The sequence below is a fragment of the Schistocerca americana genome, chromosome 8, assembly GCF_021461395.2.
Source record: "Schistocerca americana isolate TAMUIC-IGC-003095 chromosome 8, iqSchAmer2.1, whole genome shotgun sequence".
NCBI lineage: Eukaryota > Metazoa > Arthropoda > Insecta > Orthoptera > Acrididae > Schistocerca > Schistocerca americana.
The window spans coordinates 251,901,357-251,973,445 of NC_060126.1; the positions used below are offsets into that span (position 1 = coordinate 251,901,357).

General features: G+C 43.5%; 1 protein-coding gene across 1 annotated transcript; it reads right to left on the reverse strand.

Moving 5' to 3' along the window:
* Window positions 1-23,741: 23,741 nt before the first annotated feature.
* On the reverse strand, window positions 23,742-59,648 carry LOC124545741. The gene is given in 4 exon segments (XM_047124684.1): window positions 23,742-23,867; window positions 47,569-47,877; window positions 57,045-58,495; window positions 59,525-59,648. Coding segments are annotated over 4 exon segments (2,010 nt in total).
* Between the last annotated feature and the right edge of the window lie 12,441 nt (window positions 59,649-72,089).

A 72,089-nucleotide genomic window follows, 5' to 3' on the forward strand; every position in this document is an offset into this window, starting at 1 on the left:
CGCTACAGGTTCCAGAGGCGCCATTCGTGTCTGATGACCAAATGTCGCAGGCAGCAGCATGAAACTTGTAGACCGTGGCCAACACAGCTTCCAGCTGTGTACTGACAGTGGCCAGTACCCCCAGCATCCATTCATAGGCGCAGTACATACCTAGCTTTAATCAAGAATTTTCTGAACCATTGGTAATGTCACTAACACATAAATTTAACTTAATGGACACAAACAGAGCTGCATTACGTTCCTTGGTTAGGATACATGGCACAAACAGAGTTGGTCTCACATATTCTCGACTGCGCTTTAATCTTGTGAGGTTGGTCGCCAGGGGAGTATGGTAAACCCATCATGGTTCGAACCATGGAAATGCATTGCGATCTGTGCGACACGTTGCATTGTCTTGCTAGTAGATGCTGTTGCGCTGAGGGAAAACAAACTGCGTGTAGAGGTGAACAAGAACCCCAAAGACAGAGGAACGCTTGTGTTCATTCATTGTGATTTATAGAACGACAAGACGCAGACCGCAACGCCGTCTCCCCTGTTCTGGACCTTTCTGTCGATTGATGAAGGGTGTCAACCATCTGTCCAATGGGATATAAAACGTTACTCATCTGAAAAGGCCACCTGTCGCCACCCAGTGACCGTGCAGCTGCAGTACGGGTGTGTTAATTGCAGCCTTGTTCACCGCTGAACAGCAGTCAACATCCGTGCATAACCAGACTCCTGCCGTGGACGCCCACATGCAGTAGCGCGTGCTGAACGGTCATGAGGATAAATTGTTGGTAGCCCCTTGCTTCATCTAGGCGTTCAAATGCTCAACACTTGCAGTCCATGCGCCCAAACACTTGTCCGCAACCGTCGTTTACTTCTGTCATCTATGGTGCGTCGCAGTTGTCTTGGCGCCAGTTTTCGGTAGCGTCATCTTTCCATGCACGGTATACCTTAACCATAGCGGAATACGAAAAGTATACAAACTTCGACGTTTCGTGAATACTTCTACCTTGGGCCGAAAGCCAGTGATCATGCCCCTTTGGACGATAGATAAATCGCTTCATTTCCGCATTACGACATCGACTGTACTGTTTCACGCATGCCGCGTACAATACTTTTTATACCCTTCATTGCTTGTGCTGCCACCTGCTATCTGAGAATAGTTATTGCACGTTGATGTTGAACGTAGACGGTGGTGCCTTTAATGTGACTGGACCGTATACTACAGGGTGTCCGAAAAGTATTTCCCTGATTACATAAATTGATTACTCAGGCTAGAAGTAAGATACAAATATGAAACTGGTGTCTAATTCTTTACAAACTATCAAAGTTTTTTTCACACATCAGTTAACTTCCACATGAGCACCCTTGGTAGCAAGTAGCACATCTACGCGATATTCAATTTCCGTCCACACATTAGCCAACATCACTGGAGGGATCGATTCAACGACTGTGGTTATCCGTTGCCGCAGGGTTTCAAGAACTGGTACACGTGTTCGGTAGACCTCGTCCTTGACATAACCCCTTAAAAAGAAGTCTAATGGGGTTAGGTCAGGAGAGCGTGGAGGCCAAACCGTTGGCCCATCACGACCAATCCATCGCCCAGGAAAGATCATATCGAGATAGGCACGGACGTCCAAACCCCAATGAGGCGGTGCACCATCTTTCTGAAACAAGACATCGGGGAGATACTGAAGCAGCTGAGGAACAGCATACAGTTGCAGCATGTCCAGATACACTGCAGATGTGATGGTAGCCTCAGCGAAGAAGAATGGCCCGATAATTCGATCGTGCAATAGCGCGCACCAAACATTCACCTTTGGACTGTCTCTGGTGCACTCCATGACTTCGACAGGGGGTTGTGAACCCCAAATACGCACATTATGGCGATTCACTACTCCACTGACAATAAAGGTCGCTTCGTCGGAAAAGGCAATTCGTCTGAGATAACCATCATCCTCCTCAATACGTGATAGCATTTCGACCGCAAAGTCATATCGGCATGTGCTGTCATTGGGCAACAAGGCCTGAACGATTTGCACTTTGTATGCAGGAAACAATAAAAGTTTGTATAAAATGTCATGGAGAAAGCTTTTTGTCACCTGTAATTCACGTGAGGCTCTGCGCATCGATTTCTTCGGACTTTGCAGAAAAGACTGCCTTACAGCTTCCACCCTGTCTGCTGAGGTTCTTGGTCGACCAGAGCTCGGAAGGTCAGCAACCGATCCTGTATTCTTGAACCTCTCATACCAGGCTTTAATGCTCTTGACATCAGGTGGATTCCTTCCAAAAGTTGTCTGGAAGCGTCTCTGCACTTTGGTTGGTGATCGTGTCTCATGGTACCACAGGACACACTGTGCCTTCTCCTGATTGGTTAACATGGCTTCTTGGGCACTGCACCTTATCCACTACTTACGTACTGCGAACCTAAAACAGAAAAAAGAACTTTGATAGTTGTCAACAATTCGACACAAGTTTCATATTTGTATCTTACTTCTAGCCTGGGTTATCAATTTATGTAATCAGGGAAAGGCTTTTCGGACACCCTGTATTTCGTCACTAGGTCATATAGACGTCACGTCGTCTTCATTGTAAGCAATATGCATACATACACACTGCTAGTCATTAATATTCGAGCATCGTGAAGGTGACAAGCAAAATCATCAAATCCACATGACTTGTACTCTATGCTTCGATATTGAAATAAGTAGCATTTCAGCATAGCTTCAGCAGACAGGCAGGAGGAATACCATCAGTATAATGTGTAAAAGTGGGTTCCTCATTCAGGAGTCGCATTTGAATGCTGGTCGTTTTACGCCTCGTGTATGAAGGAGTAAGGTCTTCCCACACGTGTCGGAATCAGCGGCAATATCATGGTCTATGAAGGCAGAGTTTGTTGCTCCAAGACGTTGCTGTTCGTGTTGGTCGAAATCACACAACTGGTATGTGAAAACGGAATCGTTGGTTTTGGAAGGGGCCATGTGGGTTCACAACAGCCAGACGTGAGTGGCGCCCAAGAGGACAGACATATTGTTTATCGGCTATTCAGAATGATACACCAATGAAATGTACCTTGAATCAAGAAATGATCTTGTCTCAAGCAAGAGAAGTATCCGCAAAGACAGCACGACCAACTTTAGAGCCGGACCGGCTGCCAGCACAGCGACCGCTGTTGCTTCTTCTGTTGACGCAACAGCAGGGAGTGGCACATTGACAGTGGTGTTCACCGGATGTAGCAGTGGCACCACATCTTCTTTCTAAACAAGTTTCGGTTCTGTATACAGCTTGAAAATGGGCGGATCCCTGTGTGGATGCTTCGAGTACAGCTAATGTTGCTCTAATGCAGTCATTATAATCATATGGCTCGGTAACTGGCGTGATAGTATGTGGTGTCATTGGGTGTACAAGGTGACCAAGTCTGTCTCCCGTAACTGGCGTTTGGGATAGCAGTCTTTACAATTCGGACACGTAAAGACCAGTCGTCATGTCTTAACACAGACTTTTCCATGCTGCACTTCAGCAACATGAAACCGTATGTTTCGCGTACTATCATACCCTAGATCGATTCAGACGGTACTCGGGTTGTTGCCCAGGCCAGCATGTTGATATAAAGGTGAAGCAGCGTGGAGAGATGTAGCCATATCTGTCATCCCAGTTCAGTTAGATCTGATGCCTAGCCAAGTTGTAGTTTCTGTCAGTGGTCTCTATGTATTAATTTTCACACCCTGTATACCTCCAAAGCACTGATGAGTGCTGATGGGGCCCTGTAGAAACACGGATGACCGAGAAACAGTACTTACTTTATTACTTTCAGATACTCAGTACGTCGATAGCAGCGTAAGGCAGATGCGGACCACTCTCGCAACCCAGGCTGGTGAAGGCTCGTAGTTGGAGTTTCCACTCTGGAGGGAAGGAACAATCTGTGCTGTGCTATGATGACGTCGGGCACAGTGTCGGCCTATGGCCTGACAGCGGACCACAGCCTTGATGTCAGTGGCGTTCCATGTTGCTCTGTGACGGCGTTCTGCATTGGCTGATGCTCGCACCTTCGTGTGTCAGGCAAGGCGACGTCCACCGCGAAGGCAAATCAGACTGCTGGCAGGAGTCGGCTGGCGGTAGACGCAGATGGCAGGTTAGTGATGCTGCGGCGCCAAGTCCCACAATGAAGCTCAGCGGAGGGAACCATTGGCCGGTCGCTGTCTCCAGCCTACGGCTGCAGCTGACGATGCCCAGTCTAGTATGGCACTGGTCTTGTGCAGCTGCTGCTGGACTCTAAATGCCTCTGCCTGAAAATCAGCCATTATTTACATGAATCTGTGCACATCTGTTATATTAAAACGCTGCACCCAGTCACGCGGCTCATAACACGAGATTTGCGCTGGTGTGGTGACACCACCCTTCCTGCTCTGACTATTACTGCTATGCGCTGCAGTTTCCCGCTGAGTATAGCTAGCCCGCCTTAAAGTCCTTTTGTAGACGTGTTGATATGACCCATGTGATGCCACAGGAAGCTTACTGTCCAGCGGTAGCCTGTCGCAGTGCTGCACCACGACACTGCACAAATTATTCAGAGATCTACTAGAAGTACAGCACCAACAAATTTAATCACATTGATTTCTTCTGTACTCTATACGGACAATAGAAAATAGGTCGTTACTTGCTCTCCTTTGTAATGTTGCTACTTTTGTGGCCATAAGTGTAGCAACGTTTCATTAGGTTATCTACAGTTGTTACCTTTGTTTTAGACTTGTGTGGAACTCATTTATTTTGCAACTACGGCGAAGTTTTTGAAAATCTGCACTCGTGCCCGAACCAGATATATACGCTGTGAGCCACTCTTCACGAGACAGCGACACTCTCCATGAGTCCTAACATATTTGTGATAAAAGATAACGGGGTCTTGGTTTCGAAATCAAAATTCATATCTACAATATTTTTGCTGTGTAAACCGAGATTCAATTGACAGATCTGTCTTCCAATGACCTCCTTTAAAAAATACGGTGCAAGGAAGGGCAGAATTTAGCTTATCATAGGCATCGAGTTCATCTGTAACGAAGCTATGTCAGAGGATAAGGATAGGGAAAGAAATCGGTTGTGGATTGGTTGAGAAAATTAACCAGGCATTCGCCTAAAGCGATTCACAGAAACTGCAGACGAATAAAATATAGTCTGATGGGAATTTGAAACCGTCTCTATAAAATGACGAGTCCAGCCCTGTGGGTGGTGCATAGTTGGCTGGCTGCCCACCTGCATAGCTCCATCCTGATGTGGTCCTCTACGATGCGGCCTTCCTGGCGGCCATAGCAAGGCCAGTCCACAGGTGGGACGACGTCGTGGTGGATTTCATAGTGCAGAAACAAACGACAGTATTTAGCGATCGTCGTCAGTCAAGCCACTCCGTTGCTGTACCTACGTCATGTCGAACGAGTGGTTCGGACGATTATCACTATATGTGAGACAGAAGCAAAATTAAGGTTTAAGACGCCGCCTATTACGAGCTCATTACAGACGGGTCACAAGCTTCCTCTGGGGAAGTATAGGGAAGAAAATTGTCGAAGCCTTTTCAAAGCATCTATCCTGGTACCTGCCTTAAGAGGCTTAGGGACAAAATTTAAATGTGGATAGCAAGCTGGGGGTTTGAACCGACATCCTCCTCCGCATGAATCCAGTGTGTCAGCTCTTCGCCAACTCGTTCAGTACTCTCTGTGAAAATCTTAGCCGGCCGCGGTGGCCGAGAGGTTCTAGGCGCTACTGTCTGGAACCGCTCTACCGCTACGGTCGCAGGTTCGAATCCTGGGTGTCTGTGATGTCTTTAGGTTAGTTAGGTTTAAGTAGTTGCAAGTTCTAGAGGACTGATGACCTCCGATCTTAAGTCCCATAGTGCTCAGAGCCATTTGAACCACTTTTTTTTTAAATCTTACATTTAACCACCTGCCTTGTCTGAGTGTCACCTCCCTCCGATCTGCCAATGCCTTTCCAGTGCTATAAGTGGGGTTAATGCATTGTAAAAAACGCCTTAGACTAGTATGTGACAAACGATGTGGTCAGGAATGGGAAAGATCCGCCTTGTTTCCACACCCATGTTAGGAGAGAGCTTCACCACAGATGTAAGCGACCTAAACGCCTTTTTGGCAAACAATTTCTAAACGAGAAAAAAATGAGTGTGAAGGTCTTAATGCGTAGTTACCTGAAATCGTGGAGAAAAAGTAAACGGAAAAGTCAGACGACCAAATTTTGTTACACCTTAAAAGGGCACAAGAAACCGAAGCAATGTTGACAGACACAAAGAAAGTTCATGCAGTTGTTATACGAGTATAAAGAAGCGAAAGATTATTCTTCAGCGTCCCATCCACGGGCTAAAGCTCAGAATCAGCTGTGACCCGTACCAAGGAGTCATCCCAACCTATGTCTCAGGCGAGTAAGCGAACCAACGAAACAAGGAGATCAGTGACGTCAAACCGACATCCTCCTGAAAGTGCATTCAGTGCATTAATCTTTGTACAACTTCAGTCGTTACTGCACTCCAGAAGAACTGGAGGTAAAACCAAAAGTGACAGCAGGAACGCAATTTGTAATAAAACACCCTTAGAGAGCACGGAGCCTAAGCTGAAGGAGAGGATCGATCATACAAACACAGACCTGTGGCGCTGCATCAGACTACTTCATAAAGCAGTAGGCGAGGTCAAAGCGTACATCTGCTTCTACATCTACATGATTACTCTGCAATTCTCATTTAAATGTCTCTCAGAAGGTTCATCGAACCATCTTCAAGCTATTTCTCTACCGTTCCACTCTCGAACGGCGCGCGAGAAAAACGAGCACATAAATCTTTCTCTGCGAGCTCCGATTTCTCTTATTTTTTAATGACGATAATTTCTCACTATGAGTGGATTCGAACACAATATTTTCGCAATCACAGGAGAAAATTGGTGATTAAAATTCCAGGAAAAGATCGTGCCGCAATGGAAAACGTCTTCATTCTAATGATTGCCGTCCCGATTCATGACTGTCGCACTCTGCCTCCCCTACTTACGATAATACAAAACGAGCTACCCTTCTTTGGACTTGTCCTCTCTCATTCACATCTGAGGCGGAACCCATACACCGCACACCTATATTCCAGAGGAGGGCGGACAAGTTTGTTGTAAGCGGGTAGGAGTAAGGAAGCTGTTTTCCGTCGAGGTGAATCGGCGTCCAGGGGACTTCCCAGCCTGAGGTGATATGCGACGATTCGAGCGAGAAGCCAAGATATAGGCGCAGAATGACCTCTGCGTGTCTTCTACATCATGTATTAGTGTAGCGGTTGTACATTGCGCAGCATTGTGACTATCACGTTGCAGCAAGAAGGTGAAAATGTGTTGTAACGAAAACAAAAGTTAAGTTTATTTTCCCGTGGTATTTCAGCTATGTCTGCATGTATGGGTTGTGGAGAAACTACACAGATTTAGCGGCATACTAGTATTTTCTTGGATCCATTTAGATCTAGTTCGTCTTTGGTAGAACGTTGAAGTGAAAGACGCTGTCGTAAGCATAACTATATTCCAAACCGCCGACGAAAGGAGAAACAGCACAGTGACAAACGTTACAATTAACTTAAAGTCCACCTGCTGATAGAATAACACACATGTAAAAAGCTGGCTACTTATTCCATGTCACTTCTTCTGTAAATATTTGAGTGTGGAAGTATTGTGAGTAAAAAGATAGTAAGGTGTAATAACTCCAGTTATTTTCAGATCTATTTCAGTTATTATGTGCCGAATTTTGCTCAAAGTTTTCCGCCGTAACAAGAAATGAAACAAAACACGATAATCTACACTTTCTATTAATAGTACTTTTTTTTAATTTATCATGAAAACCAGTAACATTTAATTAAGTATTCCGTTGATCTGTGATTCATTTTAGCTGTGGAAGAAATATTTGAATTCATTTTTTTAGCTCTCACTTTATGTCCTTTCCTTCGTCCTCCCCTCCATACTCGTATGTTCGACCAGGCTTGCTAGCAGCTCATCAGCATATAGCTTTAAATTCATCAGACTTGTGCCGGCCGGTGTGGCCGAGAGATTCTAGACGCTTCACTCTGGAACCGCGCGACCGCTACTGTCGCAGGTTCGAATCCTGCCTTGGGCATGGATGTGTGTGATGTCCTTAGGTTAGTTAGGTTTAAGTAGTTCTAAGTTATAGGGGACTGATGACCTCAGATGCTAAGTCCCATAGTGCTCAGAGCCATTTGAACCATCATCAAACTTGTGACTGTCTGAAATTCAGATACATTAAAATAAAATAAGAAAAACTCCGTCCAAACATTCTTCGTAAGGTTCAACGGTACCGAACAGCCACAGTGTCATTTACTTCCGACAGCCCCTCCCATGAATCATGGACCTTGCCGTTGGTGGGGAGGCTTGCGTACCTCAACGATACAGATAGCCCTACCGTAGGCGCAACTACAACGGAGGGGTATCTGTTGGGAGGCCAGACGAACGTGTGGTTCCTGAAGAGGGGCAGCAGCCTTTTCAGTGGTTGCAGGGACAAAGTCTGGATGATTGACTGATCTGGCCTTGTAACACTAACCAAAACGGCCTTGCTGTGCTGGTACTGCGAACGGCAGAAAGCAAGGGGAAACTACAGCCGTAATTTTTCCCGAGGGCATGCAGCTTTACTGTATGGTTAAATGATGATGGCGTCCTCCTGGATAAAATATTTCGGAGGTAAAATAGTCCCCCATTCGTATCTCCGGGCGGGGACTACTCAGGAGGATGTAGTTATCAGGAGTTCAGAAGGTTGTAGGTTGCAGTAGTTACTGGGAGATGAAGAAGCTTGCACAGGATAAGGTAGCATGGAGAGCTGCATCAAACCAGTCTCTGGACTCAAGACCACAACAACAACAGCCCTCACTGGATGCGAGTATGGAGGGTCACCTCTCTCCTGGCTGTTGTCTGTTTTCCTGACCACAGCCACTACTCCTCCATCAAACAGCTTCCGGATTGACTTCACGAGGACTGAGTGCACCCTGCTTGCCAACAGCGCTGGGCAGACCCGAACGGTGACCAGTCCAACTGCTAGCCAAGCCCAACAGCGATCCGACTGGAACCGGTGTTACTACCATGGCAAGGTCGTTGGCATTAAAAGGGAATAGCATGCAACGATAACTCGAGCAGAAATAACGAGACATTACTGTATTTAGCAGTGCCAAGATGACCATCTGTTGGTTTCTGGTTTCGACAATGAAGAGATAATGATAACTAATGATAATGATGGTGATGTGTTGTTCCATGACCTAACGATGGTAGTAACTGATAAACAACTCATAGCACATGTACAAGAGCGAGATGAGAGTTACGTACTGCTCACCTAACTACCATGGGAGTTAGCTTTTTTGGATCACAATAGAATACGAGTAAAATTAAGGGAAGCTCGCGTTGTAGATCCGGTGATACGGAAGAAATTTTAACGGTTTCCGATTTCTCAATTGCACTTCCTGAAGATTGGATCGTACGGCAGTTTCAGGATTGGATAGTAACGTTATCCGCTTTAGAGTGTCACTGCGGCAGCGCTATGGGCACCTACTGCATGTCGTGATCCATGTCGTTCGTGATAGTGATGTAAGGATAAGGATGGAGCCTTTTACATTAGTCACCATGTCCAGTAGACCGCCGTCCTGTATTCCACTGGTGTTGGTCGCAAATCAGCAGCTTGTTCTGAATAACGCAATTATAATTCGGTAAATGCTACCAGGTTCTGTGCCACAACCAACAGTTCACATATCTGTATATTCTGTACAGCCGGAAAGAGATTGTTTCAATCCCACATTTAGCCAACTGTTCTCAGGTGCTATCGATAACTTTGTTATTGAAAAGGAGGAAAAAATTCGCAGTTGTTTCTCGCTAGTTCTGATCTTCTCTCCTCTTGCACTGAGAATTCGATCCACTTCCTTATTGGAGTAACCATTTTTGTTGAGAGCTCACCATAAGTTAGAAATAAACCACCTCGCAAATTTTATTAGTACTTCGACACAAAAGCTTTCTGGGTATGGTACCGCGTGATATTTTATAAAACTCCTGCTGGAGGAAACCAACGTCTACTGGACAATATGACGCGGTACCATACCCAGAAAACTTTTATATCGATTGACTCTGGCCGCGGAACCCTACGCAATTGTATTTATTTGTCCTGTTCAACAAGGTTCTAATGTTTTCTTTTTGTTTTGTCTTCGATGTTCGTTGAGGTTCGTATGGAGGTACCGATCAGGAAACATAGCTTTCTGCACACATTATAGACCATAATTCCATTCACGCATTTGATTATTAATACATCCAAAAAATTAAGTTTCCCATTGGTCGCTTTCTCCATCGTAAACTGAGTTTTTCGGGTGATACTACTGAGGTGCACTGAGAAGATATCCAACTTCACTACAAACGTATCATGCACGTAACCGAGCCACTTCACTGGTCTTTTATTGGTTGTCTGTAGTGCCTGTTGTTCAAAATTCTTCATAAAAAAGTTAGCAACAACCGCACGAAGAGGACTGTTCACGGCCATATCTCAATGTGCCTGTAAAATTGATTGCTGAACTGGAAATAAGTTATGATGGGATATTATTTATATAAATCTATTATATCTGTTAGAAAAAATCTTACAAAGTAACTTCGTCTTCAGAAATCATTGTGTATAAAGGAAACCATATCAAACGCGATCTATCTTTTAGTTTTCCTATAAATGACGCTGAGAACTTTCAGTTCTATTAACGAAGAATTGCAGCAATGAGGAAATGATGTAACTGAGCACTTTGTGGGTGGAGACCGTATAACACAATAGGTCTCAAAGGAACCTGGTTTGTGCACTTTTGGCAAACGATACAGTCTGGGTAAATAAACTTCTGTCCTGCAATGTTGTTTCCCATCGGCCGGAGAGAAAGATGACACTTTTACCAGTCAGTTGATAAATCTTAAAACTTTCATTTGAACATTCAGAGTATGTCTGTAAGTAACCGGATCCAAATGATTGTATACGTTCTTATTAGCCAACACTTCATCAAGATTGCGGCTAAGGATAATTATGTTATCCGCATTAATATTCCTCAGCGCCTTCCGGTTCTGAATAACTACTATCTTAGGTTTTCGTAATAGTCTTATCTTTTCTGTCCTAATTTTTTTACATATATATATTGACTACAGAATCTCAGTCTAGAAGATTTAAATGAAGAATTTGTGTCGTCTTTGTAATATAAACATCTCTATTCATGCTCGGTATACACATTACTGGCTAAAGGAACTTGCGGAATCAAGTGTATAGTACTATACAGAAAAATACAGAACTATTTCTAACAGAAGCTGTGTAGTCGACATATCTACTCATGATCTAGTACATTGTAATTTGAGCCAATGAAAAGAATCTGAACGGAATATTTCTACCACAGGTGCTTATGACTTAACAGTTTCTGGATAATAATTATAGATGATAGCGCATAATAGCTTTTCATCACTTACATGAAGGAATTTTCATCAGAAGGCGCTGAGGAGTAGATGAGAAATTTAGCAGCCTACCAACAACTCCTCAAAATACAGCATCCAGGAATGATATTCTTTGTATGAATCATTGAGTTTAGATGTATCATGGACGATTCAGAAAAGAAGTATAAAAGTACGTAGCGTACTGTGAGGTTAATTCATACCGCTCCTTTGTTTTCTTCTTATTGCCTGACATTGTGTAATTCTCTCCTGTCGATCCCTACTCATAAAATGTTTTTACGACGGTCGTAAACTTAATTAAATCAGTCCGTGTACCAGAGGCCGCTGTAAGTTCTTTCTCTTTATTTTTCAAGTATTTTCCGAAGAGGAAGTAGCTACGCGCTTCGAGTGAAAGCCAAGATTAGAAGTATTTAACTGCCAATGCCTTTTTTCTCCGTCAATCAACTACTTTTGTCTGCAGTTTCTGACAATGTACTGACATTTGTGAGATGAAGCCACAAGTTTCGTACGAGGATTAATTAGAAAGTAAGTTTCTGAAGGCCTGTAAACGAAAGCAAGCACATCCGTTTGGAAACCTTTCTGGAACAAACGGAGCTAACATCAAGGACAGACGTAAGTTTGGCGTATAACGTCCCATCACCTGTACCATCTTTACACACGGAGCACAAGTTTTGAGAGGAAGGAACGCGACTGGGTCCTTCCCAAACAAACGACCTCGGCATTCACCTGTAGCCATGTACGGAAACTTCGGGAAACCTAATAAGGCCAGCTGGTTAGCTGGAGATCTTTACGAGTCCATTGTGTTAACCACTGCACGCCGTCGCTCGATAAACTGCCTCTCAGTAGACTGGACTCCGGAAATAAGACAACTCTCACTCTGTGGGGTCCACCTCTCTATTCTTCTGTCACATAATTCTATCGCCGGGAAACGAAATACACTCGTGTTTGCGGAACATCTTAGCCGGACACTTTTTCCTGATTCTGGCGCCGCTACTGACTACGTCAGTCACACTCGACTTCGAAATCGAATGCATGTTTATTACTGAGACGGGTGTTACGATTAATCAAGGAAAACCCCCAGTTGGGAAACAGGGCCAAATTAGTTGGTTACTGTCGAGTCGCAATTTACAATTTCTTTATTGATTACTTCAACCATTGCCCGCATCTCGTGGTCGTGCGGTAGCGTTCTCGCTTCCCACGCCCGGATTCCCGGGTTCGATTCCCGGCGGGGTCAGAGATTTTCTCTGCCTCGTGATGGCTGGGTGTTGTGTGCTGTCCTTAGGTTAGTTAGGTTTAAGTAGTTCTAAGTTCTAGGGGACTTATGACCACGGCAGTTGAGTCCCATAGTGCTCAGAGCCATTTGAACCATTTTGAACTTCAACCATTAAAAGTAATTTCTTAATCATTTGACCAGGAACAGATCCAAAAAGCTAGTAGGCATAAGTGCCTGTTCAAAACAATTTACTTTACAGTTAACGGCCAAGCCATTTTACTTAAAACCGTCTTTGATAAAACATTTGATAACAAATCAAAATTTTCCAAGTAACGAAATTAAAAACTTTACCTTTAATAGACAAGCCATTTTACTTAAAACAGACTTTGATAAAGCATTTAATAACAAAATTAAAACTTTCCAAGTAATAAAACACAAAAAAAACACCAATTTGCATACAATTTCGCTACCGAACATGTAGGGAGCTAACGTCTTCTAAACTTTGGCACAACAAGATGTTAACAGGGAAGCAGAACTAGCATTTTCAAAGGATGCCATGTAGATTAAAACAATCAAAGTAAAGATACAGTCATTCACCTTTTACAATCATTAACAATTTTAAAGCCACGTAATATTAAAAACCCACCAATGAAAGGCAAACTTAACCTTTTTAAACAGTGGCCAAAAATCAATCAGAGTAAAATACAACCATTTAACATTTTACAATAACTCACAACTTTAATACAATGTCCTGCCACCAAAATGTCCTGGAATAGAAATAATTAACCGACCGGGTGTAAGGGCGGCCACAATTGTCTCCCGAAGGATGCTCAGGCTAGAAGCGGACTAACAGACCCACAACGCCTCACATTCGGCAATCACATCGACCTCACGCGAGGCCAGGGGAGGAGGAGGAATCAGATCAGGAACCATAATCTTGCCAAAAAGCACACTTCCTACCAGGCAGTACTAAGAAGGAGCCAAAAGATCACTGTCTATAATTACACCGGCGACAGGGACAGGAAACCCGAACGCAGGAGGCCACAAGGCAGAAAAGACGCTGGTTGCTCAAACCAAAATTCTTCAATTAGCATCTAAACCTTTAACCAACTTAACTTGCAGTTTATCAGAGAAACAGCAGGTGAACTCCGATGCAAAGGTTCCTCACACCGCACCGTGTCCACGTCGCCAGCGTAGCAACCTGGGCACAGTCACGCAGCCACGCGCTCTGTCACCGGAGCCCTCGACTTCTCTGCACCCACGGCGGCGAAATACCACTCCTCAGGTTAGGCGAGATACTAGTCCATCATTCCCGCCTCCAGACGGAAAATTTAAAGACATCCGTTGCCGCTCACACCAAGTAGTGACTCGGAACCACAGCCGTGGCCCCCGGGTGTTCACAGCAAAAGCTTACAGCTTTGTCCCGTCAACTCGTCCCACACGTCTCGCACCGCCAGGATAGACCACGCGGATTCTCGGAACAACAGCTAACTCTCCACCGCCACGCCACGCCGCGGTCTCCTCGTACGACATTCTCACATTCCCGATTTTAAAAACCGACCGACCGACTCGGCACCGCTAGGCAACCAACCGGCCATCCCCCCAAAGATCATATCCCTTTACACAAGGCTGACAGGAAGCAACGACTCGAAGATCGATAAGACCAGACACGCCGCCAGAGGGGAATCTCAACAGAATCGTACGCAGCATAACGATAAATATGAAAGAATCAATTAACGATGGAATGGAAGGACTCAGAACAATCTTTACAGTGCGATATATGTTGAGAGCCGACACACGGCTCAGTTATTTTAACAACAGTATTGTACTTTGAAGTTATAATGAAATCTAGGCCTTTCGCTGCTTACAGGCATTGATAAATATCAACGGGGACAGTTCAAAAATGTGTGCCCCGATTTCATTACAACTTTGTTCTTCGCGAGCTGCAAGATCGTCAATGATATCTGTACAGATACCAGGTTCGAATTGCGCTTTCTCCAGCAGGAGATGAGGTAGTGATGTCTGTACGATGAAGAAAGGATAAGCGTCAGGTCCTACCAAAGTAATCCAGAAACAAGTTGTATTGGTTAGATACCATATTTTGCAACTGTCATTAAAGTCTTACTAAGACCAAACGCGTTTCGTTTACTCCAAAGCACCTTCGATGGTCACTATAACTATATTACTTTTGAATGCATTACGGGAACAGCAGTGATCAATGTCTTATAAATAATTACTATTAAAAACAGTCTTGATCACGATTTATTTAACAAGGTGACCGGTTTCGACCACTACTGTGGTCATCTTCAGACCATTGAGTAGGAACCTCTTTCTGTTGGAGAATCACTACTCTCCAGTGATTCTCCAACAGAAAGAGGTTCCTACTCAATGGTCTGAAGATGACCACAGTAGTGGTCGAAACCGGTCACCTTGTTAAATAAATCGTGATCAAGACTGTTTTTAATAGTAATTAACTATAACTATATGCTTCTTTCTGTTACAATTTTGTTTACTTTCGTATGCTTTAACTTTCTGCTATAAATAGTATTAATTCTTACCATTAGTCGCAGTTTTTTGTTATTTACGTCGTTCTTCGTGTTTTTTCACGTAATGTGTGTCAAGACGGAGCACACGGCATTTTCACTTAAACCAAACATATTTACCATTTTCATTCGTGAAGAATCGCTACCATCTCGCCATTTCGTGTGTTTTGTTTTGCTGTTTCGGGATGCGTTCATCTTTTCCTTGTTTTGGCAGTGGTGGGAGAGTCTGCTATTGCTCTGTTTGTGTAAGTGTTTACATTTTCCGACTAGTGTGTGTGTGTGTGTGTGTGTGTGTGTGTGTGTATCTGTATTTTGTAAAGGGAGGTAACATATATTAAACACTGTGTGTGTAAATTATTGCTTTATTATAGTGCAGTGATATTATTTTGTGGTGTCTAGAGGGTTGTTCTTTCTCTACAGTATGATTTATTAATTTAAATAACGTGTAGTGGTTGATGTTTGCTTGCTCATTTATTATGTGTTTCTCCTCTATTATAGCTTTTTGAATTTGGAGGTTCTCTTGCGCTACAGGAGATGTTTGTTGTTAGTGAATCTGACTATTTTACGTCCTTTTCTATTGTGGTAGGGTGGTGCTTTTCATGCTGGAAGTGTTCCACAAATGTTGAATGTCTGGTGCCATATTTCTACGCTCTCTTGCGTTCTTTGTATCTTAATTCAAAAGTTCTGCTTGTCTGCCCTAAGTATAGAGCATCACACTGGAGTAGGTAAATGCCACATTTTTGGTGTAGGTCAGTGTGATTCTTCTTTATTAGTCATTTCGGTATAAGGTTACTTTTTAGTATCTTTTTTTATCCTATGTTTCTTGAAGAGGTTTCCAATTCTGTATGTTACTTTGTTTCAATATATAAGTGCCCAATAGCTTGACTGTTGAATTTATGGTTCAAATGGTTCAAATGGCTCTGAGCACTATGGGACTCAACTGCTGTGGTCATAAGTCCCCTAGAACTTAGAACTACTTAAACCTAACTAACCTAAGGACAGCACACAACACCCAGCCATCACGAGGCAGAGAAAATCCCTGACCCCGCCGGGAATCGAACCCGGGAACCCGGGCGTGGGAAGCGAGAACGCTACCGCACGACCACGAGATGCGGGCTTGAATTTATGTGTTATGCCCTTGCTGTTTAGTAGTGGTGATGATGGTGTGTGAAGCGAAAAGGCGTTTGTAAAACCGAAATTACAGAAAATACATTTAATATGTGCGTGCAGTGCCCTCTGAACGAGAAATAAGAAATATCAGTCACAACAAAACGTGAGTAATCAGAAAATATATACGCAAAAATTTTGCCACACCAAAACAACGTCTTTAAAATTCAAGGGATGTGTTAACTCAGTCATAAAATTCACATTTACATCGTTTGGCTTGCATATGACAAACTATCAGTGCAGGACACCATACAAATGGCCCTGCAAAACCATATAATGTAAAATCAAGGTAAGAAGAAAAACGAACTAAAACTGTCTTGAGGCCTCATTTTGTTAGATCAGTTACAACCTAAAATATTCCACTTTTTACAGTTGTTCAACAAACCAAACCCACTGATGACGATACAGAGGTGCCGAAACATGTTTGGGTAACAAGAAAGAACAGTGTTTTGCATAAAAGGCGGAACCCCTATCCAGTAAGTGGCTGTAACATTGATAATCGAAGGCGCCTTTGATAATCGTTAGTGGTCTGGGAGTTCTATCCGGCTAAGTGATCTCCAAACGCCGAAATACCTCTATTGCGGGTCTTGCTGACTGTTCTAGAGCACAAACAGTTCAGTGGCAAGCTGTACAGACAAAAGTAATCAAACGAATTGCCAAAGGCTGACACAGCGTACTATCTGCAGCTTCGTTTGTTAGAATTAAGCCATTGAATTCTTGCTAATTGCGTGGGGAAGAGGGTGTAGACGAAGTCGTCGGATACTCAGAAGACAATTAGGTAATTATGTGAGAAGATGATGATATCCCATACTCCGAGGAGCGTAGGGGACGATGCGGGAGACCCGCACCGCCGTACTAGGCCAGGTCCTAGCGGAGGTGGTTTGCCATTGCCTTCCTCCGACCGTAATGAGAATGAATGACGATGAAGACGACATAATAACACCCACTCATCTCGAGGGAATCGAACCCGGGGCCCCGTGCTCGGAAAGCGAGAACGCTTCCGCAAGACCACGAGCGGACTGTCGGGAGAAGATTCTAGGATAAATCTAGAGACAAAAGCAAAAAGTAATCCATTTTTGATGGAACAATTCCTCGTACACAGAAAAAACGTAATAGGTGACCATTAGACAATTTTTGTACTAAAGAAAAGGAAAATTATTCCTAATTAGAAATCCTTCCCTCAGATTGGGAGGAATTACCATTCTCAGGAGCCATATGCGTAGGTATTTACGATTTACTGAGATGAAAAAATTTGTTTTTTCGTTTCTCGTGAGCAAAATCACTGAGACAGCTTGAAAAATTATGGGCAAACTAACTCGAGTTGCTTCTGTGACTTATAAATTACCATTTCTAGTTGTGAGGCTACCGTAGTGCCATCTCCGTTTCCAATGCATTGCCAAAGTGCGATGCCTATGTAGCGATTTGTTCTTGTAAGAATAATAGGAGTATTTAGTACAACACCTGTAGAAGTGCTGTTACGAGGTCGTGCTGAAAAGTAATGCCTCAGAATTTTTTAATTCTGTTCTCAATATCGATTGAGGTATTACAAGTCATGTTTATTACTTGATCGACTTCTCTGCTTCGCTGGCACAAGTTGTAACCCACTGCCACTGGTGGGTTCCGAATTGGAACGTGTTGGTGAGTAAGATAAATACGTCGATGCGTGAGAGACCGTCAGAAAGATGAAAGCACGAATTCGAAGAGTTCATCCTCATATGGAGCACCCTCTCCCTCAGAAAGGCGATGTCACGCCACACACAAGCGCTGCGATATCTACTACAATTCGGCTCCTTGGCTTTGCTGTCATCGATCATCCTCAATACAGTCCAGATTTGGCCACATCCGACTTAAATCTGTTTCCAAACCTTGAAGAACACCTTCGAGGACTTCACTTTGATAGTGATGAAGCCTTGCAAACAGAGGCGAGATTATGACTCAGTCAACAAAGTCCAACATTCTGCAGTGGTGGTAGAAATGAACTGGACTCTCGTTAGGAGAAATGTGTGTCCTCAGGTTGACTATGTCGAGAAACAGATATTTGTACAAGAAGAATAAAGATGAAGAATGTGAAAACAGTCTTTCTTAATTAAAAAGGTTTCGGAAGCACTCGCAGTAGTTTTAGAACTGTATACTGCTGATGTAATCATCTGGTACAGGGATGGAAGCTGATTGATGCGGAAATGGGACATTTCGCTGGAGACCAACTTCAGTTTGAAAGTCCCAGAGAGCCGACAGCTGTCGAAGAAACTCGGACAAGAGGGGCAGTGGTCGTGATATTTACTAATTATTCTGAGGCAAAGAGCATGGAAGGGAACTTCTGTACATGAATCCAAGAAGAGATACCATTACAGGACACGGATGTGCACTGTATATCCGTATATGTAGGAAAAAAATAATCAGATAGATGTGAATGTGGTGAAGTCGATACGGCAAGACACGCTGCGTTGTTGTGTCTCTAAGGCGCTGCAGCCATGGAGTGTGCGGCTGGTCCCGGCGGAGGTTCGAGTCCTCCCTCGGGCATGGGTGTGTGTGTTTGTCCTTAGGATAATTTAGGTTAAGTAGTGTGTAAGCCTAGGGACTGGTGATCTTAGCAGTTAAGTCCCAAAAGATTTCACACACGTTTGAAGCTTTTTTTTTTTTTTTTTTTTTTTTTTTTGCAGTGTCTTGTAAACTTTGATATCATTCGTAACAACGCTATAGAAATAGCTACCATGTTTCCTGTACAAGTGCATGTACCATTGCCAATCATATACCGCATAGGATAATGCTAAGCTTCATGGAGCAAAGAAAGCAAATAATTGAACCGTCAAGCGCTTCTCAGTTTGCCTCAGTTTACATATTCATACATATAATACAACTGTTCCTGCCTAATACATTTAAAATGTACATGTTGCATAACAGCTGTCGTACGGTTCATAATATGTGTTCAAATATCACACCGTCAACTTCAGCAAATTTCTGCTCTCTTGGGAGAACATGTCGTGTTGCTTGTCTGAGTCCCTCTGCACATTCCCTAACTAGGATGGCACGTCCCTGATGCGACCAAGCAATTCATCTCGTATATTTAGCTTTACTTTGTACACCTCAGGGTTTATCCACACCCATAAATTGAAATTTATTGTCACATTCGTGCGCGCCACTAGCCCAAAAACAAATATGCATTAAATGCATTCTTCCTCGGAAACCATTCGGAATGAGGAATATATCCATATGAAGCTATTCATTTCGAATGAGAGTTCCTGTCTTCTCCCTATGTCTGGGGAGGCCCCAGACGGCGGTGGGATACGAACCTGAGTGTCACCCGTCATGCCGTCCGACAATCAGGAGTATTGGCCTGGGGTGCCATTTCATCTTGTCGAAGGAGCCCTTTGGGTGTTATCTGCGGCACCATTACAGTACTGCGGTACATCGACGATATTTTACGCCGCGTTTTGTTGACCGTCACGGCAAACTATCCTGGGCTTACATTTCAGCAAGATAATGCCCGTCCACGCATGGCGAGAGTTGCTACTGCTTGTCTTCACGCTTGCCAGAACCTATCTTGGCCAGCAATGTCTCTGGATCTAACCCCTACTGAGGAGGCTATAGCGTTATGGGCAGGACCCTGCAACCTACTAGGGATTTTGACGTTATAGCGTGGCAGTTTTACAGAATGTGGCACTATATCCCTCAGGAGGATATTCATCAACTGCGTTAGTCAGGGCTTTTGGGCGGAATATTTATGCCGCTAATAAGAATGACGAGGAACCGCCGTCTCACTCCGTCAGGTTACCGTTCGTTTCTGGGGTCACTGACCGCATAAGCAGAATTTTAAAGAAAAATTGGTATTCAGACACCTTTCTATACTCAAAACAAAATAAAAGACTTTTTCCGACGGAAAACGGATGCACCTTATTACCTCCACGATGCAGGCGTCTATCAAGTGTCATGTGGCTGCTGCAAAGTGTATATAGGCGAAAGGGGAAGAACTGTTAAAGAACGCATTAAGGAACACGAATGGCACACGCGGCTAAAACAAAGTGCAAAATCGGCAGTAGCGGAACAACACGAGAACTGTGGCTCTGACATCGGTTTTAATAACGTATTTGTACTGGCTAATGAAACAAACATTTATAGAAGAAAGGTCCGAGAAGTGGTTGAAATTTCTAAGAATGCATCTAATTTCAATAGACAGGACGGCTATAGACTTCCGGCATCGTGGCTCCCCGCCATCAAGGAAGTAACTACGGGGCCGCGGTGTGTGAGCGGCATAAACAACGGGCTGCAAGTCACCTCGGCGGACGGACGGCCGCCGTGGCCGTGCGGTTCTAGACGCTTCAGGCCGGAACCGTGAGACTGCTACGATCGCAGGTTTGAATCCTGCCTCGGGCGTGGATGTGTGTGATGTCCTTAGCTTAGTTAGGTTTAAGTAGTTTAAAGTTCTAGGGGACTGATGACCTCAGATGCTAAGTCCCATAGTGCTCAGAGCCATTTTTTTGAACCTCGGCGGACAATAATATGTTTCGTAAACATTCCTCCTCTCTTGCTCTGTCCGTTCGAATCTAGCCACTGATGACCAACCAATAGCGGTAGCAGGCATTTCAACCAATAAGCCTTCTCCAGCATAAGTGTGGAATATTGCCTTTCTGTCCAATGACGATGACCGCCAATGGTATCCACAGGAGACGAGCTACCAACGCCCCTTCTGCATTAGCCTATGACTATGGCCCACCAAAGGTAGCCATATGAATTTTAACCAATACTATCACAACTCCAGCACGAACGCCAGAAATCTCCCCCTTTATAAGTGGACGCGACACCCGTCTCTGACAGTGTTCTAGCAGCAGTGGACACCAAAAGATCCTGAGGAAGATCCCAGCAGAGGGGTCGAAACGTCAAACATTCTACAAGAAACAATATCCCAGAATTTTTTAACTTCAGTGACAATTGCCACGAAAGCCTGCAGACTTACATAATCCGTCAGTCAAGCCGGATAACTACATCCCAAATGGTCAGAGGTGGACCAACGAGTTATTGAACTGCACAATCTATGATGCGCTTTCTCTTGATTATTTGTTTGTCTGTACATGTAACATCACATCTGCTGATTACCATTCCATTCGGGTATATCCTACGTCGTTCGTCTTCTTTTATTTTCTTTTTTTTAATTTATTTCTTTTCGTTGTAGAGTGTATTTATAATATGTTTCTATTTTTCTTTTATATTTTGTATAATCGTTAGTAATGCGACTTCATGTGCTAATTACTGTTGACTACTGTGTTATGTAAAACTTAACAACAAAGGGCACATACGAGACACGGCGACTTGAGGTCTACCGTGTCCTACAAAACCATTGCACATTATTTTGAAGATGAAAATGCTACTCACGTAGCATCGGTGCTACGACTTGCGTTTCAGCAAAGCCGGCACTGAAATGGTAGGCCGTAGAGTGTTAGTTAGGAACTAATTTGAGATCGGGTAGCCGCGGCCAGGTCTCTCGTTCCTTTTCCTGTACTTACTTACCTGAGCGTGCTCCTCTTAACCATTGCCTACCCTGAAGCGAGGTATAATACGGTTCAGCCTGGAAATGGTGTTTAAAACAGGCTGCACTATACATGTCAGCAAAGTTACAGTCTCAAAAACAAAAAGAGCGAACTAATAAACGAAGTTATTGGTTAAAATTTCCTTGCTGAATATCACTTTTGCAGTACACATGTTGCTACGAAGTCTGCCCTAGCGCACAGTTCCTAATGTAAAAGCAAATACTTGATCAAAATTTGTGCTATTCCGTTGATTCAAAAAGCATGTTTTGTCAGTAGTAACCAGCGTAAACAAATTCTCATGGTACCAAATCTGAATCCAGAGTCTTAACAACTACCTAGCTTAAATCTGTCCCACTTCCACAATGCGCAGAAAACATCAGCTCTGGCTAGATAGAACATACTGCAGCCAATAAACTTCACAGCTCGGACAATACAGCAGCTTTCCTCTTTGACCAATCTTCAACTCCGAATTTAATTTAATCAGTATGTCAAAATGTGTACTTTCCGGAAACCAAACAAACCCCAAAACAACCCCTCTTTTATTTGCCTTAAGACTATAAATAAGAATTTCGTATCTAGAATACCTAACCTGGCTGTATAACAATAAGCATTTCGTGCGCTGTATGTTATTCTGCACGATTACACAATGTGATACACATGCTCATTCAGAATTAATTATTAACAAATTCCAAGATTTTTACATCACTTGAACGCTTAATTCAACCCCTTGCTCACTCTGATAGAAAAAAAGTGAAAAATACACTGTCAAACAGTTGAAAATAATAATTACTGTCAGAAACCGAACCACGGTATAAAATACACACGTATAAACAAACTAATGTTTCATTAACTATTTGGCAACAAAGAGTATAGTTAAAGTACGTCTCTGACGTATACAAAAATACATATCAACGTGTCAGGCGGTCGTTGGGGGCGAAAAGTTATAAAATCTAGGTTTAGATAATTTCAAATATATGATACATTGTTTTATGTATAGAACTAAGACTCTTACGACAGATAGCTCCTTTCATGCTGCAAGGTTACATCAAATGTGACGGAGATTGTTGTACAATAAATGACTATGTATTCACAGGTTTTGTGTGATTTTTACAATCTGAAACACAATGTGAGATCCAGAGCCTGCCTGCATAACGAGAAAAAGAGCCAGAGATTACACTCTCTCGACGTGCGACTGCGTTCTTTAGGACACAGGGCCGCTGAGAGCATCAAGAAGAAACTTACAGCTTTCTAATCATCAATGCACATCGCTGCGCTGTATGGTGAAGTCTTATATACACTTGACAGTTGACTGGTATAGTAAAATTTCTTCTCAATATATTTTAACTTTATTTGTATTAATTAAACATTGTTATCACTATTACTTCATTAAGCCGCAAAAACATCTTCAGTTCCTACACTTATTATCGGGTCGTATAATGTAAAATTTGTTCACATGAACTATTTTCAATAGCTGGGAAACATGTCATGTAAAATTTATAACATCAACAAAATTTTCAAGAGTAGTGGGACAGGCACTGGTAATTTCTTTTCCCTCCCGAAATGATGGATACTTAGGAATATTTCTGAACTAAGAATAGACTGTAATAGACCGCAGCAAAATCATTGTACAGGATGATTTCGCTGAATGGAGAGATACTGCAGGAAAGTATTGTTGAGAGGATAACGAGTAAAAAACGCCATGTGGTCATCTGGCCGGGAAAGCGTTCCAAGGAAGGCATACCCTCTTGAAAACAGACATGACAGTGTAGGTTTCAATTAAATTCCATGAGAGAATACACTAGGCAAGTGGTAATTTATGTCTGTAAATAGCGTTTTAGCTGTACACTCAAGTGGCCAGCAGTGTTGTCCACGACCAAACTGAGTCAGCGACAATAATGAAGCAGATGCCAGCCAGTACCAATGTGTGTGTGCCGTCACTCTGGGCAGCATTACCACGATATCCAGCGTGGAGCTTTAAAAGAAAAAAAAGTCCACACAGGTCATTCTCATTTGCGTGATATGGTCTCATATGCTCTTTCTGTCATTGATATCTACACTGTCAAAGATCTTTTATCTACACCTTCATGTGAGTGTACCTCCCTTGGAATACATACGACATAAAAATTTCCATACGACATATAAATTTCCATACGACCTCTTTAGCTTCTTATATTCACGGGGATCGTTTCCTGCAGTTTGTCCTGTTCCAGTAAAATCACCCTGTACACGTTGAATGGCAAAACATCTTTCATAGTAACGCAAGTAAGGCATACCCTGCCCGACAAAATTAGTAAAGCACTCAGAAGGGGAGGAGAAAATGAAACGAGAATTTGTTGGGTAATAGTGCATGTAACGTCATTTCAATGATTGCAAAATTGAGTCAAATTTACAAAAATCTTGGCCATACGAGCCCATTCAGTTTGCCGTTGCGCCTCCTCTGGCCTCCACACGCCGGAACATGGTATGACCCGTTGGCACCTTCTCCGCCTCTCTCCTCTTAACAACCCCCCGACCGATCTCCCAAGCGTCCTGCAATGTTGACACTTGGCACCAGTACGAACACTCTCGAGGTGATGGATGGATCACATTGGTGACACAATCGTCTATTGGGGTATTCAGAGGTATGTTCCCACTGGGTTGCTTGCCGCCTAACAGAACACCATTAAGAGAACGGAGGACCTTCCGTGCGACACTGCTTCCGCGTTACGAGGCTGATGCCGAAATTTTTTTGTCGAACGTCATCACAGGCTATGAAATATGGCTTCATAATTTCGAACCGGAAACAACACGGTAATCTATGGAGTGGTATCATATTGCCTCTTTTCCGAAAACCGGAACTGGAACTCTGGAACTCTGAAGGTGTTATTCTGTTCGACGGCCTGCCTCAGGTGTAACGATCAACTCTGAAGTATATTGTGCTATCCTCGCTGGAAACTGAATAGATGACTTCAATCTGATCGTCGCCACAAAAATGCAAACGAATTTCTTCTTCACCATGACAACGTAGTCGACACACAGGTGTGCGCGTCCGACTGGAGCTCACAAAACTTTATTGGACTGTTCTTCCTTCCTCATCTACCACACGTCCCGGATATCGCACCTCCCGCCTTCCATCTGTTTCAACCAGTAAAGAATGTACTCCATGGGAAGCAGTACGTGGATCGTGAAGAAGTTACTGACGCAGCAAGACGTTGCCTCCGACGTCAACCAGTAGAGTGCTATACAGCGGGCGTACAGGCGCTCCCAGTAAGGTGGCGTAAGGTCGTCACATTGAACTGTGACTGTGTTGAAAAATAGGATTTTGTAACCAAAAGACTACGGAATAAAATGGTGTGTTGGAATCCCGAATAAAACAAACTTGCTTTCGGAAAAAAAGTGTTGCATTACTCACCAAACGCCCCTCGTAGAAACAGTGTGGAACACGCTGAATTAAAAAAGTATTACAGTGGAAAGCTGGAATGAGAAAACATTGATAACACTAAGCATAGGAATAAGAAATATCAGAAACTCCTGTTTCTCTCATATGCAATCTGCTGAAGTGGTAGAGAGCGACATGACTAGCTACAGAAAAATGGGGACAAAATCAGTGCAAAATCCATAAATTTTTGAACAGTTCAAAAGCTGAAACAAAAAGACAGACATGTTATGATGAAAATTATGACATAATGGGAGCAGACGCTAATGTTAGGTGAAGTGTATGAAACAGTTTGAGGTATGAAGAACGGAAATGCCACTGGAGACGGTGTTTAGATGCAAATGGCCAAATATGGGGGTAACGTAATGCAGAACTGTTTCAAGTTTGTCTGCAGAGGAAAACAGTTCCCGAAAATTTGAGTAAATTGTTCTATTTCACACGAAAGGAGGGACGACAGATATTACAAAACCTTATCCCTAACATCGTCCTTTTCGAAATTTGTAGGAAATTCACTATAGTTATTACCAGTTGCATAGAAGAGGAGAATGTTTTGATGAGGCAGGAACAAGCCCGCTTTAGGGTTGGGAACGACTCGACGGATCGTTTACAAGTTGTGGACGAGATTGCAGAACAAAACAATGAAAGTGTGGGTGTTATCACATTATTCGAAATTGTTAACGCAGTTTCACCCAAATATGTACTAACTGTAGCCCGCATCTCGTGGTCGTGCGGTAGCGTTCTCGCTTCCCACGCTTAGTTAGGTTTAAGTAGTTCTAAGTTCTAGGGGACTTATGACCACAGCAGTTGAGTCCCATAGTGCTCAGAGCCATTTTTTGTACTAACTGTCCATGAACTATAAGAAATTGATATAAACTGTGTTAATATACTTGAGAATATATACGTCGATGCTATGGTTTCCATTACACTTCATCAGCATAGGAATTCCAGTTTTAATGAGGAATCATGTAAGGAGATTTACCTAATTGCTGATAAACTTCAACAACGAACGGAGAAATTTAATCACGTATAAAAGTACGTCTAAAAGTCAATCCTAAAGACGAAAATATTGTATAAATAACACATTAAAAATGATAAAAATTAAGAATCTAGTTCTAGAGGTAGTTGATGAGTATTTGTATTTAGTGGAACTGATAACACAGACTGGATGGACAATAAAAGAAATGAACAGATGAATGAAAAACTGCCTCCAATATTTCTGGTAAACTAAATACGGTTTTCAAAACTAAGCTTGTGATGTACCTGATTGTAAGCATCCATTTCCAATGTATTACCAGTTTTTATTCATAGTAGAGCATGGACTTTTAATGTGAAAACCATTCAGGAATTGAGGGTTACGTTGTGAGTTCGGGAGAGTTATAGGTTGGGAACGGAAAACTCAAGAAATTAATCAGAGAACAGACTGAAGGAAATACAGGTGAACGAGACATGCAGCCAAGTGAATGGATAGCAGATCGTGTAAGGAAGTTCTTAGCTCGATTGTAAGAGATAAGAAAGGGATGAGAGGAATTACATACGAAAATGTCCAGGGACCGCATGTATGTGTATAGATGTAAAACCTCATACAGTGATAAATCTGGAGGAGGTCTTTATCTAACAGCGTATGACGAAAGAGACTGGCCGAAGATGATGGTGGTGGTGATGATGATTCTGAGAAGAACTTTTTCTACAGTTAAAGCTGTGCACCAGATGGACGCGAATCCTGAGTCCTGGATTTCCTGCGAAGTGCACTACAACTTTTTCCATTTGTGTACGCCTCACAATTTTATCTTATCACTTGGTAGGAAAGGAGAGAAGCAATTGGCAAGTTGAGACTCTGAGACGGACCATCAATTCTTCACGACCGCTGACAATAGCTAGCTCGCTTTGCTCTCCATAGGAAACATGCGGAGGCTCTGCACTGAATTTTCGCACATACCTATGCCTAACTGGCTCGTTCATGTCTCGGCCACGTAGGCCTCACTGCTCTCACGGTGAACAGCTACAGGTGCCGTGTTTCGCGAGTTAAAAAAAAAAAAAAAGTTCTACTCCTGGCTGAATTTCAACGCTGAGGGAATTTCCATTCTTTTCATCTCCGTAAACATCAGTTAGCATAGTAACAAAAATTTTTCAAATATATCTGAATTCCTAAGAGACCAAACTGATGAGGTCATAGGTCTCTAAACTTACACACTACTTAAACTGACTTATGCTTAAGAACAACACACATAACCATTCCCGAGGGAGGACTCAAACCTCCAGAGGGGGTGGGGGTGGGGGAGCGCAATCCGTGACATGGTGCCTTAGATCGTGCAGCCGGTTTAGCATAGAAACAGCTCACAGTAGAATGTTAATGCCGAGTGTTGCTAGGCACATACAATCTGTGCGTTGTCGATGCTAAAAAGCAGTCGTGGCGACGTGTCACTAGGATCAATGAACAGAACTTGATCTAACAATTACCATTAATATGTTGCGATTTGTGGAGAAGGCAGGGATACTCCCACACCAGGAAGGCCGGGGCTGGCTGTGTGGTTGGTCCATCGCTCTCTCGCACACAACGGATGAACATACTGTGCTGTCTAGACAAACAAGCACCCGCCGCTGTGACCGAGGTAGCTAACTCTCACATCTGCAGAGGCACTACTTTCAGAGGTACCCGGAGCGGTGGAAAAGATACACATCTAAAAATGTTTTACATCACCTCGTTTCCGAGAGTTCCGGAACCTGTACAAAAAATTGGAATAGAGATGAACATAAACATCAATTCCGCCCTTTTTACTGCTCATGATAACCAAACACTGCATGTTGTACCACCATACAGCGAGACCTTCAGAGGTGATGGTCCAGATTGCTATACACACCAGTACCTCTAATACCCAGGCATATCCTCTTGCATTCATGCATGCCTGTATTCGTCGTGGAATACTATCTACGTCAAGGCACTGTTGGTCCAGATTTTCCTCAACTGCGATTCGGTGTAGATCCCTCAGAGTGGTTCGTGGGTCACGTAGCCCATAAACAGCCCTTTTCAATCCATCCCAGGCATGTTCGATAGGGTTCATGTCTGCAGAACATGCTGGCCACTCCAGTCGAGCGGTATCGTTATCCTGAAGGAAGTAAATCACAATATGAATGCCTCGCCAATATGTTGCCGATATGGTTGCACTATAGGTCGGAGGATGGCATTCACAGCCGTTACGGCGCGTTCCATGATCACCAGGGGCGTACGTCGGCCCCACATAATGCCACCCCAAAACAGCAGCAATCCTCCATTTTGTTGCAGTCGCTGGACAGTGTGCCCAGGCGTTCACCCTGGCCGGGTTGCCTCCAAACACGTCTCTGAGGATTGTCTGGTTGAAGGCATATGTGATACTCATCGGTGAAGAGAACGTGATGCCAATACTGAGCGGTCCATTCGGCATGTTGTTGGGCCCATCTGTGCCGCGCTGCATGGTGTCGTGGTTTCGAAGATGGACCGCGGGTATTGCGGATGGGGTTTACTAGCAATCACATAAAATCAGAGGAAGAAATCACCCGAGAGTTTCAGAGCGCTGTAAGCGGCCCACCTAGCACAATAATTGCGCGCAAGGAGTTAAGAACCGTGGGGTGCAATGGTCGAACAACTGTTCGTAAGTCACACATTTATGTATGAGTAGCTAGAGTTAATCGACGCTTGAGATGGTATCAAAAGCGACGCCACTGGACAGTGGACAAGTGATTTAGAGCTATAGTCTAAGGATTTGGGTCTGGCGAATGCCTACAGAACGTTACCTTTCATCATATGTTGTGCCAGTAGTGAAATACGGAGGAAGTGGTTTTATGGTATGATAGTGTTTTTCATTCTCAGGATTTAGTCCCCTTATTGTGCTTAAGAAAAATGTAAATGCAGAAGTATAAGAGCACGTTTTACGGCCTTGTGTACCGCGTGAAGTAGAGGAACGGTTCAGAGGCGATGATAGTTTATGTCAACATGACAATGCACCTGTCATAAAGCAGCGCCTGCGAGGTAGTTGGCCGTGGACGATGCCGTTCGTGAAGTGGTGTAGCCTGCCCAGAGTTTCGAAATGAACATAGTTGGGATGAGTTAGAACGTCGACCTCACTCCAGACACCAGCGTCCAAAATCGCTTCCGTCTCTGGTTTCATCTTTTGAGGAATAATGGACAGACATTCCTCTATAGATGTTCAGGCATCTCATGGAAAGTGTTCCAAGCAGAGTCCAATCCATAATGGAGATGACGGGTGGACAATACTAATATTACTGTCCACTAGTAGTCTGTATATTTTGATCAGATAGTGTACACAGTATGTCGGAGTGTGCTGCACATTTAACAGCAGTGAAGGAAGACATGGAAAAGTAAAGATAGTTCTTTCGTTTACTTTTATCGAATGTCTGGTGGTGATACTGTTAAACAGTTCATTATGTAGTCTTTCTTATAAGGGTATAGATTAAGTGCAAAGATAGGGGAAGAATCTCTCGATTGTTATCTGAAGATTTACACGATCTCGGTGAAGTAAGACTTCATACGACTCGCTTTCGGGCTTAAAACATTCATTTTTGTGAACTGAGTTCAGTTTAACTATTATCCCGTGTAACACCAAGGGAGGAAATTTTGACGTAACATCGATGGTGACAACGGACAATATTCTACTCGTATAAGTAGCTGAACTCCAGTTCAGTAGGGTACCGTGAATATATGCCTTCCTGAAGTTATAGCCAGTTAATATTTTGCTTGCCACCCCACAGCCCACAAAATGGCAGCATTCCGGTACATCATCAATAGAGCTATCCAACTACCACTCTCTGAAGACAAATGTAATCAAGAAATTGAAATAATAAAACAAACAGCTATTGCAAATGGTTATAACAGCTCCATAGTAGACACCTTAAAACACTCAATGATGGCAAAGCAATCACAACACAGAAAACAAAAAGAAAATAACATCTTCCATACAATCGCCATTCTAGGTAACATTTCATATCAGATTGCCATTGACTTCAAACGAAAAGGCATAAGCATATCCTTTACTACAGACAACAAGATTGGACAGAAGTTACCGCATAACATTAGCACACGAAACCCTCTTCGACACACAGGTGTGTACAAAATTGAATGTTTGGGCTGCGACTGCTTCTAGATAGGCCAGACAGGCAGATCATATGAGATTAGATTCCAAGAACACATGGCAGCTCTAAAAAACAAAAAATACCACACATCAGTAATAGCCACCCACTTGCATGAAACAAAACATCATGTTGACAACACAAGTATCAGCATCCTACACATCCAGCCAAAGGGCAGGAAACTAGACATCCTTGAAACACTCCAAATATACACTCCTGGAAATTGAAATAAGAACACCGTGAATTCATTGTCCCAGGAAGGGGAAACTTTATTGACACATTCCTGGGGTCGGATACATCACATGATCACACTGACAGAACCACAGGCACATAGACACAGGCAACAGAGCATGCACAATGTCGGCACTAGTACAGTGTATATCCACCTTTCGCAGCAATGCAGGCTGCTATTCTCCCATGGAGACGATCGTAGAGATGCTGGATGTAGTCCTGTGGAACGGCTTGCCATGCCATTTCCACCTGGCGCCTCAGTTGGACCAGCGTTCGTGCTGGACGTGCAGACCGCGTGAGACGACGCTTCATCCAGTCCCAAACATGCTCAATGGGGGACAGATCCGGAGATCTTGCTGGCCAGGGTAGTTGACTTACACCTTCTAGAGCACGTTGGGTGGCACGGGATACATGCGGACGTGCATTGTCCTGTTGGAACAGCAAGCTCCCTTGCCGGTCTAGGAACGGTAGAACGATGGGTTCGATGACGGTTTGGATGTACCGTGCACTATTCAGTGTCCCCTCGACGATCACCAGTGGTGTACGGCCAGTGTAGGAGATCGCTCCCCACACCATGATGCCGGGTGTTGGCCCTGTGTGCCTCGGTCGTATGCAGTCCTGATTGTGGCGCTCACCTGCACGGCGCCAAACACGCATACGACCATCATTGGCACCAAGGCAGAAGCGACTCTCATCGCTGAAGACGACACGTCTCCATTCGTCCCTCCATTCACGCCTGTCGCGACACCACTGGAGGCGGGCTGCACGATGTTGGGGCGTGAGCGGAAGACGGCCTAACGGTGTGCGGGACCGTAGCCCAGCTTCATGGAGACGGTTGCGAATGGTCCTCTCCGATACCCCAGGAGCAACAGTGTCCCTAATTTGCTGGGAAGTGGCGGTGCGGTCCCCTACGGCACTGTGTAGGATCCTACGGTCTTGGCGTGCATCCGTGCGTCGCTGCGGTCCGGTCCCAGGTCGACGGGCACGTGCACCTTCCGCCGACCACTGGCGACAACATCGATGTACTGTGGAGGCCTCACGCCCCACGTGTTGAGCAATTCGGCGGTACGTCCACCCGGCCTCCCGCATGCCCACTGTACGCCCTCGCTCAAAGTCCGTCAACTGCACATACGGTTCACGTCCACGCTGTCGCGGCATGCTACCAGTGTTAAAGACTGCGATGGAGCTCCGTATGCCACGGCAAACTGGCTGACACTGACGGCGGCGGTGAACAAATGCTGCGCAGCTAGCGCCATTCGACGGCCAACACCGCGGTTCCTGGTGTGTCCGCTGTGCCGTGCGTGTGATCATTGCTTGTACAGCCCTCTCGCAGTGTCCGGAGCAAGTATGGTGGGTCTGACACACCGGTGTCAATGTGTTCTTTTTTCCATTTCCAGGAGTGTACAAAAACCAAACCAAACGACCTGAATCCATCTTAAATGATAAAAATGATAATATTTACAACAGTATCATCTCTGTTTTCAGCAAGTGCCTACGTCACACACACACACACACACACACACACACACACACACACACACACACGCACACACAGACCTTAATATTTACCATAAGTATTTAGTTATGTTACCACAGCAGCCCCCAGGTGGACAATAGATTGACCTCATTCAAGATATATTGTCACACCAACAGCTTGTACCCCTTGTCAGCTTGAAACTATATGTACAACTACAGGCACAAAATGTCACATCCATCTGCGTAGTTTTAAGCATTAACCAGTGCATTACCGCAACCTTTAGGCAGTTATTACATATAACAGATAAAATCATAAGACCCCTTGCCTTGTAAAGTTTGCTCTCATACAATCACTCTTTCCACCCTTTCCCTCCGTCTCACTTTCTCTTTCTCTTCCTCCCCCTCTGCCTCCAGTCTTTCATATCTATCTATGAATCCCAACCAAAATTGTTATTTGTGTATAATTTTACCACTGTAACCAATATGATTATTCCAGAATGAGATTTTCACCCTGCAGCGGAGTGTGCGCTGATATGAAATTTCCTGGCAGATTAAAACTGTGTGCCGGACCGAGACTCGAACTCGGTCCGGCACACAGTTTTAATCTGCCGGGAAGTTTAATATGATTATTGTACTTGAAGTTTGTAACACTCCACCTGAGTATGAAGTTTAAGCTATTTTAACTTGTCAAAATCGGATTTATATATCCTATTTATTCCAACAAATGTATTCAACACCTCATACAACACCTCCAAATCGTTTAACAAATTTATTCTATAATAATGTTGTTAGGACGTATATTCTTTGGTCTTTGTGACAATGTGTTCACTTCTGCTATACGATCCATGCACCCAATACATTCCGACGCCATATTTGTTTACAAAGTATGACAGTAACCATGTGATGTGGTACGACTGTGAAAGGAACTTGTGACCACTAGAGGTACTTTATTTTACTGGTGGTGGTGGTGTGTTGGGGCTTATGGGCGCTCAACATCGAGGTCATCAGCGCCCTGACACACATTAAAAAGAACGAATGTGGACAGACCTAAAAAAACTAAAGCACACACTCAAACAAAGCAGGAAAAGAAGGAAAATGCTACATAAGAAAGTAAAACCTAAGAAAGGGGAAACTTAGCAACAAGAATGTCACAGGAAATTGTTATTGGCTGGCCACTTACATAAAATATGGGCGAGCTTGTCACACAGTGAGCAAATTAAAATCCTCTCCCTAAAATCTTTGTAAAAACATTTGACAGGGCACAGAACTTTAAAACTTTAACCACATTCGTCCGAGTGTTGCATAAAAGAGATGGCAGGTCCGCTGGCAAGTCAGCCGCGACCCGCTGGTCAGGAAATAAAACGCAATCCAATAAAACGTGGCGCACAGTGACCTGGACGCCGCAAGCACCACAAATTGGAGGGTCCTCTCGCCGGAGAAGGAAGCCATGCGTCATAGGGCTGTGGCCTATTCGAAGCCGAGTGAGGAGAACCTCTTACTTATTTTATGTTTACCGTTAGATACAAGTTTAATTTTTGTCAAAAGAAACCCAAAGCCTTGTTCTGAAATAGTGTTTTGTTTCTCCACTAGACAGTGCCACAAGTTCCTCCAAAATATCGTAACACAACACACACACAAATGACATATTAACAAAGTAAATCAACATGATGATGCAGGTTTAAACCTTTGAAACGCGTCGTCGAGATAAATAAACAGTAACTGGTAACAGTAAACTTGTTATTTCATTTAATGTCAATAACAGTATCGGTAAAGCCTAACCTACAATGTTCGCATTTAAAGGCAACACAACGTAATTAAGATAACGAAGGAAACATTCCTAGCTACTTGACAGGGTTGCTTATCTCTTCTGCTTTCCCAAACAGACAGCTATTTGCGCAGTAAACAGCCTTTTAGACACAGAGATGTAGTTCAAAAGATCTTTCCATCGATTGCTCTAGAAGACGCCTGTACGAAGCACTTACTTCGTTACGTTGTCACCTTGGCGTATAGTGACGTAGGAAGTCAGTACATGGCTTTACATATACAAAGATCATAGGATGCATTTCCCACCACGTTCAGTTCAGGAATCGAACCTGCGAACTCTTGGATAAAGTCAGCTGACATTGGGCAGAATTTAATGCCACTAGTCAAGGCTACATGTTAATAATCAAATAAAATCTGTAGTAATAAAGTACACTATACTCGAGTCTGAAGTATGTCCACTAACAATAAGCTGCACACACAGCGCACGTCTTAGGTCGGCGAGGAATTCCGGCTGTATTTGGCAGCTGTTAAGAGCCCCCGTTGTCAAACGCTACTTATCGTGTCCAGACCTCTCTCCCACGATACAAGACTGCGACCGCTCTCCGCGACCCCTGAGTTGACCTCTCTTAGCGCTGACTTCTTGCTCCTAAGCGCTTCGCTTATTTGTAAGAGATGCGCCTACTGGGAAAAACCCAATGTGTTTTCCTGTGTCAAAACGCATTCACCTTCACGCAGCCGACGCAGCACGCCGTACCAGCCCATGGAAGAAGCAAATGCGATTACCACCAGCAGTTGTCGCTAGCGTTCCGTTTACACGTAGGTAAATACACTGTTACTCCGTCAGGCCTACGGTTAGAACTAGTGGGTATTTGATGAGAAAAATAATATATTAATACATTTGTTCCTCAAAGTTAACTTTATTTCAGCTAAATGGATTTCGTTTAGGAAGATTCCAATGCTTTCTTCAGAAAGGAAACATGTTGCCAGATCTCATTTTCAGCAGAGATAAACTTGCAACCTGTCGAAAATTTATGCCCGGCACTGGATTAGCAAAAACAGACAAGCTCCAATTGTACCTAATCTGGCGAGTAAGAGGGAAGGGTGAGGCGGGTGAAGAACTCAGCCGTGAATATTTGGTATCACATCGTCCAACGAGAGAGTGGGCCCACTGCCCTGGCATATTAATTTTTTTTTTTTCACGGCAGACTACACTACGGTTTCAGCGCACTATCCAATGTCTATGGCAAATATCATGGTGATTCCGCGTGAATACAAATCAACAAAATTCAGCATCACGTTTTCCGTCGACAAAACTAATTCTCGCAATGCCCCAGCAAGATAGATGGACCTCTTGACCGTATTTCGTGTACGATGTCACACGTGTTTCAGATGCATTGATTCATTGTGTTTTGATGGTCCGTCTTGTGCTCTTTCAGGCTAAATTCAGATCAGAATAATTAACAGGAAAGCATAATTAACACGAAAACTGATACATTAACAAAAAGAAAATGGCGTTGCATCATTTACATTACAATGAGGCGACAGAAGTCATGGGGCAGCGGTGTGCACATGTACAGATGGCGGCAATATCGCGTACGCAAGTATAAAAGCGCAGTTCATTGCCGAAGCTGTCATTTGTTCTCAAGTCGTAAATGTGAAAAGGTCTCCCCCGTGGTTATGGCCACACGACGGAAACTAACAGACTTTGAACGCAGAATGGTAGTTGGAGGTAGACGTACAGGACATTCCATTTCGCAAATTGTTAGAGAGTGCATTATTGCAAGATCCACAGTGTCAAGAACACCAAATTTCAGGCATTACCCCTCACCACGATCATCGCAGTGGCTAATGGCCTTCACTCCATGACCGAGAGCTGCGGCATTTGTGTAGAGTTGTCTGTGCTAACAGACAAGCAACACTGCGGCGCAATTTGGCTTTAATGGGCAATGGCAGCAGACGACCGTCTCATTTGTCTCTGCTAACACCGCGACATCGCCTACAGCGCCTGTTCTAGGCTCGTTACCATGTCGGTTGGACCATAGACGACTGGAAAACTGTGCCTTGGTCAGTTGAGTTCTGATTTCTGTTAGTAAGAGCTTATGGTAGGGATCGAGTGTGGCGCAGAGGCAGTGAAGCCATGGACCCACGTTGTCAACAAGGTGCTGCGCAAGCTGATGGTGGCTCCATCACGGTACGGGCAGTGTTTACGTGGTATGAACTGGGTGCTCCGGTACAACTGAACCGATCATTGAGTGGAAACGGTTATGTTCGGCTACCTGATGACCATTTGCAGCCATTCATGGATTCATTTTCCCAAACAACTATGGAATTGTTATGGATGACAATGCGCCATGTCACCGGACCACAGTTGTTCGCGATTGGTTTGAAGAACTTTCTGAACAATTCGAGCGAATGATTTGGTCACTCAGATCGCCCGACATAAATCCTATCGAACATAACGTCATAGGATGAGTTCCTACACAAAACCCAGCACCGGCAATACTTTAGCAATTATGAACGGCTGCCGGGGACTTCCAGTGACTTCTTGAGTCCGTGCCATGTCGAGCTGCTGCACTACACAGGGCAAAAGAAGGTCCAACACGAGATTAGGAGGCATATCACGGCTTTTTTCACCTCACTGTAAACATCTTCGCTCCCGTGCAAAACGATTGTTTTTCTAAATATTAATATTTTAACACTTACTGACGAATCAATAAAGTCTTTGCATTGTCAAGGTTTGTGATTGTTGTTGTTATGTTGTTCCTCTTGACGTTCAGTGTAATTAGGATATTATGCTAAGCTGTCAGTAAGTCGTTAAGAAAACTGTTTTGGTTCAAAATGGAAGCCACAATGAATTTTCCATCGTTAATATTACATGTTGATGCCAGTAAATTTCTCTTTGTGATTCAAAATTTCGTCTGTGAATTCCTCGTTCTCAGAGTATATTGCTTCTTAATTCTTTTTTGTGTAAGTTAAGCCGTGTATTGGTATACTAGAGCCACCTGTCGACATTTTCTTGAAGTGCACGCTCCGCCCTGAGGTGCGCGTCTGCTCAGTTGATGTTGCCGGTCTACGATGTTCCATTTTACATCTACGCCATTTCACTTCAGCCAATACATTTGGCACTACGTGCATTCTGTATTTTCATCATATTATTACTGACAAACGAATTTACGCTTAATTTATGATGAGTGGAATGTGTTTCTGTTGTGTGACTGATACATATGCACTTTCAATTTCCGAAGGTAAGTAGTTTATTTGCCATACATTCTCAACGTCTAGAAAACTGTTCTTTTACGACATTAGAAATTTTCCTTTTAATGGCGGCTATCCTTTGCTACGATTGTTGGTGGTGCAGCAAGCTCCTGTCAAAACGAGTCATAAGCGATCTTGATTTCAGAAGGAATTTCTTCTCATTAATTAGTTTTAGCACTGTTTGATCCTCATCTTTATAACTTGAAGGAAACCTCACAATCCTCATTCATAAATGCCTCCAAACAAGCATCCATTATTTCTGTATGGTACTTCCTTCATTTTTGTTCTTAAATTTCTCCTCTGATACCTGGTACTGCTCAGAATAAAACACCCCACCAAGGCACATTCGTCTCGCTCCATGCTGCATTCTAGTGAACAATATGCCCTCAACAACGGATGGTGAATTTTGTCTGAAATTGCTATATCTTAGTTGCTTGCATTATTGATAATAATTACCGTTCTAAATCATTGCGGGTAAGAGAACCAATCTAACTTGGTGGGGTAAGATACTTCACATGGTAAGTTGTTGTTCTTCTCAAGGATTTTATTAAATGTCCAGCATCAGACGGAGATCTGCTGGTAGATATGTCAAACATTACGGAGTGACATCAAGCTTGTTTATGTATGAAGCTGATTACGCTGGGACATGACTGTATCTGGCTCCCTGCTGGTGAGGTTTGCAGGAAATGAAGTACATGATAATTAATCTTCCTTGACAGGCTTAACAGCTGTCATATATTAATCTGCCAGCTAAAATGATGCAACAGCGCTGTAACAGTCGTAAACTAGTAGAAAAGACGCAATACCTCTATTTGATACTACGAGAAATCAAAGTCCTGCCCTTATTCCTGACCTTCGTTACTTCGATTGACTTTATTACATTACTTGTCCTTAATCAAAACTGAACAAGTTGTCGGCCTCAAATGAATTACTAGTTACCAATAGGTAAGCGATAAAAAATGCAGCAACGACCAGTCAGATCTTGACAAAATGTGATGCAGAAACTGACAGATTTCTTTAAACAGACATGAATGTTATAATCTAGTAGACTGGACTCATTCAGATCATACACTATGTGATCAAAAGTATCAAGACACCCCCAAAGCAAATGTTTTTCACATTAGGTGCATTGTGCTGCCACCTACTGACAGGTACTCCATATCAGCGACCTCAGTAGTCATTAGACAACGTGAGACAGCAGAATGGGACGCTCCGCGAAACTCACGGACTTCGAACGTGGTCAGGTGCTTGGGTGTCGCTTGTCATACGTCTGTACGCGATATTTCCACCCTCCTAATCGTCCCTAGATCCACTGTTTGCGATGTAATAGTGAAGTGGAAACGTGAAGGGACACGTACAGCACAAAAGTGTACAGGCCGACCTCGTCTGTTGACTGACAGAGACCGCCGACAGTTGAAGAGGGTCTTAATGTGTAATAGGCAGATATCAATCCAGACCATCACACAGGAATCCCAAACTGCACCAGGATCCACTGCAAGTACTATGACAGTTAGGCGGGAGGTGAGAAAACTTGGATTTCGCGGTCGAGCGGCTGCTCATAAGCCACACATCACGCCAGTGAATGCCAAACGACGCCTCAATTTGTAAGAAGTGTAAACACTGGCCGATTGAACAGTCGTAAAACATTGGGTGGAGTGACGAATCACGGTATACAATTTGGCGATCCGATGGCAGAGTGTGGGTATGGCGAATTCCCGGTGAACGTCATCTTGTCAGCGTGCGTAGTGCCAACAGTAAAATTCGGAGGCGGTGGTGTTACGTTGTGGTCGTGTTTTTCATGGAAGAGGCTTGCACCCCTTGTTGTTTTGCATGGCACTATCACAGCACAGACCTAGACTGACGTTTTAAGCACCATCTTGCTTCCCACTGCTGAAGAACAATTCGGGGGATGGCGATTGTATCGTTCAACACGATCGGCCACCTGTTCATAACGCACGGCCTGTGGTGGAGTGGTTACAAGACAATAATATTTCTGTAATGGACTGGTCTGCACATAGTCCTGACCTGAATTCTATAGAAAACATGTTTTGGAACGCCGACTTAGTACTTGCGAAGGCCAACATAATATATTTTTGACTGTCAGTATGATGAAAATACATGAAACAGTGTGATGTGTCTGCAGTATTAATAATGGGAGCTGTTGCCAATTGAAAGTTAGCTACAAGCTGAGCAGCATGTAGCTGCTTCATGGAAAGGTGAAAGTGCAACCAAGATTTTCTTCCCTCCGCACACAAGGAATGGTGAAGTTTTCTACTTCAGGACATGTGAATGGAATGAATAAACACCGTAGGTAAATTGTATGCCGAACTGATCAAACAAACTGTTTCAATGCGTACACAGTAAAATAGAGAAACAGAACGACGAGTGACACTGCTTTACAAATAAAACTGAAACGCGTTTAGTGAAAAACACTTAATTTGAATTACCTCAACTCAGCCATTGGTCGAAATAATTCTAAAGAATGTAAGGTTACATGGTGGAAAAGACGAATGACACAAGTACATCGGATTCGGGGGTAAAACGTGAGCTAAAAGCTTTTAATGTCCTTGCAGAATAGTAACATTTTCAGTATTTTGAATTCCATAGTGATCCGATGGTAGGATATGATCTCGGGCTTCAGAAGTAATAAAAATACATGGGTCTTTTAATAACTAGTGCAATTTCTACAGGAAAAATACGAAAGTTGTTGTGACAAATCGCCGAATATTTCCGCTTCTGCCCCTGCAGTTCCATAAAGTTCCGATAGATGACGGCCCTAAGCGTAGTCTTCAAGCTGGACTTTGTGACGGAGGTGTTTTGCTAACAGAGAACTGTAACTGAGCTTCTTTTGAGGGAAAACCAGAGCACCGCAGCAATTCATAGGCGCTTGCAGAATGTGTAATGAGAGCTGGTAGTGAACAAAAGCACGATGAGTCGTTGGGCGAGGCGTCTGTCATCATCGCAACAAGGTCGCACAAACTTATCCGATCTTCCGCGTGCCGGCCGGCTGTACACAGCTGTGGCTCCAGCAACGTTGGAACGTCCAGACACTCCCATTTCAAGTTATTCACAGATCGCAAGCAAACCTCTCACGGCTCAACTGAACGTCTTTATGATAGTGCACCCCAGAGGAGATCACAAAACTCCATTGGACTGTTCTTCCTCATCAACCCCCCAGATTGTCAACTTCCGACTTCCATTCCTTTGGTCCAATGAAGGATGCACCCCGCGGGAAGCAGTACGTTGATGATGGGGAGATTATTGTTGCGGAAGACATCAGTTCCGTCGTCGGCCAGTAAGTGGTAGTTTGTGGGCATAGGGGCCCTTCCAGTAAGTTGATGTAATGCCGTCACATTGAGCGGAGATTATGTTGAAAAATAAAGTCTCGTAGTCAAAGATGTGGGAAATGATATGGGGTATTGGAAGCCTGAATAAAAGCAACCTGCTTAAAATAATGTGTTGCATTACTTATTGAACGCCCCTCATAGTATGAGCAGCTGGAACAACTTAACATTTAGATGAGTCAAATTGTAGAGCTGTATTCTTTGCCCATTTCACTTAAGAGACTTAAGAAAGCATGGTTATCTTCCGTTTCAGAAATCTTACATTTAGATGAAACTCCAGTTCATCACCATGTCGATGATACGTCCGGAGTGACAAAAACTGACGTCTGTAAAACTAGAAGATCAATATCAATGGACCTACTATTGTTCCTCGACACTATCCGTACAGTACGGACAAGGCAGTAGCGAAGTCACTGTTAGGCGCGCAAAAAAAAAAAAAAAAAAAAAAAAAAGAAAGTGTAAATTAGAATGTCAGTAGCGTTAATTGCAAGATTCCAGTGTGGGTCCTTTACGAGTTGCTGTATTTTGAAAATTTTCCATACCGACACTGGTTTGTACCAGTCAACCTGCAAGTGGACGATGGGATTTGCCAAAGCAGAAAATGCCGACATGCTCATGGTGTATGTAGAGTTTATGAAGAATGCAGTTCGTTCTTGGACGGTGTACGTGGCAAGATTTGCGAATAAAAGTCAACAACCTAGGCAACTGTTTATCAGCTTCGTCAGCCAGTTACCTGAAAGTGTTAGTATGACATCTAGACAACGTAACAGAAGGAAAGAAGTGACGACAGAAGAGAGGAAGATTGATGTTCTTGATCCGCACGTTAGCTCCTGCGCAATCGCACGAGGGAGGAGCATGAATCAGGCGTATCCCTATCCCATCTTTCTCCGTCAAGAGCTGCTTGGAAACGATTATGAGAATCGTGTTAACTTCTGTGTATTGGTATTAACACAGGACACTTTAGCTGTATCATATATCTTGTTTAGTAATGATGTCACATTCACTAGTCATGGCCAGGTACGCCGCCGAAGTATGCACAGTTTGTCTGTTGACAATGCCCCGCTGGCTTCGTCAGGGGGAACGTTAGCGCCCATTGAGTGCAAACGTCTGCAGCTGTTGTTCAATAACAGACTGGAAGCGTCTATTGCCGCTGCCGGTAATCATTTTGAACACAACCTGTGGTGGTCAGTTGTCTCGTTACTCGCCAGAACCCTCGCAACTAGTGTATGCACTTATGTTGTTCTTTAGTATGTGCTACCACATGAGTCGGTGTGGGCACCGCTCGTAAAACGATATATGGTTCAAATGGCTCTGAGCACTATGAGACTTAACATCTCAGGTCATCAGTCCCCTAGACTTAGAACTACTTAAACGTAACTAACCTAAGGACATCACACACATCCATGCCCGACGCAGGTTTCGAATCTGCGACCGTTGCAGCAGCATGGTTCCGGACTGAAGCGCCTAGAACCGCTCGGTCACAGAGGCCGGCTTAAAACGATATATCCTAAACAATTCGCACTAGAGTCTTATACAAAAACGCCACTGCCATTCGATTTGCCCTGATTTCGTCAATAGGCATTGTTCCATTTAAAAAAGTATGTGTGGACAGAAATACACTTTCTGAGTGTTATAACAATTTTTTGAGGGGCTAACAACACGAGCTTCTGACTACCAATCCATTCTGTAAAAACTGCACGTCAGTAGCACCTTCCATTTCCGAAATATTTTCGGCACCAATTTTAGTTGATTTGCATTGAATATTATATGAAGTAAATATTGATTTAATGTCGTGACGTACACACACCAGAAACACATACACATATACCGGGTGATTATTATTAAACTTTCCCTATTTAACACGTTATAACACGGAAATAATCAATGTACGAGTACCAAAATTGGTAGCCTTAATATCCAGAGAATGCGGTGCATTATTTCCATGCGTCACAGCGCCATCATCCATTTCCAAATGGGGCCACCAGTTGCCGTGGGCTGTCATCGTGCTTCATAGCCTCACGCACTTGACTAGACTCAACGCTCTTGTTGATGTGTCAACACCAGCTTGGACAAAAGGAGCAGCGCATTATTGGTGAAGTTCTATTATCAAAACAGCTGTAATGCTGCAGCTGCACTTCGAGAATATCTCCGGCTGAAAGGATTACGGTAGGGTTCTTTTTCTCCACCTGTTGTGCGGAGCATGATGAAGAATTTCGAATCAACAGGATAACTGGGAGTTGCTCCGGAAAGAAGTCGACGACCGCTTGCACCACAGGTGGTTGATGAAATCGCTGTTGCTGTGGCAGATAACGGTGCGCGCAATTCCCGATCGTTAGGCAGTGCGCGTTCTGTGTCACGACAGTTGAACATCCCGTGGTCCACTGCACGGAAAGTGCTTCGAACCATTCTCAAATGGTATACGTAAGATCCATGTCGTACATCAGCTTGCACCACAGGACTCACAACGACGTGTTGACTTCACTCTCCACATTCTCGCAAGGATTGACGTTGAAGAGGGCCGTCCCATCCTGAACCATCCTGTGGACAGCCTACGCTCATTCTTCTCTGACGGTTGATGTAAACACACAGAATTGCCGAGTGTGGGGATCTTCACCTCCGGTCACTGTGCATGAGGCTCCTCTGTATGGTGAATGTGTCACTGTATATCGTGGCTTCACGGCTATGTTCATCATTGGCCTATTCTTGGCGCTCAGGGACCAAAGAAGTGCTGTGTGACTGGCGAGCGTAACTGTGATACGCTTCGCGAGCATGTTATAACCGTCCTACAGGAGAGAGACGCATTGAACTCAACAGTTTTTATGCAAGATGGAGCCCCACCGCACATCGCTCCCAAACACAATTGTAAACGATCGAATTATCAGCAGATGGTTTGCAAATGCTTAGCCGTCACGATCACCTCATCTTACTCCCAGTGATTTCTGGTTGTGGGGCTACCTGAAGGACAGGGTTTACCAGGGCAACATTCACACATATGTGATCTGAAGCGCAGCATATCAGGAGAGGTAGCCAGGATACCTACGCGTAGCTTCGTTCTGCTGTTCAGAATACAATCCTGCGCTTTCACACTCATCTGGACACTCATGGACGCCGTGTTGAGCCCCTTTTATAGCAGTAATGGTACTGGTATGTAATGGTATGATGTACAGCAGCAGCACATTAAAAGTGTTTCAATTAAGTTGAATCTGCATCTTTTTTTCTTCCGCATGTCCTTGACATTAATGCTACCAAGTTTGGTCCTCATACGGTAATTATTTTCCGTGTTTTAACGTGTTAAATAGGGAAAGATTAATTATAATCACCCGGTATATACACTACTGGCAATCAAAATTGCTACACCACGAAGATGACGTGCTACAAATGCGAAATTTAACCGACAGGAAGGGGATACTGTGATATGCAAATCATTAGCTTTTCAGAACATTCACACAAGGTTGGCGCCGGTGGCGACACCTACAACGTGCTGACATGAGGAAAGTTTCCAACCGATTTTTCATACACAAACAGCAGTTGACCGGCATTGCCTGGTGAACCGTTGTTGTATGCCTCGTGTAAGGAGACGAAATGCGTACCATCACGTTTCCGACTTTGATAAAGGTCGGATTGGAGCCTATCGCGATTGCGGGTTCTCGCATCGCGACATTTCAGTTCGCGTTGGTCGAGATCCAATGACTGTTAGCAGAATATGGAATCGGTGGATTCAGGAGGCCAATACGGAACGCCGTGCTGGATCCCAACGTCCTCGTATCACTAGCAGTCGAGATGACAGGCATCTTATGAGCATGGCTGTAACGAATCGTGCAGCCACGTCTCGATCCCTGTGTCAACAGATGGGGACGTTTGCAAGACAACAACCATCTGCACGAACAGTTCGACGACGTTTGCAGCAACGTGGACTATCAGCTCGGAGACCGTGGCTGCGGTTACCCCTGACGCTGCATCACAGGCAGGAGCGCCTGCGATGGTGTACTCAACGGCTAACCTTGGTGCACGAATCGCAAAACGTCAGTTTTTCGGATGAATCCAGGTTCTGTTTACAGCATCATGATGGCCGTGACCGTGTTTGGCGACATCGCGGTGAACGCACATTGGAAGCGTGTATTCGTCATCGCCATACTGGCGTCTCACCCGGCGTGATGGTATGATGTGCCATTGCTTACACGTCTCGGTCACCTCTCGTTCCCATTGACGGCACTTTGAACAGTGGACGTTACATTTCAGATGTGTTAGTACCCGTGGCTCTACCCTTGATTCTATCACTGCGAAACCCAACATTTCAGCAGGATAATGCACGATAGCATGTTGCAGGTCCTGTATGGGCCTTTCTGGATACAGATAATGTTCGACTGCTGCCCTGGCCACCACATTCTCCAGATCTCCCACCAACTGGAAACGACTGGTCAATGGTGTCCGAGCAACTGGCTCGTCACAATACGCCAGTCACTACTCTTGATGAACTGTGGTATCGTGTTGAAGTTGCATGAGCAGCTGTACCTGTACACGCCATCCAAGCTCTGATTGACTCAATGCCCGTGTGTATAAAGGCCGTTATTACGGCCAGAGGTGGTTGCTCTGGGTACTGATTTCTCAGGATCTATGCACCCAAATTGCGTGAAAATGTAATCACATGTCAGTTCAAGTATAATATATTTGTCCAATGAATGCCCGTTTATCATTTGCATTTCGTCTTGGTGTAGCAATTTTAATTGCCAGTAGTGTATATATTAGGGTGTAACAGGTATTTCTGTGACTGAGTGATGACTATGGGCTGAACACATCGGTATTTACGTAATTTGCATACTAATAATTACAGTTGTTACAAGTCCTTTGTTTTTAGGTTGGTTCCTACCCCCAAGAAGTAAACGTGGAAAGAGAAACCCATTAACGCTTATTTTTGCGTGGGCGGCAGGTCAGGTGTTGAAGTGCGGACGCAAAACTGTTAACCTATACTGACAGGCACGGTCCACTTACTGGTGCAATTACGGCCATGAAGTTAGTGATGTGTTTGTGGGAAAGATTGTTCGGAGCAGAGAAAAAACCAACACACTCATCTGTGAACATATTAAGATACCACATACAAAAGTGTTTCCTCTTATACCTGTTACCCCCCATATATATATCTCCTTTTGGAGAGTGGCCGCGCAAGTCGAACGTGCTGCGTCAGTTGTTCAAAATGGTTCAAATGGCTCTGAGCACTATGGGACTTAACATCTGAGGTCATCAGTGCCCTAGAACTTAGAACTACTTAAACCTAACTAACCTAAGAACATCACACACATCCATGACCGAGGCAGGATTCGAACTTGCGACCGTAGCGTTCGCGCGTTTCCGGACTGAAGCGCCTAGATCCGCTCGGTCACAGCGGCCGGCGCGTCAGTTGTGCAATAATGCTACGCCACCAGTCTGGTGTGGTAGTTTAAGGTAAAAAGCGATAGCCGAACTTTTAAATTTCTCGTTAGGGAATTGGTGCACGTTCACACAGGAAAGTCGTAGAAACATACCATCATTTGACCATCGGACAGACTCCCGTATGGACGACATAATAATAAGCAACCCTGGCGTGGAGAAAGAACTGAAAGATTTGAAAGCAAACAAGTCACCAGGTCCGGATTGAATCCCAATTCGGCGTTACAAAGAGTACTCTACGGCATTGCCCCCTTGCCCAGCCTACATTTATAGCGAATCTCTCGTCCAGCACAAAGTCCCGAGCTTCTGAAAAAAAGCGCAGGTGACTATACAAGAAGGGTAAAAAGAACGGACCCGCAAAGTTACAGACCAATATCCCTGACTTCGGTTTGCTGCAGAATCCTTGCACACATTCTCAGTTCGAATACAATAAACTTTCTTGAGACTAAGCAGCTTATGTACACCCATAAGCATGATTTTGGAAAGCATCGCTCGTGCGAAACTCAGCTTGCCCTTTTCTCACATGGTATATTGTGTACTATGAATGAAGGGCAACAGACAGATTCCATACTTCTAGTTTTACGGAAAGCATTTGACGCGGTGCCCCACTGCAGGCTGTTAACGAAGGTACCGGCTTTTGGATTAAGTTCAGAGATATGTGAGTGCCTCGAAGACTTCTTAATAATAGAACCGAGTGTTCATCAGAGACAAAGCTATCGTCATGAGCGGCCCAGGAAAGTGTGATAGGACCGCTGCTGTTCTCTATATACCTAAGTCATTTGGCTAACAGGGTGGGCAGCAGACTGCGGTTGTTTGCTGATGATGCCGTGGTGTACGGTGAGATGTCTAAGTTTAGTGACTTTGGGAAGATAGAAGACAGAGAAAATTCTAGTTGTGTGTGATGAATGTCAGCTAGCCGTAACTCCGGAAAAATGTAAGTTAATGCGGATCAGTGGGAAGAAAAAACCTGATATGTTGGGATACAATATTACTAGTGACCGGCATGACACAGTCAAGTCGTTTAAACATCTGTTAGTAATACTGAAAAACGGTACGAGGTGGAACGAGAATGTGAAAAAATGTGGTAGGGAAGACAAATGGTCGACTTCGGTTTACTGTGAGAATTTTAGGAAAGAGTGTTTCACCCGTAAAGGAGACCGCATATAGGACGCTGGTGCGACCCGTTCTTGAGTACTGCTCGAGTGTTTGGGATCCGTGCCAGGTCGGATTGAAGGAAGACACCGAAGCAATTCAGAGGAGAGCTGCTAGATTTGTTACCCGTAGGTTCGAACAAAACGTAAGTGTTACGGAGATGCTTCGGGAACTGAAATGGAAATTCCTGGAGAGAAGGCCAGGAAATACTATCAGGAAAATCTAGAGAACAGGTATTTGAAACTAACTGCTGAACGATTCTACTTCCACCAGTGTACATCGCGTGTAAGCACCACGAAGATATGATATGAGAAATTAGAGCTCATGCGGAGGTGTGCAGACAGTCGTCTTTTCCTCGCTCTATCTGCTAGTGAAACAAGAGGGTAAATGGTAATTAGTGGTAAGGGTACTCTCCACCACGCACCTTTCGCTGGCTTGTGGAGTACCTGTGTAGATGTAGATAAGCCGAATGGCAAGCAAGCAGTACGCACATTGCCCTCTGGGCGAACAGCAGTTTCTTCGCCGCTGCTCTCTGGGAGTGCCAAAGACTCTTGCGAGCCACGAGGGTGCGTGTACCTGCAGCCAGCTGGTGACCGGCTAGCAGTGGAGGCACGTGCTACCTGTTGCTGTGCCTGCATCCAGCTGGTTTCCAGGCGGCCTTCGCTGCAGTCGAGCCAGCTAATAAGCAGCCGTTTGTGGGAGGATGTATGGCACCACCCGCCTCCAACATCATTCGCGTCGTCTGTCGTCTCTGCTCGTGAATGGGTCTCCTCCAGAATGCTACTCTCCAGACGGCTGTCCTGCCATGGGCAATTTATTTTTGAAAGGAAGCACATCAATGAAAGCAGCCACTGTGAGAATAAGGACTTCCCTGTTGTCCCATGGACTAGTCATGGGTCAACCGTCAGTGGACCAGAGACATGAGACTGTTCGTAATAACACGCACTTGAGCCCACTAAGTGATCTGAAGTCCAAGGCAGAACCTAGTTAAACTGCCTAGCACTTTATCATTAACCGTTTCGCCCACGTTCTTCATTTGGCACAGAACCAGGGAGATGATTAAACTGAGCGTGGACATTAAAGCCTCTTATATCACGGGCAATGCTAATGAGGGGCAATTTCTAATTAAGCCATCATATTTCTAGTGGAAATGTTAGTCATGTATGTAACTAATAGTAGTGACATGGAGTCTATCGCCCCCCCCCCCCCCCCCACACGCACCCTCCACCCTCCCGCCCACACTCCCACATACACGAAGACAAATATTTTGGAAAAGACATGGGCAGGACCACTTGATACTGCACTTGATATTGATAGAATAGACGTCTGCTACAGAGCTGTGGACTTTGTAAGTGACGTAACTGATAACGGATGCCTACAAGAGAGGCGACACTTTGGTGGTATAAAGGGACGGGCTGTACAAAGTACGCGACGTCCAGAAGCCCCCTTCTCGCTGCCTCCAACATCACATCCTTGTTCAAAGTGCAGTGCGATGAGAAGAAACATAAACCTTTTCTGAACCATGCTATCATCTCGCCAACTACAAGTGGTGTTTTTACGTATGCCGAGATAGAAAAGTGATTAGGACATGGTATCTCAAAAGTGAAAATTTAATTTTACCTTTTGTATTTGTTTGTGTGTTCTTTTCTATGGAAATAACAATGATTAGCGGAAATGTTTCACTGAGATTCGTCCAGATGAGGACCCTGTTTTGTATTATACTTCTTTTTCTACTTCTCTTATTTTCAAAAAATGACATTAATCTAATTAAATTATTATTTAAGTATGTACATGTATTACATTTTGTCCAAATGTGGACCATGCTTTCATGTTCCTAGGTATTAAGTTCTTATATTTGACAAATTTTTGTTGAGTGACGATATTTACTGACAACCATCACTGATTTTTGGCAAATCAATTATTTCTTGAAACACAGACATGCTTGTATATTGCACATAGATTTATTTTTGTGTGAATCTTATGCATGTGCATGTGGTTTTGTTGTTTACAGAATTTTCATTTGTCTTGTAGTGATCTCATTTTATGTTAACATCTCAAACGCATTTGTGCTTCAGAAAGTAGGTAAAAATCACATTTCAGTTGTGAGTTGTAGCTCTGCGTAGGTTAGGTTTCCATCTTATGGCCTTATCAGTTAATTAGAGAGGGTAAATAAAAGCGTAAATAAGAAAAAAATTCCTTGTGCCTGCAATCGCATTGTAGTAACAGGTCAGCCATGAGTCTTTTAACCTGTGTAGGGTGTAATGAAAGCAGCAGTCACTCCACCTTTCATGTGATTTTGTAATTTTATCAGGTTCTTTGGAGTGTCTTTTCTCTGCCTGTATTTTCTCATATTTTTAACATCACCCGAGGAACCATACTGATTGTCTTTATCTTGATTTTTATTACGTTTGATGTTAAGCCCCGCTGTAGCTTTAACCACCTTTCCTAAACTTACATGATTACTAGTTTCTATAAATGTAAATATAATTGCAAATGCATTGGTAAATTCAGGTTGGCTTTCTTGGTTTAACTTGCCTGGGAACGGCAAATGAATTAAATTTTTCGAAGCTTGTTTGAGGCGCCAGATTGGCGGGGCATCTTTCTGCTTGGTCAAGCCGCAAGGCCTTTCGATTGGTTCTCTCAGACCCATTCACAATAAAAGTGGTTGTCGAAATTTATGTGGTGAACAAATGGAAAATTTTGAGTGAAGCCACCAGGCATTGTTCTCCTGCCTTCTGATTGGTGGAGACGTCTGGTACCATTGAGAAAATCGACTTATCGATTGGGGGAGTTGGCCATTACAAGTTAAAATTTTCTATCTCCATTCACTTAGATGAGGAGGGTTGGATTTTGTGCAAAGTTATTCAGTCACTGTGCTGGCATCTGACGAGTGTGATGTGGGGAATTAGTTCAAATTTTCGTGTTAGGAACTTTATATGGGTTTTAAAGTCGTTTGTTCAAGTGTTATGGGGTTCTCAGGAATGATAATGTTACTGTCGTTTAACTCTGTTCAGTTGGAACTGACTTTTTTCCCTATCTGGGATAATGCAAGTGGGCCTCCTCTAACAAAAAAAGTTTCAATGAGTGCACTCTAACCCATGTATCAAGTAACAGTCATCTACATACATACTTTTACTGCAACAGGGGAGTGTTTCTGCTGCACGAGACAATGGCACGGGAAGTAAATGGAACCTTTGTTACAAGGACCATATCGATGATAGAACAGGATTCATTGGAAATACGTGCTATACCCACAGGCCTGTGCAACCTGTCCGCTAGAGAAATTCGTCAACGGCTTCAATACAATCTAAGGCTACAGTGGCGTCACATACTCTTGACATTCCACATTGACAGTCAAAAATTAAAAAAAAAAAAACATGCAATATCAATGTTTTCTGAAGAATCCTTCAGTGTCAGCTTCCAGTAGTTTCACTATTCTTGCCGAAGGTATATTAACATCGAGGAAAATTTGCTTTGAACTTGAATCACACTTTTCTTTGTGTCTGCTCTTTCCTTTGTTATGTAATCTGTTTATTAAAATTATTAGTCGTACCTTATATATTCCCAGAAAACTCACAAAACATTAATATCTATCTATACTATTCACAACGGATCTGCCCGACTGATTAAACAGAAATATATGAAACGAAGTGGAGCTATGAGGGCGGACACTTTATTTGACTTAACAGTTCATATAATATTCTTACAGATATACTGCACATCTGTGGTATTTCATCCTAATCGGACAGTTTCCACTGTAATTAAATCGTGACCACTCATATACTTGTAAGTTGGAAATAGGCCTGAAAAGCGATAAATGAAGGGGAAACAGTGTTCTTAATATTTCCTTCAGTCGACTATAATTTAAAGTAAAGGGAGACAGGCGACGAGGAGCGTTAAGTTCTTGATTGTAGTGTATTATAGAGTCTGTGATTGTGCAAGACATATTATCAGACCTAGCCACTGGCAACACTGTTGGCATTAGACCTTAGCATTCACAATGGTACCATAAAGTAGCTTGAGGTCATTGGGGCCAAGGGAATGCACCATATATGTACTCCGTCTCACAACTTTATTGCAGTGTTAAAGCGTTCACGACTGATGTACTCACATTACGTTACTACGTAAATTTTCACTACAGCAGTTCACACCTTACTAAATGATTTATAGCTAAATGCTATTAGCACTTGTTTACATTGTATCAAGAAATAATCATGCACAAAAAGAATCATGCACAGCTAATGTTACGTGGAGGACTACACTATAACGAACGGATTTCAAAGAAGAGTTGATGCAAATAAGGGAAGTCGGACGCGTGGCTTTGTAACCACCTTCACGAGACGACTAGAATTTAGAAAATGCAGTACATCAGCTAGTGATAAGGATCGTGTCCACTCCAACCCCAGATTCTTTTCCCTCGTTTCAGAATTTAATAACTTATTGGCATTCAACATAGCTATGTTTTTCGAAGATAGGTGGTGTTACTGTATGCTTGACGTACTCATTCTGGCCCTTACATGAAGCGAGTCAGTGAAACAAAAGATATCTGATAAAATACCTGATGTAAAGGCGGAGTTCCAAACAATAAAATATATTGACATTTATGTACGAGAATCCATTTTATGCCAACCATCTACAAATATGTGTGCCTCCCGTTCACAAGTCAGTTTAGCTGGGTAGCTCATTCATCCGCAGATAATTTTCCAGTGACATTAGATGCATCAGCCTCAAACAACAATAAATCATAATTAAAAACCAATAAACATGCCGATGTATTATTATTCGCTGTTTTTGTTACAAGTAGACTTAATGTTACAACACTTATTTACCTGTCATTAGGAGTCATTGCAGACATTCTCTGTACACACACTGTATGTACAGTCTGACGATTGACATATTGACTATGATGATACGTCTGCCTTCCAATTACATTCCTTAGGCGTTTCCATTTGTCTGCATTAAAAGCTGAGGATCAGAATGGTGGTTAGTTTTTCTCATCACAACTATTATGCACACAATTTTTCACAAACAGGCATTGCACTTTGGAAGGGTGCTGTCGAACGACAGCGAAATTTTTTAATATTTACCAAATCAAATAAGTTTATACCAATCTCTTAACCGTGAAGTGTGTAACATATGTAATGGACGCATTAATTAAGTTTCTGAATACGTTGGTTTTAATTAACTATTTCATTTCCCCAAGCAATTTATTGCACAATTTGGTTCACTGCTTTAGAATACTTTTAGAGTAATATTTACTAATGTTCGTCTTAACGTGTGTAACAGATTGGTTAATATACTCACATGATCCAGTTAAAATCTTCAACATTTTACACAAATTTTTACAATGAATCTGATTATTACTTTTATTTATTACTCTTTTCTGTAGTTTGAGTACTGTCGTGATACGCTGAAGAAAACAAAATTACAACGCCGAGAAGGAGTTGTGCGACATAAACGAAAGTTTGTAGGCATTTTTCTACACCTGAAAGATGATGTCTGTTCAAATTTCGAGCCAGTCGCATAAGAGTGACGCTAATAAAGCCATTAAGAGGATGCAAGTGAGATTTGCCTTAAAAACACTCTGTAATGGTCGACATCGTTAGTTACCTTTGAGATTGGAGGTCGTGAGTCGATGTTAGTCAAGAACGCCTTTAAGATAACGAAGACACCTCCTAACTTTTCATCTCAAAGTAGCACTTGCAACCTAGGTGCTCAATTATTTGCTGTAAGTATTCCAATCTCTACCTTCCTCTACAGTTGCTGCCCTCTACAGCTCCCTCTAATACCATGGAGTCATTCCCTGGTATCTTAACAGATGCCCTATCATCCTGTCGCTTCCCCTTGTTAGTGTTTTCAACGTATTCCTTTCCTCTCCTATTCTGGGCAGAACCTCGTCATTCATTATCTTACCAGTGCACCTAAATTCCAACATTCGTCTGTAGCACCACATCTCAAAGAGTTAGATTCTCTTCTGTTCCGGTTTCCCATAGTCCATGTTTCGCTACTTTACAATGCTGTCTTCCAAACACATTCTCAGAAATTTCTTCCTCCTATGTTTGATGTTAACTTTCATACTGTTCTCATTTCAGCTACTTCTCATTTCTTTTTTCCTCCTTCGATTTATGCTCAATCCATATTCTGCCCTCATTAGACTGTCCATTTCATTCATATAATTCTTCTTCACTTTCATTCGAGATAGCAGCGTCATCAGGCGAAAGACTACATCCCTGTCTTACGCCCTTCTTAATAAGAGCACTTCGTTCTTGGTCTGCCACTGCTGTAATTAGCTCTTGAATCTTGTCCTTATTGTATATCACTTGTCTTTGCGTACAGATTACCCTAATTTTCTCAGAAATTCTAACATCTTGAAGTATTTTACATTGTCGAGCGCTTTTTCCAAGTTAACAATTATTCTTTAGTATTCCTTCCATTATCAACTGCGTCTGAACTGCCTCTCTGTTTCCTTTATCTCTTCTAATGCCGCATTGATTGTCACTTAACACATCCTCAATTTTCTTTACCATTCCTCTGTACATTATTCTTATCAGCAACTGGGACGCACGACTTGTTAGGTTTTTGTGCGATAAATATCGCACCTGTCAGCTCTTGCAGTCTTCGAAATTCTATGGATGATGTTTTTCCCGAAGTCTGATGGTATATCGCAGTCTCATATATTCTACACACCGACGAGAATAGCCGTTTTTTGCCACTTCCCCTAGTAATTTTAGAAATTCCGATGGAATTTACATATCCCTTCTGCCTTATTTGACCTTAAATCTTCCAAAGGTCTTTTATATTCTGGTTCTAAAACTGACTCCCCTCTCTGTCCTACATCACTCCAGTCTCTTTTTCTATCACAGTATCAGACAAGTCTTCTCCCTCATAGAGGTCTTCAGTGTACTCTTTCCACCTATCCGCTCTCTCCTCTGTATTTAACAGTGGAATTCCGACTGCACTCTTTACGTTACCACTCTTGCTTTTAATTTCAACGAAGATTGACAGTCTTTCCGATAATCATTCCCTTTTCGATTTCTTTAGATATTTTTCATGTAGCCATTACAGCTTAGCTTCCCTGCTCTTCCTATTTTCTTCATTCGTAACTGACTTGTACTTCTGTATTCTTGAATTTCGCTGAACATTCTTGTACTTCGTTCTTTCAAGAACCAATCGAAGTATTGCTTCTGTTACCCATGGATTCTTCGCAGTTACCACGATTGTACCTATGTCTTTCTTTCCAACTTCTGTAATTGCCCTTGCCGACCGAAGTGGCCGTGCGGTTAAAGGCGCTGCAGTCTGGAACCGCAAGACCGCTACGGTCGCAGGTTCGAATCCTGCCTCGGGCATGGATGTTTGTGATGTCCTTAGGTTAGATAGGTTTCACTAGTTCTAAGTTCTAGGGGACTAATGACCTCAGCAGTTGAGTCCCATAGTGCTCAGAGCCATTTGAACCAACTCTCTGCCCCACCTTGCTATTTATAAGGGTTCCTACTCCCGTTATACCATTTTCTGGCGCTGTTGATGCTACCCTATACTCATCTGACCAAAAGTCCTTGTGTTCACTGACCCCCTTAATATAAAGTTTCAGCTTTTGTATTTCACTGTTCAGATTTTCTAACCTCCCTGACAATCTACGCCCCGACTCGTAGAACGTTATCCTTTCGTTTGTTATTCAATCTTTTCCGCACGGTCACCTTTCGCTTGTCGAACCCCTTCCGGAGATGCAAATGGGAGTGTATTGCGGAATATTTTGCTAATTGAGAGATCATCACGACACTTTCCAATTACAGTCTACATGTCCTGTGGATACACATTACATCTCGTTAATGCAGTGGTTTTCATTCCCTTCTGCATCTTTTAAAGTTAGTTTTCGACCTCTGTCCGCTGCCCCTCTTTGAAAAGACACTTGGCAGGTCTAAGGTGCCTTCTTTTGCCGGAAATCTTCGTCTACCGTTACTGATGATTCTTGTTGAATAGTTTAGCTGTGGCCGGGTTCGCACCCGAGACCGAAAACCTTTTGATTGCTAATGAAAGACACTACTGGCTAGACCACGGGTGCGAGCTATAACTGTAAGACTTCCTAACACAACAGTACAGTCACCGTGCCAAACTCAAATTTGCTGAAGGAAAGTATCAACTGTGATATTACCCATCCTAGTTTTGATGCTTACGAGGAGTGATGAGAACACGGCTCATAGCATGTATATGAAACTGAACGAATAAACCGATGACTACTAAACTTTCAAATCAAGACCAATCCAGAAAAAAGAATTGAATAAAATGCTCGTTGTCGCGTCCCAAGCGTGGGTATTGCGAGTGATTGAGAGACACGCTTCGTAAAAGGGATTTAGCCGGTTGACCTTAGTGAGAGGGAGACTTTTTGATCTGGCTAAGATGTAGAAATCCCTGGTGTGAAGGTACAAGGCTAGGAAGCGGGTAGAATTAAAGTCTTGCTAACTTTAACAAATTGCAGTTCATTCTGAATGAATACAGCTCACCCTAACTGCACGGTGGTTGCATTCACAGGAAGGCCAAGACTAACACAGAGACGGTGACTGATTCCACCGTTCCGACTGCCTACTAGAAGTTCTGCAATATTTCTTAGCACCCTACGTTAGAGTCCCGCGGCTACGCCCTAACCGCCTAACGCTCTCCAGCGACCATCTCCGGCTGCCTGGCTACAGCCCGCTCCTCAGCCCAAGTCGGCTGCTGCTATCACTCTCCAACTACTCGACCCGACAAGACAAGACCCGACAAGACCCTCAGAGCGGCGTGCTCTCGGGTTTTGTTAGCGTTTCCCCTTCGACCCCGCCAGCGCTTGGCATGGCGTAGCGTCGAAGGCAACTTGTCCTTATTTGGTATCGTTAAAACATTGTTGTTGCTATTGTTCTTCAGAGGCTGAGTGGAGGGATGGAGGCGCCTCTCCCTATATGGTCACGCACTGCGTCCTGAGCCCTTCATTGGCTCCTTATGACGTAGCGCTGTCACCACCAAGGGCCCTCTTTCTTTCTCTCTCCACTCCCAGACCTCTCTCTCTCTCTAGCCAGGAATGCTTTCTGTTTATACTACTTAATTGACTGCATATCATGAGTCCCTACACAGACCTTCGTTTGTATCTGCTGGCTGTTTACTTTCTTATCGAGTGCCGCCTCGGCTGACCCTTCGGCCACGCCTGGCGTCCAGCGCTACAACTTTAACTTCTTCCTACGTACTATTCTCAAGGTACTGCAATTAGACTTGGCTTGTTCCTGCGGTTACAACACCTCCCCCGCCAGGGAAATTGGCGTTACTCCCCAGAGTAGCGTCAGTTGTGATTCTCTCATTTTATTTGCTTACATTTTCTTTTGTTACATCAACACTTCATATGTTTTCTTTTTCTTTTATATGCATTCGGTACACTTAATTCCATTAAGTTCTTTGTTAGACACAATACATTTATCAAGGTACATTTTTTTTTTTTACACTTCATTGATACAACAATTATTTATCGAACATACATTTATCAAGGTACATTTATTTTCCAAATCATTGATACAATTACAATCAAGGTACATTTTTAAAAGCATTGATACAAAATACCATTTTCATTCAACATTGGTAATTACAAGTACGTACAGTTTCATAAAACATGGACAAAACACTAAAATTGATTACACCTTTTCATAAGACGCTTCTAATATATTTTATCTTTTGATTTTACTTAACGCCTGTTTCTGAACAGAACTGACTCTTCTTGGTTTTTCCCACCTCTTTCATATATTACTACATCTTCAGTTTCTTTATTACTTTGTCTTCTACTTAAGCTAGTCTCTGGATATTGATTTACTATGGTGTTTCTTATACATACTTTACCTCCACAGTTATTATCGTCAACGTACTTCCATAAACTTTTGAAGCATTCTTTACAGGATCTACAATTTTTACAACAACATGTTACTACAATAAAAATGACTATCGCTATAGCTACGTATGTAGTTATTGAGTAATGTGTAAAATATCTGGAATATTTTAGTTCTTCCTCCTGCCTTTCTGCCATTCGCTGGACATCATCGAGTCTTTTCCCAGCGACTTTCAAATCGTCTAATTGTGTTACTACCTGCTCCAGTGGTAAATCTAACGTTAGCATTGAGACATTTTTCTTTTCTTCGTTTACAACACAACAGTCAAATTCTAAATTAATTTGAGGTATTATATCTTTCTTTGTTACGTTACTATTAATTACTCTATCTGTTTGTACGAACACTCTCGTTCCATACCCTTTACATTTATTATAAAAACTTATCTTTCCTACTCCTTTCATTAATAAGTCCTTCGGGGGTTCCTTTCCACATAATACTGTCAGTCATTCTTCCTTAGGAGCTACATATAGCCATTCGTTACTTTTTAGATGGGTCCAAAGGCTCTGATTCAGTGCGACTAATTTTCGCACACAATCTTCCGGAATTTCTCTTACCGGTTGTAACAATTTGGCTTCGCATTCCTCATGGTCGAATGTCGATAGCAATGCGAATGACTGTCTGCACAGTCTTCTATTCTTACTCAGTTCTTTACATTTTAGTTCATCCGCAGAAAGTTTCGCGTACTGCCTTTTGGATTCATCTATCAGTAGAAATTCTTTCTCTGGCTCTATGTATACGTACCTTCCTTTCATATCTGGGATCTCCTTTGGTAATGGGAGAACTCTATACAGATTATTATTATTATTATTATTATCTATTAAAGGAATATTAATTACGTACCCTAGTATGCTACCGGAAATGAAAACATCTAAATCAATTATTATTAACAAGAGGTAGCCTGACGACTCCGCGAGAGGAACAGGAAACTTCACGTCCTTTAATTCGTCTCGTATTAAACTTAGATACTTCTCAATTTGGACTGTATTAATGATGTGAGGCTGCAGTATTCCATTTTGAGCATTTACAGTGGCATTTATCATCTGCTCGTATTCCTCTTCGATTTGGGCAAACACTGCCGCTAATTGTAATACTTGTTCCGTTACAGTGGCAAAAGATGCTACTCGTTTGAAACCCATATCTGTTTCCTTCACGTATTCCTTCATGAACCTTTCTAGTCTCTGCATGCCTGTCCTTAGAATGTGTTCATTTGATTCTAGTGTATATACTGTTCTGTTTACTCCCGCTAATGTGGCCCTTACCACTGCCACCTGTTCCTTAGTTAACCTCACCAACCCTTCAGAATTCCTCTCCATAGCGTCTATTCTTTCTTTATAGGACGCTGCGTGCGCTTCGTCCAATGTTCCGAACAGTATTTTACTTACCTGTCTGACGAAGTTGAATACTCCTCTCTTTCTTCTGTTGTCGTGTTTTGTGAGCTGCTGTACGAGTTTCTGCAGACCTGTAATCTTTTCCACGTGATGTGCAACTTGCTGATCTAGTACTCCACATTCTATTAATCCTACGTTTAATTGTTTCAATGTGTCACGGCACCTCTGTACCGCTGCCTTACCGTACCTCTCTGCTTTCTGAAATCTTTCTGTTATTACATCTAAGTTAACATATGTGACTATTCTTCATGTGGTATTGCATATTTCTATTTGTCCTACGTTATCGTAATATAGTCCTGATGAACTTGGTATTGAGGTCACTTTGAAATCGTTCGTTTCGTATCCTGATGCAACTAAGCTGTATGTTGTTATCACTATGATGAGTTGCACAACTTGCCACTTGAATGCTATACCTGAGATTTAAAAGAACTGTTTCAGCCTGTTGGCATGTACTTTTGTTTCCTTATTTCTCTTAACTCTTATAACTACGTTAGGACCTTCCACTTTTAACACTTCAAATGGACCTCTCCATTGTGAATCTAGTTTCCGAGATCTACCACGTCTCACTGATTCGTCGTGTAATAACACCTTGTCCCCTACATTGAATTCTTTTGGGTTCTGCTTCAGATCATACTGTCCTTTACTAATTACCTTATTCCATATAATAGAATCCCTAGCCACTCTGTGGGCTTCCTGCATTCTTGCTCTTAACTTATTGACATACGAATCATAATCGTAACTTACCTACGGTGTTTCTTGCTGCAGTACTCCTGGTATCTTAACCTCCCTTCCGTAAATTTGCTCGAATGGTGTATAACCTGTGCTGCTGTGTGGTGTAGTGTTGAACACAAACGTTGCATACGGCACCCATTTGTCCCATGAACTTTGATCTCCTCTTACAAAGTGTCTGAGATATTCTACAATTGTTCTATGACTCCTTTCTAGAGCACCATTTGACTCAGGGTGGTACGCTGTGGTATTTATACGTTTTACCTTCAACAATTTGCATACACTTTTGAACACGTTACTCAGAAAATTCGATCCTTGATCTGTTAACAAAACTGATGGAATCCCATATCTTTGTACCATATTTTCTTCAAATGCTTCCGCTACTGTTTCAGCGTCTTGCTTGTCAATCGGGACTGCTACTGTGAATTTACTCAGATCGTCTTGGAATCTTAGCATGTACCTTTTCCCTGTACTAGATACATCTAGTTGACCCACTATATCCATTGCACATTTGGCAAATACTGTTTCAGCTGTGTCTGTAATTTCTAAGGGCATCCTTGTTTTCATTTGTGTGTTTTGTTCTTTTGACATGATGGACACTTCCTAATATAATTTTCAATGTCCCGCTTCATTCCGCGCCACTGCTTGTACGCTTTTATCCTGTCGAATGTCCTATGCATTCCTTGGTGCCCTCCCAAGGGATTATCGTGCATCTCTTTTAATATACTCTCCTTTTCTTCGGAGCTAATTTCCTCACTACTATTTGTTTCCTGGACTATCTCACCTGACACTTGCGCTTGCCGCACGTTTACGGAACTCTGTTCCGCCTTTGCTTGTGCTACGGAGGTTCTTTCTGCCTCTACATTTCGCTTTGAACCTATCTCGTCCTTTCCTTCATGCCTTATCCGGCTTAACGCGTCCGCATTACTGTTCAGCCTTCCTGGCTTCTTTACTACCTCGTAGTCGTACTCTTCGAGCTTCAGTCTCCACTTCAGGAGCCTCGAACTCGGATCCTTCACACTAAATATCCATGTTAGTGACTTATGGTCTGTCACTACTGTGAATTTTCGCCCATACACGTATGGTCTAAACTGCTTTACCGCGTACACTATAGCCAACAACTCTTTTTCCGTTGTACTATAGTTCAGTTCTGCTTTGTTCAGTGCTCTGGATGCATATGCAATCGGCAAGTCTTCGCCAATCTTTTTCCCTTGCGATAACACGGCGCCCAACGCTGCGTTACTCGCATCCGTTGTGATTATAAACGGTTTCGTAAAGTCAGGATACTGAAGTAACGGACGATTCACTAATTTCTCTTTCAGTTCCTCAAACGCATTGTTCTGTCGTTCTCCCCATTGGTACTCTACTCCTTTCTTTAAGAGCTCATGGAGAGGTTTCGCAATTTTGCTGAAATTTGCAATGAAACGTCGATAGTACCCTATCAATCCTAGAAACCCTTTTAGTTCTTTTGTTGTTCTCGGCTGTGGGAAGAACTTCACCTTCTCCACCTTTGCCATATACGGTGATATTCCCTTGTCCGTGATACAATGACCTAGGAAGATTACCTCCTTCCTCAGAAATTCACAGTTGTCTGGTTGCAGCTTTAAATTGTGCTCTCGCAGCCTGTCAAATATTTCCCGGAGTTTTTCGTTATGCTCCTGCAGGTTTTTCCCATAACATACTATGTCGTCCAAATAGACAAAACATTTCACACCTTGTAAGCCTGCCAATACTGTGTTCATCAGTCTCTGGAAACATCCTGGGGCTCCCTTCAGTCCCATCGGCATTCTTTTGTATTCGTAATGTTGATAGTTTGAGCTGAATTTTTCTCTCTGCCCTTCTCGTCCGTCAATATTTGATGGTACCCGCTTGCGAGGACAAGCGTCGAGAAGTACTTAGCTTGCCCTAATTGATCCAGGATATCGGAGATATTCGGTAGTGGAAATGCATCGCCTACCATGATGTCATTTAATTGTCGGTAGTCCACTACGATTCTCCATTTCTACTTGCCACTGGCATCTAACTTCTTTGGAACTAACAGTAACGGTGCGTTCCATGCGCTCTTGCTTTCGACAATTATGTCATCCTTGAGCATCTGTTCTATTTGCTCTTTTAGCACTGCCTTTTGCGCTTCAAGGATCCTGTACGGTCTAGCGTTCACTACCTTCCCCGCGTGTTCCGACGCAATCGGTATTCTATGTTTCACTGCAGAAGTATAGGACAGTTTGTCCCCTGGTAGATGAAATACATCTCCGTACTCCGTGCAGACCTCTGCTAGAGCGCTCTTTTCTTCGACGTTCAAATGATCCATTCTGAGCTGCCTTCGCAATACACTAGCACGACTTTCCGTCTTACCTACTGCATCAGTGCTACATTTTACTTCGCGTACTTTCGCTATTCTTTCTAATTCTTCCGTTATTAATCTGACGTTTCCTGGTCGAACTCTGTCCTCTGACACGTTCAATGCACTTACTATGCATTTCCCATTTCGCACTTTTACTAAGGATTCAGGTACATGCACCCCTTGTGCAATCTCCTGCCTCGGTATGACCATTTCTCTTTCGATCCCCCTTGGTACCTTTCCGTCCACTTTCAACAACATTATTCTTTCTTCCCGGGGCCCTATCTCACCGCCTATTTCTGAATCTCCTTCTATCTCTTGTCCCTTTGGTTCTTCCTCTACTACTAAGGGTATATCTCGCCCTTTCAGCCGTATTACTTTACCTGCATAGTCCAGCTTGACTCTACGCTCTGTTAAGAAATTTCTTCCTATCAGTCCGTCGTACGGAATGTCTAGACCTCTACCGTACACGTGAAATTTCTGTCTCACCTTTTCAGATCCGTCTATACTTAAGTTTATTTGTACCGTGCCTATTGCGCTAACGGCTTCACTCGTTACACCTTTTAACCGAAGCCTTTCTGCTTCATTGATTCCAAGCATACTCTTTACCGGAATACTCGTCCTCTTTAGCAAATACAATTGTGCTCCTGTGTCTATTAGTAACTTCAAATACTTCTTTAACTCTACGCTGTACAACATTACCACGTCGTTTTCTATTGCACAGTCGATTACCCTCACTGTGGGTTTACCTATCGCAACAAGTCCCGACTGCGCGGCCTTGCCGCCTCTTAGTTTCCCTGTACCACCTTGCCTGTTTTACTCGATACTGGCACCCTGCCTTTTCTCCAGGCGTGCCAGGGCCCTTCGTGGCAATTTTTCGCGTAGTGGCCCTGCCGCTTACGCTTAAAACATTTTTACTCTCGTGCACGGAACTCCGCAGTTCCCTGGTAAATTACACTGTGGACATCTCCACTCTCGTAACCCTCCATCGTTTCTCTGTGATTTCCTCTGAATTCCCTCACATCTATCGGGTGAACTTTTCTTAACCGCACCCGGCATTCCATGTCCGTGTGTCCCGGCTTGTCACACCCATAGCAAAAGTTTGTAAACTCTTTGCCCGTCATTGCCCGTACTCTATGCTCTGGCCTGTTTTTTCTACACCTGCTTGCTATGTGGCCTCTCAACCCACAATTGAAACATTTCAACTCTTTAATTTCTCTCGCGCTTTTTACCGCTTCCTTATTTCGGGTGTACGTTACCCTCGGGGCTAGTCCCCGCTCTTTCATTGACAATATCGCACTCTCTTCCTGCAGTGCCAACTCCACTACTGCTGCCAACGTAATTTCATCGCCTCTGCTTCTCACTATTGTTTGTATTATATCATTACTTAAACCCTGTATAAAGCACGCTCCTCCTAAGGAATCAACTAGTTCTATCGCACCCTTCAAGTTTTCTCTGGCCGTAACTCTGTTTACTGCTTCTCGAAAATTTCTCTGCATTTCATCTATTCGGCTTGCCCACATCGCTATTGTTCCCCTTGTCCCTGTCTTGCTTGGAAAATCTTACATGCATAGTAGTCTATGGTACGCTTACTCTCATAGTTTTCTTCTAAAACGCGTTTCACCTCTTGCCACGTACCTGTGCGTTCACGCACCTGCAATCTCGACCTGGCCTCACCAGTTATCTTTGCTTTAACTAACTTCAATAACGTTTCGTGTTCCTCTGGCTTTACTAATTCAAATGCCGCATCTACATTTTCGATAAATTCCCTTAAATCCTTCTTATTTCCTTCGAACACTTTCGAAACAATACATATGGCCTCCTTCACTGACATCTTACCATTAGTGGGGGATGACGCAACTTCTTTAGTTTGGGGCATCTTAATTATGTTAACACTTTACACAACAAAGACACAATATTCTTAAGACAATTTTACAAGTACCGCTTCTCTTGTGGTGCGCCGTCTGCTCTGTTGATCAGCGTCGTCCCGCGCTGCTCCGCGCTCTCTTCGTGCCCGCGCTGTCCCGCGCTGCTCCGCGCTGTCTCTGCGCCCGCGCTGTTCCGCGCTGCTGCTGGGCTGTGCCGACCCCGTCGCTCTCCTCGGCTGCCGCTGCTACGGCTGCTGCCGCTTCTGCTGCTGCTCGGCCCGGACCCTCGGACTCGAACGCTGGCTGCTCAGGCACCGCTGTGCCTCGTCGCTCCGCGTCGCGCTGCCGCTGTCCTGCGTTGTCCTGCACCCACGAGGACTACCTTTCTGGACTCTGACGTACTGGTGCTACTGATGCTGAAAGTTGCGAGTCGCCACAACTTCCTGCCAATTGCCACAGTCGCTGTAGCAAAATCTAATGGCTCCTACCTACCTCCTATTTGCCTATGCGCCTTTGTGATAACCCCACACCTGGCACCAAAAGTTTTATTTATGTCGCGTCCCAAGCCTGAGTATTGCGAGGGATTGAGCGACACGCTTCGTAAAAGGGATTTAGCCGGCTGATCTTAGTGAGAGGGAGACTTTTTGATCTGGCTAAGATGTAGAAATCCCTGATGTGAAGGTACAAGGCTAGGAAGCGGGTAGGATTAAAGTCTTGCTAACTTTAACAAATTGCAGTTTATTCTGAATGAATACAGCTCACCCTAACTGCGCGGTGGTTGCATTCACAGGAAGGCCAAGTCTAACACAGAGACGGTGACTGACTCCACCGTTCCGACTGCCTACTAGAAGTTCTGCAATATTTCTTAGCACCCTACGTTAGAGTCCCGCGGCTACGCCCTAACCGCCTAACGCTCTCCAGCGACCATCTCCGGCTGCCTGGCTACAGCCCGCTCCTCAGCCCAAGTCGGCTGCTGCTATCACTCTCTAACTACTCGACCCGACAAGACAAGACCCGACAAGACCCTCAGAGCGGCGTGCTCTCGGGTTTTGTTAGCGTTTCCCCTTCGACCCCGCCAGCGCTTGGCATGGCGTAGCGTCGAAGGCAACTTGTCCTTATTTGGTATCGTTAAAACATTGTTGTTGCTATTGTTCTTCAGAGGCTGAGTGGAGGGATAGAGGCGCCTCTCCCTGTATGGTCACGCACTGCGTCCTGAGCCCTTCATTGCCTCCTTATGACGTAGTGCTGTCCCCACCAAGGGCCCTCTTTCTTTCTCTCTCTCCACTCCCAGACCTCTCTCTCTCTAGCCGGGAATGCTTTCTGTTTATACTCCTTAATTGACTGCTTATCATGAGTCCCTACACAGACCTTCGTTTGTATCTGCTGGCTGTTTACTTTCTTATCAAGCGCCGCTGCCTAACAGTTTGAGTGCCGCCTCGGCTGACCCTTCGGCCACGCCTGGCGTCCAGCGCTACAACTTTAACTTCTTCCTACGTACTATTCTCAAGGTACTGCAATTAGACTTGACTTGTTCCTGCGTTTACAACATCGTACGCACGAAAGATGAATATGTGTCTTGCAGCAACTCGGACGTGAGATGCAATACATGGATTGCCTTCTGAGGAGCGAAGGGTACCCCACTAATTTCATAAGAAGTGTCACAAAACCTAAGACTCGGCGAACTGACAGGTCGGTATACGACGGACATATATGGGTATCGACAGCACAAACACGGCGAAAAGGCTATGTTATATAAATTGACCAAGAAGATCAAAGGGTCTATGAGATCTGATCGATAGATGAACAACAATCTCTCCACACAAGTGCCGCCCCTAATACCTCATTGGCTCTCAAGTACTATTTTGCTTCAAAGTGAAGAACTCATTTCAGGTATCAGCAATGACGAAGATCAATGACGAAATGAAACCATTTATACAGTCATCATGTTTCAGTATCGCTTGACAAGAAGGTCATGATCGCAATCCATTTTAATGAATGGAAGTTGCTTTTCAAGGAATTTAAGTGTTTCGACTTTCAGTCTGAAATACAGTATTCCACGTGGACAAATTTGATGATACTTGGAACCATATCAAGCAATAACAAATAGTGCGTAAAGGAAGTTGGTATGTAAAATCAGAAAGCAGGACAGAAAGGAAAAGGAAACGAAGAGGCTTTTCTGGGTGTAGTAGCTAATTAACGGAAAGGGTAGGAAATTAGTCTCACTCATGAACGTTACGTGAGGTCTGCAGTTTTCTCGATAGGCACTGAGCTAACAGCCGTGACGGACAGGCCTTTTTGGCGAAAGCTTTTTGCAGTTAACTCCGCGCAGCACTTCCTTTTGACTCCATTGCGTGAAAGTATTGCAGCAAATATGCAGCTTGAGGAAACTTACCAAAAATATTGTTCCATTTGTGAGCAGCAGTGATATAGAAGGAACCAACGAAAACCATAATTGGTTGTACATTATCTGCAGATGGGGTCAGAAACTCTTAAACACGTGAAGAATCCAGTACTGCAGCAAAGTGACAGCTATCTCGAGCAACGGTTGTTTCCCATCCGCTTTTTTTCTTCAGAAATCACTACCAGGCGGTAGATACCTTGAAGGATAACTCTCATGTATTTAATAAAAGGTATCTTGTGCTTAGCAGCGTGGTTTGCAGTGAAATCGACCGCAAGGTAAATGCACGAGACAGAGATCTCTGGTAATATTTGGCCAAAGTACACAGCTTCAGTCTGCCTGAAGATTCTGTATTCGTGTCTACAAATGTTACAGTAGGGTGGAACAGATTCTTGCTCTTCTTCACCCTCTATAAAATTAACAATAATACTTTAGCTTCACCTGTGGATGAGAAACTTATATGATGACCGCGCCCGAAAGCGCCAGTTTACCATAGTTCGGGGACACAGACGAGTTAGCAGATAAATTCGTCTTGTTTCATCTGTCAGCGGCCTCGTTGCCTCATTGATGGGATATCTGGTCGTAGATAAAACATATGCCGTTTACTTAAAAAAATTCGGGACTCTTGCACGTTATGGACAGTGTAGTAAAATATTCTAGCTTCGAAAACTCTTAGGCCGTTTGTTGTTTAGCTGCATGTATTTCACAAAAGGATGAATGATAGCAACTATGTTCCGCAGCAGAATGCCCGTATACTTCATTTATTATCCGAAAACGTGCCCAGAGTCACAATTACGCACAAGGTACCTAGGCTGCAGCCAGAGTACCAACCCACAATAATGTAAAAATAAAAAATGCTTTTTGACGCTGTAACGCGAAATCGCAGGAGGCATGCAACTATTCGGTAAATCTTTCAGTGGACCGTTGATTCGAATTAAGTCACTATTCAAATCCTGCGTTCTTCCGCGTCAATTTCACAAAATAGGCCTCATAAAATGCGGCACTTCAAATTGCAGAATCACTTTGCCTTTCAAAATAATAATTAACGGAGTCCTGGCAATTTGAAGAAGCACGACTTCGTAGATAGCTCAAGTCTTTTCATACCTCGTTTCATCCAAAACGGAGCCAATAACATACAGGGTGAAGAAAAATTCGAGCACTCGGACCTCGCGGCGCGATTCCCCACATACTGGCAACACAAAAATGTCTGTCATTACATTCCGTCCTGCGGATATTTCCTGCAGTAACTGGACGTTAAAGATTAACGCTCTGCCAACACTGTAATCACATGTACGATAATTATCTCTGTCATCATGTGGGCGTCGTTCTGTGCAGTTGGTACAGTGGATACCGGTTTGGATTAGCATGCAGGAAGTCGAAGGTTCGATTTTAGGTCGAGGCATATTTGTTTTTATTTGTTAAATGTAGTCTGCGTGGTACGGTATCTGGTATCGTAATCGTCACATAGCGACTACAGTGGGTCTTCTAAAAAACATTTGCTCTTACCCGCTAGGAACACAGAAATGGAAGTACAATCGTTTTCACTGGCAGCATTTAAAGAAGCGTTTGTAATACCATGGACGCGTATTGTTTCACACCACTGCATCTATTAGATTTCAAACTTGTTTTCTGTGCACCCTCCACCAATGGTCCCATCGATTAGTGCCAACTATTATTCTTGCCAAGCTCAGTTCCATTACATTTCGTTATGGCCTTGTATCACCAGTAGCAACATTCTTTGCAAATAATTTCCAAACTCGATTACCATTTTCAAGTATTATCTCCATGAAACCATTAATTATGCCTCCAACATTGATAAGCGCATGCCGTTTGGTAATTGTCTCCATGTGTTACTATTATTATTAATGTTATTATTATCGATAAAGTATGGAAATATCATGTCCGTCACCGATAGGGAATCATTGTAACTCGAAAACTAACATCTCGCAATTAGCAGTATCGGGATGACTCATGCAGAACAAACATTGTGAGAGGTGATGCGCATTAGGTGGAACAGCCCGCTGCTACTAATGATGTGTTTGTGCTGTATTCGCTGTTCAGCAGACAGGGAGTAGTTGCTAGCGGAGTCATGCGCCTGTGACAGACTCCATGTACATTCGTATACATATCGTATTTTCTTCAGAGTGGCAGACGTATGGCATACACAAAGGATGAATATGTGGATATCCGTCTCTACCTTGGTGTATCTGAAACTGCACTGGCGTTGGCGCTTATGAATATGCTTCTACATATCATGGTAGACGTCATGTCCCGTGACAGAGCTCATTCACAGACTTGAAACAATCCAGCTACTGAGGAAGCTATTCTGGAGGTCATACGCCAAGAACACCAGCAAAGTGTAGGAAGCTAGTTGCGTGTCTCGGAACGCACGGTCGCTGACGTGCTGCACGTGCATGGGGTGCACCCCAACCATTATTCTTCAACGAAATACCTGCATCCTGTGGACCCGTCTGTGGGTGTAATTTTGTGATTGGTTCCAACAACAATAGGATGAAGCAGCGTTCACCCGTGAGGGCATCTTCAGTATGCACAATGTCTAGCCCGCCGCTGTGGATATCAAGTTAGTCTTAGCATCAACGTCTGGGCTGTAACATCGGGAGACAGGAGTTTGGATCCCTACTTGTTGCCTGACCAGTTGACTGTACAAACGATTTGCCTGACGCATCGGAAGATGTTCCACTTCACGTTCGGCAGAGATTTTGGTTCCAACGTGATGGAGGACCTGCACACTTTGGTGGAAATGTGCGACAGTATTTACACAGAAAATTTCCAGGGAAATACCTCGTAAGGGGACGTGCAGTTGTACAGCCTCCGCGTTCACCTGATCTGAATCCGCTGGATTTTTTTCTGTGGAGACAATAGAAGGAGCACGTGTATTTTACTCCACTGACACATATGGAAGAACTGATAGCACATGTTCGTGCTGCTCATGTATCTGTGGATGTAGCTATGTTGCAAAGAGTCCAGAGCTGTGTGATCCAGCGGGTCGCGCAATGTTTGGCGTATAGGTGGATCGCTTTGAGCATCTGCTCTGAGGACAACGTATTCTTTTGTAAACGTCGTGCGGTCATTAATATCGAAATTAGTATTGTCACTGGTTGCTAATGTGTTACATCTGAGAAGACATGCCGCATGTTGTATAAATGACTAGTACGTGTTGAGTTATTTAACTACGCAGTCACCTTTATAATCTCGAAAATGATAGTTTTTTAGTTATTTGTCTTATGACAGGTCATTTTTGTCAACTTTCTGATTTGTCTCTCCATGTTTTTGTTATGTTTACCGTTACAAAACGCTGCACTATGTAAATTTCGGACACGTGTGGTTTATGAATACTACAGTATTACATGGCAGAACAAAGTTGACAAATAAAAACAAATCCACTATGGCTCAGGATCGAACCCTTGACCTCCTGCATGCCAGCCCAAAACGCTATGCACTGCACCAGTTGCACATCCTAACGGAGATGAGCTGAGAAAGTTAGTAACATACATGTCATTACAGTATTGCCAGACTGCCAGTCTTTAACGTCCATTTAAAGCCAGAAATACGCACAGGACGAAATTTTGTGACAGACCTTTTTGTATTGCTAGTACATTTCACAGCACAATTCCTCAGGAACTAGATATATTCCTTTCGTCGCCAGACACGGATTCTCGTGCTCTTAACACTGGGAAAAACTTTCTTCAGGCACCTCTATTCGTTAACGAGGTACTACGACAAACATAGAAGATGTCTTAAGAAAGGACAGCATATTGACTCGTGAAGTCAAAGATGTTTCCCACGACCACCATGAGCGTTGCAGCGAGGAACTCGAAAGGAAACTAAATAAATGCGTTTTTTAAATAGAAATGAACACAAATTACATTTTTTTTTAAATTGTTGGAGCACTACCAACTGTGAAACAATACCAACACTTTATCAATAATCCCATTGCAGCGCTATGAGAACTGAACCTGATAGTGCAGTTTAGTATTCAGAACTGATGTGCTAACTGTACCTGTCATCATAAGCCAATAAGAATAATGTAATAGAAAAGTAAGCCTATCACTGCAATAAGGCATTTTTTATACACTCTGAGACAGAAAAAAAAGAAAAAAATACTGGTCACAACTGATATTCATACTGGTATCGACGTAAAATGCAAAACTGTAAACTTTGGTGGTCGATGGACGAATGTGTGACGCTGCAGCGCAATTTCACCACACACCTGGCAAGGGTAGTAAACAGGGGACATGTTGATACCAGGGAATAAAGTCTTTGCGAATCTCAGAAAGGCGCATGAACCGTATACGCAGATAGTATATGAGAGAGGACGTGCAGCTGGGCACAAGGAAGCCGGTTGGTGTAATTGGCGGATACTCGACATTTGAATAGGAGCTATGCCACTGTTTGACGGTGTTGGCAGGAATGAGTGAACCATGGCCGAACACAGTGTCAACAACGAACTGATCGTCCCAGAGAAATGACAGAACGGTAGGACCGAGCAATGGTCAGAGAGGCACTCAGAGCCACAGATTTATCATTATCACCATCCGACGTGCAACTGGTGCATTAGTAACCACAAGGAACATTACCAGGTGGCTCACAGAAATGGGGCTGAGCTCAAGGTGCCAATGCGCCTACTGCCATTGACATGTATACATTAATAAGCTCGATTGCAGTGGTGTCGGACATGTTCGACCTGGTATCTCGTTGACTGGAGTTGTCTTCGGTGATAAGTCCCGCTTCGAACGAAGTCCTGATGACCAGCGAAAACGCGTCTAGACACGTACAAGACAGCGATGACACATCAACCTGTTTCTCACCATATGTATCGACAGCCAGGAGTGATACACAGTGAGTGCATTTCCTTTCATAGCACGACCCCTTTGGTTGCCATCCGCCACACCCTTACAGCCAAGCGATACGTTGACCACAATCCGCCCCGTTTTGTTGCTCTTCATAGCAAGCCATCTAGCTTAGATTTCAGCAAGAAAATGCCCGCGCGCACACGGAGAGAGTTTCTACTGCTCGTCTTTGTGCTTCCCAAACCCTTCCTTGGCCAGTAAAGTCGTCGGATCTCTACTCAATTGGGCACGTTTGTAGCCCTGTGGGCAGGGCCCTCCAACCAGCTCGGTATTTTGTGGACCTAGGGCGCCATTTCCATAGAATTTGGTACGACATTTTTCAGGGAAACATCCAACAATTCTACAAATCAATGTCATGCCGAATAACCGCTTGCATAAGGGCCAGGAGTGGACCAATGCGTTTTTGATTTGCTCAATTTGGGAAACTCTTTATCTTGAATAAATAATCCAGCTATTCTGAAATTGTAACCTTCTGTTCGTCTGTACATGTACATCATATCTATCCATTTCCGCCCCATTCGCATGAGTCCTTCATGGCGCGTCTTTTGTTATTTTATTTTATTTTATTTTTGTCTTAGAGTGTATTTTCCGCGTAATTGTCATGGAACACCATAAAATGTCAAGTATTCACCATAAAAATACAAACGCATTTGTAATGAGAACTGCCACAACAAAGAGCTTTTGATTTTTTTCATCAATCCGTTAATTCACAAATTATGTATTAAAATTTTATACAATTAAATAATCAACCCTAAGCACTGCGGTATAGGCTTTTAATTCGAAAATTGCTCTAAAGTGCTATTTTTATGCGATAATACATAATAGTCTAGGCAGAGCCGGCACCATATGTTCAGGCAATTTTCTAAAAACGACCTTGAACATAGCGTTGTTGTTTAACGGTAACAGATAGAGGCCTGCATGGCTAGCAAGCGATTTAATTTCGAGGCATAATGAGGCACTTTTCAGTAACAATTTGGGTCCGCATCATAGTTTTTAATACACTCCTGGAAATTGAAATAAGAACACCGTGAATTCATTGTCCCAGGTAGGGGAAACTTTATTGACACATTCCTGGGGTCAGATACATCACATGATCACACTGACAGAACCACAGGCACATAGACACAGGCAACAGAGCATGCACAATGTCGGCACTAGTACAGTGTATATCCACCTTTCGCAGCAATGCAGGCTGCTATTCTCCCATGGAGACGATCGTAGAGATGCTGGAACGGCTTGCCATGCCATTTCCACCTGGCGCCTCAGTTGGACCAGCGTTCGTGCTGGACGTGCAGACCGCGTGAGACGACGCTTCATCCAGTCCCTAACATGCTCAATGGGGGACAGATCCGGAGATCTTGCTGGCCAGGGTAGTTGACTTACACCTTCTAGAGCACGTTGGGTGGCACGGGATACATGCGGACGTGCATTGTCCTGTTGGAACAGCAAGTTCCCTTGCCGGTCTAGGAATGGTAGAACGATGGGTTAGACGACGGTTTGGATGTACCGTGCACTATT